Source organism: Bubalus bubalis, chromosome 8 (genome assembly GCF_019923935.1).
Source record: "Bubalus bubalis isolate 160015118507 breed Murrah chromosome 8, NDDB_SH_1, whole genome shotgun sequence".
Taxonomy (NCBI): domain Eukaryota; kingdom Metazoa; phylum Chordata; class Mammalia; order Artiodactyla; family Bovidae; genus Bubalus; species Bubalus bubalis.
In genome coordinates, this window is record NC_059164.1 from 54,181,452 (window position 1) to 54,253,540 (window position 72,089).

The window sequence follows — 72,089 nt, forward strand, 5'->3', positions numbered from 1 at the left end:
GGGAGACATGATACCATATAAATGCTTTTCTAGCCCTTCAATAGCTAGCTCTCACTCCATCACATGTGAAAATGACTGAGACAATTAAACTGAAATTTTAAGTGAATCCTATAATAGGAAAGGAAAGTGAAAGTGAAGTCACTCAGTCCTGTCCGACTCTTTGCAACCTCATGGACTGTAGCCTATCAGGCTCCTCCATCCATGGGATTTTCCAGGCAAGATTGCTGCAGTGGATTGCCATTTCCTTCTCCAGGGGATCTTCCTGACCCAGGAATCGAACCCGGGTCTCCCACACTGCAGGCAGACGCTTTACTGTCTGAGCCTACTATGCAAGTAAAGGAAACGAGCTCATAATACTGTCTGATCTGAATCTAGTAACAACTATGATATTACCTTCATGGTCTGTTTCTTGGGCATGCAGATTTCCTGATAAGAGTGAAACATCATTCACCACAGCAATCCAGTGTACTTCAACCTGATGCATATTTGATGTAGGCAACTTAACCTAAATAATGTGCTGAAAGCTATGGACTAAGATTTTAACAATTAGAAGGAAGTCACAGGCTGATAAACTTTTAAAGAATTAAAAGGATGAACTCTAATCACTGCATACAAAATGTTTGTCTAAATTCACAATGGAGAAGTTAAGCTACATTTTCTGTGATAAATTTTGGTCCCCCTGAAGGCAAGGGAACATTCTTATTCATGCTTTCATAAGGTTAGACTATCGATGGGCTTCCCTGGTGGCTCAGATGGTAAAAAATCTGCCTGCAATGCAGGAGACCTGGGTTTGATCCCTGGGTTGGGAAGATCTCCTGGAGGAGGGCATGGTAACCCACTCCAGTATTCTTGCCTGGAGAATGCCATGGACAGAGAAGCCTGGCAGGCAACAGTCCATGGAGTGACAGAGTCAGACATGACTGAGGGACTAAGCACAGAGTATGGATAAATATTTACTGAAGTGAATTTTATGAAATAGAAGTCTTAGGAGGGTCAGTCAATAGCGCCTGTCCCAGCACATGCGTGTAAACATACAATGAACAAATAGTCAAAATTCAATATACAAATTTAAGCACACTGCAATAAATTTCATGGGGCATAGAGTCAGAATCAGAAAATTAAAAAGGACCTTGGAGTTCAACTAATTGTTTTATGATAGTGAAATTTTGTTTTAATGAGAGAATATAACTAGGAATCACATTCTCATTCCATGGAAGCTGAGGATGAGAAATAATTTATATTTAACCTTTCTGAGGGAATTAATAAATTAAAATAAGTTTAAATTCCAGAAGTGTAAAAAGGGTAGCATCAGATCCTTCCCATCCCTACCCCTTTACACTTTAGGGCCCTAGGAACTTCTTGTGTTCTGTTGGGCTATTTCAGTGTGGTTTGAGAGTATATGTAGGCATGTGTTTTTTAGATGAACTGATGGGATTTGGGGCTGGGAAATAGGAAGACTGAGAGTTAACATCTTTAATGAAACAAGATATGATAATTACAACTCTTCATCTTCTATGGTTGTTATGTACAAGCTGAGCCTTATAAGTTACTGTCTTTAAAGGAAAGTCACACAAACAGAAATAGAATAAAATAAAAATGATAATATCTAATGAATATTGTACTTTAAAAATGTAATGTTTTACACAAATTTAAAGCAACAGATTACCTTATTTTTATTTTCACAAAATTACACATCGAGGGAGAATTGATATATTTGAAAGATAGTAAAATTAACTTCCTTTTTTGTTATGATGCCATATTTATGGCACACTAATTACTCTGCCAAGGCCTAAGAGAAAGAAAAATAATATCAGACATGGATTTAAAAATTGCTGTGAAAATAGTGCAAGATGGAAAATTTTACCAGAGAATTTCATCTTAAAAATTGAGATGAAATTCATACATCTTAATATTCACTCTTCAAAGATATGATACAGTTTTTAGCATTTTCACAGATATGCACAACATCACCATTATATAATATTTTCATCATTGCTAAAAGAAATCCATTACCTATGGGCAATCACTTCCCAATTCTCTTACCCTCAGCCTCTGACAACCACTAAGTTATTTTCTCTCTCAATGGATTTGCCTATTCTGAGCATTTCATAAAAATGGAATCATGCTGTATGTGGTCTTTTCTGTCTGCCTTCTTCCACTTAGCATAATGTTTTCAAGGTTCATCTGTACTGTAATATGTGCTTCATTTTTTTCTATTGTTGAATGGCATTTCATTGTATATACCACATTTCACTAAAATATCACAGTTTGTTTAGCCATTCATCTGCTGATAAACATTTTCTTTTTCAATTTTGGGCTATTATGTATAAGCTTTTATGTAGACAGATGTTTTCATTTCTCTTGGGTATATACCTAGGAGTAAATTGCTGGTTAATATGGCAACTCATATTTAACCATTTGAGAAACTGCCAAGCTGCTTTCCGAAGTGGCCATAACATTTTACATTCCCACCAGAAATGCACGAGAATATGTATTTCTCCAAATCCTCAACAACACTTGTTATTGTCTGCTTTTTGATTATTGCCGTCCTTGTGGGTATGAAGTGGTACCACATTGTGGTTTTGATTCATATTTCCTTAATTACTAATGAGGCTGAGCATATTTTCATGTACTTATTAGCTATTAATAGATTTTCTTTGGAAGAATGCCTACTCAAATCCTTTGCTGATTTTTGAATGGGGTTATCTGTCCTTTTACTGAGTTGTAAAGGCTCTTTGTGTATTTTGCATATGAGTTCTTTATACATCTATGCAAATATTTTCGCTTATTCTGTAGTCAGTCTTTGTATTTTCTTGAAAGTGTCTTTTGGAGCAAAAAGTTTTTAATTTTATGATGTCCAATTTATTTTTTTCTTTTGTCATTTGTGCTTTTGATGTCATGCTGAGAAACTATCGTCTAATCCAAGCTCACTAAGATTTATGCCTATGCTTTTGTGCAAAAGTTTTCCAATCTAAACTCTTAAAAATGTAAATCTTTGCTTAGTTTCTGAATTAATTTTTGTTTATTGGGAGCCAGGGTCCAGCTTAATTCTTCTGCATGTGGATACCCAGTTTGACCAAGATTAAATTTCACTCGACGGTGAAATATTGCAATCTTTACCACATAGATAAGGATTAAGATGCTCGTTACAGCCACTACTACTGAGCATTGTATGAGATTCTTTTTTTTTTGCTAGTGCAATAAATCAAGAAAGCAAAAGATACAAAGATTGGAAACCAAGAAATAAATTCCCACTATTCACAGGTAACATGATACTGTACACAAAAAGCACAAAATAACCTAAGTAAATTAATATAATTAATAAATGAATTTAGTAAGGTCACTAGTTACAAGGTCAGCTTATCAAAGTCAGTTGCATTTCTATATACCAATAAAAGGAAAACTAGAAAATAAAAATGAAAAAATGGAAAATGAAACATTTAGAATGATAGTATATATACTAGCATAGAAAATTAAATATAAACAAATATAAACAATTAAATATAAACAAATTAAATATCAACAAATATAAACACATTAAATAAACAAATATAAACAAAATTAAATATAAACAAATGGATCTAGTAACACATATGAAAGAGCTCCTCACTGAAAACTACAAAGTATTATTGAGAGAAACTTTAAAAGAGCTAAAACCATAGGCCATACCATGTTTGCAGACTGGAAATCTCAGTATTGTAAAAATGTCATTTCTCTTTAAAAATCTACTCAAATAATCTATAGACTCAATGCATGCCAAATAAAATCCTAGCAGAATTTGTTTTTTGTAGAAATTAACAAACTTATTCTAAAGTTTAAATGGGGTTGCAAAGAGTTGGACACCATGGAGTAACCAAGCACATATAGAGAGAAAGAGCAATCTTTCCATAATTATGCTGTACACACTGGATATTTTTATGCAACAAAAATAAATCTTGATTATCCTACCTCATATTATACCCATAAATCAATGCCAGATAGACTGTAGATTTAAATGTGAAAGATAAATCATAAAGAATTTACCTGAAGGACTAACAAATGAATTCTACTTCTTAAATTCCATTCATTGAAAGACACCATTAAGAGTAACAGGACAGGTCACATAATGGGAGAAATAATATACATATAGGCATGCATACATGTATTTCTGGGAAAAACATTAATATCTATATATCAATTTATTGATCCATCAATTTATCTGACTTCAACAGTCACTTCACAGAACAAGACATGCATATGTTCAAAAAGTGAGAAGATGCTTAACTTTATTAGACATCAAAAAACAAAAGTAAGATACCATTTCATAATGACCATGTGACAAATAAAACTATTGACAATACCCTGGGCCTGCAAGAACTCATAGTAACTCAGATCCTCATACATTGCTATTTGGAGTGTATATTTGTCCCACCACTTTGATAGATTGCTTGGTAGTAGCTTCCCTCCATGGGATTCTCCAGGCAAGAGTACTGGAGTGGGTTGCCATTTTCCTTCTCCAGGGTATCTTCCTGACCCAGGGATCGAACCCAGGTCTCCCTCATTCCAGTCAGATGCTTTAACCTCTGAGCTACCAGGGAAGCCCAATAAATTAGAATATACATATATAAGTTTAGAATATATGTTCCTAAACTGTCTTTGCTGCTGCTAAGTCGCTTCAGTTGTGTCCGACTCTGCGACCCCATAGACGGAAGCCCACCAGGCTCCCCCGTCCCTGGGATTCTCTAGGCAAGAACACTGGAGTGGGCCATTTCCTTCTCCAATGCGTGAAAGGGAAAAGTGAAAGTGAAGTCGCTCATTCGTGTCCGACTCTTTGCGACCCCATGGACTGCAGCCTACCAGGCTCCTCCATCCATGGGATTTTCCAGGCAAGAGTACTGGAGTGGGGTGCCATTGCCTTCTCCAAAACTGTCTTTAGGGTTCATATATTAACAAACCAAAGGTCTTTCAACAGTAGAATGAATAGTAAGTTATGACCTTTTCATAAAATAGAAGAGGACACATCAAAGAGAATGGATGAATCTCACAAATATTATATTAAGCAAAAGAAACTAGACCAGAGTTTGGTTTCAGAAAAATTAAACTTAAAAACAAGAAAAACTAATCAGTGGTGATGGAAGTCAAGATAGTGGTTACCTTTAAATACAGCTTTTAAGAGTGGGTATGAGGATTTCTTGCTGGAGCTGGTAATCCATTTTTCAAAGTAGTTGATTAAATGTCTAAGATCACTTTGGGAAAAATTCAGTGAGCTGTACATTAATGATTTGTGAGCTTTTAGTATAAATGTAATAGTTTAAAAGTTTTGCTTCAGTTGATACAAAAGACTTCGGTTAGGGCAGTAAGTTCTTATGAGGATATCAAATGCTGCTTCTGAGACAACAATAAAAATAAAACACAAAAACTAATGTAAATTAAACTATAGCACAAAATAATAGAGCTTTTATTAATTTATTCAAGTGGAATGTGATGCCTCACGAAGCAGTGAGTTTGCTGTCACTGGATTTATATAAGGTAAAGACAGAAGCATTACTGTTTAAGGGTGGGCTTTGGATAAAATGATCTCCAAGGAACTTTCCAATTCTAAGACAAAATAATGTCAACCTTACAGTGAAGAAACACAACCTCCCAAGTGTGTATTCCAGACAATTTGCCAAATAACTGTTTATCTGTGAGAAAATCATTTAAACTATCAAGCTGACTCCACTTAGAAAATGTATTTCTCACTTCCTTATAAGTTTGACAATATTTTGTTATATAATTTAATATATATGTGTATATATATGTTATTAAGATACTGAGTTAAACCATAGATTTTTTTTATATATTTTAAGAAAAACCTAAAATAATCCAGTGACAGTTGACTACTCTATTGGTAAAAGATGATTTTCCAGGGGAAAATTTAGAATGATGTCCACTATATTCACTGTACCAAGAATGCCTTATGAAAAATTAAGCAAGTTCTGTTTATTGCTCACCTAAATAGTCAGATGAGATACACATAATGTGTGTATGTTTTGATATAAACATCATTATGTATTTTTCATATTCCATAACAAAGAGATTTCTTATAAAGGATTTTGATTCAGTTTTGGATGAACTTCAAGTGCGTGAGAAAGAGACTTGCAATTATTCTACTTTTAATTCACAGGACCAACTCCTCTTGGTTGTCAAATAATCATTTGCAGATATCAAAAATTGTTAAATTTTTTGGTTCAGGACTTGCAATAAAAATTGTGTATAGTCAACACAGTAAAATTTAGACATGAATAAATTTAACATATAATTTTAGAGAATTTTCAGATCCTTTGCCTTCCACCTACATATCCAGCAGTGTAACATATGTCACAGGTCCTGGCCCGGTTAAATAAAATAATGTATATTTGAGACAAAACTGGCATTGTTGTTGACTTTGTTACAATATTAAACAATAGTAGGCATCCTACTCTGCATGATACATTCAGTTTGAGATTCTTTAAGTTGTTGAAGAAGCATTAAGTATTTATCATCACCCAAAATTGTGCCAAACATTGCATAAAGTATATACCTGTCTTTGAAACTTTGAGAGAAACCCATAGCTAATGCTGAATTTTTGCCTATAGTAACTCAAATAACATGACATAAAAAAGTAAGTCACATATATTAAAATTGTGCCCTGTAAGTAGATTGAAAAAACTGTAGTACCTGCATGCTTATTTATGTAGGATCTCATGGTAAAATCTCAGAAACTCTTAATTTTCCAAAACTGAATTTTATATCCTTCCATGTCTTATATTGTTTCATTCTATCTTAAACAATTTGTTTAATTCTGTAACAACAAGGAAGGACTAGTATGAAGTGGAGGAGAAGGCAAAAGTCTTCTAGTAGTCTGAACCTGTGGTGACTCAATGCAAAGAAAATATATTTATGCCTCTAAAATAATGAAGTAGGAAGTGAATCTGAAACTAATACAATTCTTTCTTATGTTTTCCCAACAGCATGCATTGTCTTTACATTTTTTTTACTATGGAAAATATTTAGCCTGAACAAAGAATAGAGTATTCTGCTTAACAAATTATTTTGGCAGATAGAGAATTGCCACATTTTCCACATATGATTAATAGTTTTTTAAAATAATTTAAAAGTTACTTCAGGATTTTACATTATATATATTGACTTTACTATATTGCAGAAGTACAGAATTAACAATAAAAAGGATATTTGAATTCCAGGAAGATAATGGCTTATGTCGAAGTCCTTCATTTTGCTTACCACTCATCCACCCATCCACCTATCTATCCATCTATCTATCCATCCATGCACACGCCCGTTTTGTATAATATGGGATATATGGAAATACAATGGTACACAAGATGAATAATTCTGCCCATGAAGAATTATTCTTTCATGAAGAAAATTGCACAGTGACTATACTAGATGATTGGATTTAAAAAAATTAGTGCAATATAATTGACATATAATATTGTCCCAGTTTGGGGCTTCCCAGGTGCCTCAGTGGTAAAGAATTCACCTACAAATGCAGGGGACTCAGGAGATGTGGTTTGATCCCTGGATTCGGAAGATCCCCTGGAGAAGGAAATGGTAAGTCCGTCCAATATTCTTGCCTGAGATATTCCATGTACAGAGGAGCCTGGTGGGCTGCAGTCCATGGGATCACAAATAGTCGAACCCAATGGAGTGACTGCATGCACCCTTAAGATTATTAGATAATTGTTCCAGTTTAAAGTGTACAACATGTTGAGTTCATAAATTTATATTTTGAAATATGATTACCACCAAAGTGTTAGCTAACGCTTCTATCATGTCACATAATTTGGTGGTGGTGGTTTAGTTGCTAAGTCGTGTCCAACTCTTGTGCAATCCCATGGACTGTAGCCCACCAGGCTCTCCATAGCATTTTCCAGGCAAGAATACTGGAGTGGGTTGCCATTTCCTTCTCCAAGGGATCTTTCTGACCCAGGGATTGAACCCAGGTTTCCTGCACTGCAGGAGCTACTGACTGAGCTACCAGGGAAGCCCCCGTCACATAATTTAGATGAGGAAATTTCAAGTGATCTTTTTCCTTGTGAATTTTATAACCACCATAATTGTATGTTTTTATTTCTTCATAAGCTTTCCATTTATTAACTCATTTGATCCTGTAACAACCTTGGAGGTAGGAACTATTAGTATTGCTATTGTACAGCTGCAGAAATAAAAGCACAGAAAGGTTAAGTAATTACCTAAAGCTCCTCAGCTAATAAATAGAAGCAGGATATAAGCATATACAGTGTGTCTCTAGACACTGTTCTCAAATCCCACAGTTGTATTATCTGTCAAATAGAGGTATGTTAATATGATCAACAATACTGCAATATTATCATCATCAAGAATAACAATAATAATATATACAATTTTTATTCTTTATATAGACTTGTCACTAGGCTTCCCAGGTGGTGCTAGTGATGAAGAACCCACCTGCCAATGCAGGAGACATAAGAGATGCAGATTTGATTCCTGGGTCAAGAAGATCCCCTGGAGGAGGGCATGGCTTAATCCTTAAAGCATGATTGAAGTAGGACCCTTTAACAGTCCTTTAAAATAACAAATATCCATATTAGCTCTAAAGAGATTATATAATTCATTTTTATAACTGAGACCAGTAATTCCCAAATAGGAGTATAACAAAGTCTGAGGGAGAGAAATAAAACAGTGTAAGATATTATATTTACCAAAGGAGCATGGGTTAAAAAAGGTTGAGAGACTCTGTCACAAAGAAAAATTATTTGGACATCTTGGGAGATCTTTCATCAAATGGAAAAAAGAAAGTTCACAAAAGTTAATTGATTATAAAAGTAAACTAAATCTAGAACAAATGAATTTTAATGACTATCTTTCAAAGAATGATTAATTTGTTAATTATGCATTATAAAACTAAAAGTTGGTGTATGGATGGTATACTATGGAGAATACTGCACTGAAAGCAGAGACATCTGAGTTTAAGTCCCAGCACTGTTACCAAATGTTGGGGTCCTTCATTGTTCTTGATTTCAGTTTTCTTATGTGAAAATGAAGGGGTAGCCCAGAAGACTGTTAAGTGCCTTAGCGTTCTGCTTCTCTATAACTCACCTAAACTTTTGTCGTTTTTTGTAAAAGTATTTTGTAGCCTCCGCATAAGAAAAAAAAAAAAAAGATGTGATAATTGCAGGATGATAGCCATAATTCTAACTAGAACCTAAGTCCTTGACCCTAAGGCCAACAAACTAGTAGATTATGCATTATAACCATTCTGCAAACCAGAACCACTTGTGGGGCACCAGCAACCTGGAAGCTATCATTCAGTAGATCTGACAGTGCACCTGAGCCTATGTAGTTGGAGCATCTCAGTGATTTTTGTTACATATCAATTGGCTTCCCTTGTGGTTCAGCTGGTAAAGAAGCCACCTGCAATGCAGGAGACCTGGGTTTGATCCCTGGGTCGGGAAGATCCCCTGGAGAAGGGAAATGCTACCCACTCCAGTATTCTGGCCTGGAGAATTCCATGGACTGTATAGTTCATGGTGTCGCAAAGAGTTAGAAATGACTGAGCGACCTTTACTTTCACTTGTGAATAATCATTGTTCCAGATTCTCTTTTGACAAAATGTTAATTGAGTTTAAGTTGCAGACAAAGACTTATGCTAACAAGGGAAACAAATGCAGTATTATAATTAATCTCAAAAAAAGACTATTTCTTTTTTAGTCATCTGTGGATAAGATCAATATTTCTTATGTGACTTGCGCTGTATCAGAGCTTACAGATCTTAGATACTTGAACTTATTTTTTTTGCTGTGATAATAGAAGATCAAGGAATAGAAACTCAGTTGGCATTGAGATGGAATATTCAGAAAATATACACATACACACATATGCTTAAACTTAGTACATAAGCTCATAAAGATACATAAATACAAAACTTTTAATCTCCATTATCTTTTGTTTGCTCTTCCAAATTCATGCACCACTTTTTTCACCCTTTTCCATCCTGCTGTGTGCCCTGGGAGACTGACCTGAATGAACTGTAATAGTACCCATAGCCTTTGGCCACCGGGTAACTGGTAGGATACTGTATGAAAGGATAAGAGTGAATTCAGTGTGTTTTTGCCCATGGATCACTCCTGCTCATCTTCAGCTGACTGTGTCCCTTGACTAAAGATCACTGATCCCCTTCAGCCTGGTGAACAGTTTATGACACTCTGTGCTTTGAAGTTTTGATACTTGGCCCCTTTCCTCATTCCTTGAAAAACTGTAGCAGTTCTGATGCAATTGGCCCCAGTTTACTGCACAAACTCCTGTGGATTTTCTGCATTTACACTTTTAAATAGATGCTTGTAAATAAGCCCTGCTGGAATTATCAAATTTTGTGCATGATGTCTATATTTCCTATTTACAGGAATCCTGATTGAAACAGTCTTTTATGTTAAAGGTACCTTTGAAAATCTTTGGTTAAGACGAAGTAAATGTATGGAAACTTGAACTGAAATTTGATTAAATAAATAAATAGTCATAACGGATAAAAACAGTATACTTAAGTAATTGAGGAAAAATATAAAACTCATATTATTAAAATTGAGGTAGCAGTGACTATAAGAAAATGAGACGTTGGCCTGATATGGAAAAAAAGTAAGGAGATGTGAATTTTAATTGATACAAACACCAAGTCACAAGGCTGAAACTGATAGAGCTTTCTCCATGCCCCAGAGACACTTGATCTGTGCTACTACATTCATCTAGGGGCAGCTCATTACCAGAATAATATAGGCAAGCTGGAAAGATTCATGGAGGAGTAACAAAATGATAAAAAGTGCTGAAGGATTGACCTATAAGAAGAGATTAAAAAGAGGAAATCACTCTGCTTTAGCTAAGCAGTGACTAAGGGGGAACATGTCAACCATCTATAATTATGCAAAGGTTATAAACTCCAAAAGATAGGCAGCGATTACTACAAATCTAGGGTGTAGTGCTCTGCAGAAAGATAAATTAAGAAAAGGAGATTTTAACTCAAAAAACAGGACCATTTCCTAATGTAGAGCTATTTTATGTCTTCTAAAGCTAAGTGTTCTATAATATAGCCTTTGAAAAAGACAAAAATGAAACAAATTACAAACCATTACTTATTATTATATATGTAGATTCTTTACAATCTATTTCTATCTATCCTATCCACCTAACTAGCTGATCTAACTATTGGTGTATCTCAGAAATCAACCTTTCACAAACATATATAGCTATTTATTTAGCAATGTATTAAATAAATATTTATTTAGTAAGCATCTCATTTAATTGTTAACATTACATTTTAGCAATCAAAGAAAAGAAAATTTAAGCAGTGTTCTGAAGGTTACCCAGCTAGTAAGTATCACAGCCAGAGTACAAACCCAGGGGTCTTTATCTCCATGTCTCTGCTTATCATCCTTGAATAGTTAAACTGCTTCAGTACATTATAATATCATTTCCACAACAATTCTCCATTCTTGAACAATCCATGTGGTCATCATCCATTCTAGCTATGTGATAAAGCCTAAAGTAGTTTTCATTTCCTTATCCTAGATAGATAATACTTATTTTTAATCTTGCAAAGTAATTCCTTAATTCACTATTGTACACAATTCAAGTTATTCAGTAAGTCATAATTATTTATAAAGTTTAAATTTAAGAAAGTATGCTATTGAGTTCTCTTAAAAAAAATAATCACCTCTCACAATTTATTTGAGTTGAAAATACATTGAAAAAAAACCCTTGGTCATGGCTAATATTTCAAATAGTACAGAGACCATAAAGTGAAATGATGAGTCCTTTTCACTTAAAACCTTCAACATCTGTGGTTAGAGATAACTGCTCCTAGTAGTTTCTTTTGTGTATTTCCAGGAATTTTCTATGTACGTATCTGCGCATACTTTCTTTTCTTTACTTAGAAGTAATTTTGGTTGTCTTTCCACATCAACACATAAATTGGTACTTTATCCTTTTTAACAACTGTAAAATATTCTATTGAATGGGTGTAACACTATTTGTCAATTTCCCTGTTGATGGATATTTAGATAGCTTCTAAAATAATCAGTCCTATTATGAACATATATTTACATTCATCTTTGCAGACTTATCCCTTACTGATAGGGCAAATTTGTAGCCAGAGCATTTTCTAGGTCAAAGCATATGTATGTTTACATTTTTATAGGTATTTCCCAATTGTTATCTACAAAATAGATTTTACATTAATACAAAAATATGAGAGTCTAAACAGGCTGCTCACACTCTAAAATTCACATAGAACCCCAACATGTCATGGTATTAACTTCTGCTTTGTGAGCATAAAATGGCATTTTGCCAAACATTTTATTCTACATACATATTTTATTCCTGGACCAGGTTTATCACTGCCTACTTATATTTCAAGTCATTAACATATTACTTGTTTATATTTTTCTGTGACTTAATTAAAAGAAACTTGCTAATGTTTGAAATAACAGATTTGACTAATTGTTTGTCTTACACCTTAATTTACACTATTTCTTCCACCTGGAAAATCTACTTCATTCTAACCCTACATGTCTATGTCCTACCTACCCTTCATGATTTCTTTCAAATGATACCTTCTCCATCTAAATCTTGTTTCTTTCCTCAGAACTCCCAGCATCTTATTTAACCATTTAGAGTTACATTATATATAAGTCCATGATCAATGGTGGCTATCATTATTATTAAATACTGGATCTTTCCAGTTCTATAAATGTTCTTATTCTCTCCTGCCTTCCTTTGCCTTCTTCAATGGATGGATCGAACTTAAACTACACATTTAGTATTGTGATACTATTTTTATTCTCTTTTAAAATAAATGGTTCAATTTTTAATTTTTAATATCAACAGGTTAAAGTAATATTTTTATTCTAAAGTTTCAGATTTTCAAACACAGCAGAAAATGATTTAAGATGTCTCTTTAGAACTCATAAACACACTCAATTTTAAAAATTAAGAGTTAAATCTGAAACATGCTGCTGAGAGTTAATGTGGATGCTATCATATTAAAGGCCTTTGGAGGCAAGCAAGCATAGTTTACACGCCATCGGACCTATTTATAGAGCTGACTCCTTTTTGCAATGTCAACTGTAACCTTATACTTATTTTAAGCCTCAGTGTCTCAAATATCAGCCTCTACTAGTTGTACAGTTCTCCCTTATTTGATATCAGAGAGCCCAATGGAGCCTTCTGAAGAACCTAGTCAGATTAGCAAAGATAACTTTTTAGAAGTTCCTAGTTTATCTGATTCTCTTTCTGAAGATGAAGAAGTTAAAGCTACCTTCAGACCTGGATTCTCCCCACAACCTAGCAGACGAGGTTCTGAATCATCTGAAGACATTTACCTGGACTCTCCACCATCAGGTGCAAGAAGAGTTTCATTTGCTGACACCTTTGGATTCAATCTTGTGTCTGTTAAAGAATTTGATTCCTGGGAATTACCGAGTGGTTCAGCTGATTTTGACTTAAGGCAGGATGTTTTCCACACAGAAGAATATGTTTTATCTCCACAATTTGGCTTGCCTTCTTCAAAAGAAGATCTTATGCAACAACTTCAAGTACAGAAAGCGATACTGGAATCAACCGAGTATCCTCCTGGATCTACAAGTATGAAGGGCATTATTCGAGTTTTGAATGTTTCTTTTGAGAAGTTAGTATATGTGAGAATGTCCTTAGATGACTGGCAGTCATATTATGATATATTAGCAGAATATATTCCAAATTCATGTGATGGTGAAACTGATCAGTTCTCCTTTAAGATATCATTGGTTCCTCCTTACCAAAAAGATGGCAGTAAAGTTGAGTTTTGTATACGCTATGAAACTTCTGTTGGTACATTTTGGTCAAATAATAATGGCACAAATTATGTATTGATTTGTCAAAAGAAAGAACAAGAGCCGGAGCCTGAAAAACTACAGGAAGACGTTCCTAATAGACAAATAAAAGGCTGCTTAAAGGTAAAATCAAGGTGAGGATATATCTTACATCATTACTTTTCATAATTTTAAGGTTTTTAAAAGTCATTCTTTATTTCACTACCAAAAAATAGCCATGCTGTTTAAAAATATAGTCTTGTTATGTATAAAGCAATGGTGCTAGGCTTTAACAAGGTCAGTGATATTTGAATAATAGCACTGTGTCATCTCTCCTCCAGATATAAGGAAAATATGGGTATAATGTAACAGATAGCACGGGGAGTGCAATGTGTATATTTCCTACCTAATGAGCTATAAATTGCTTAAATTCAAACAATGGAATCTAGATTCTTAACATGTAAAACTGTTTATTTGCCATTTAAAGTATATATATGTTTAATATTTTAAATACTTTTACTGTACTTAAAAACATTTCTGATGAGCATAAAACTGTGTTTCCATATGTACCTAGTGCTCAGAAATTCATAGACTTCCCCTCAAACTTTTCAATGACATTTAGTTGTATAGGGATGTCTGGAGTGACACATATTTAGTTACATTTTAAGAGCTATGATGACTTTAGTGACAAGCTAAGAGAAAGTAGTATATGAGTGGTATATGAATTATCCATAAAAATTTATAATTATAACCAAATGTAACATTATAGAACACAAAGTAGTATAATTTAGTAAAAGTAAATGGAGCAGAATAAAAAAAATGACCCAAGTAGAAATAAGGATATTAGCTTTATAGATTAGAGATTTGGGATATGACCTTTCATTAGTAACCTTGCTCTCCTGTTAATGTAATAAAATAAAATAAAATAAAATAAAAATAAATGGGTATTCAGTTCTCTCTATTGTAGAGTTGGCTCATTTCCATGACAGTAGGTGAGTAGATAAAACATCCAGGAGGAGATGGATGTCTCCTGCTCCTCAGAGTGTCCCAAAGGAAAATCACATTGCTCTACCAGCCACAGACAAAAGCTTGATTATTTTCTGGATGGTCCATCCTAACTGTCATTAGACCCAAAGATTCTAGTAACTGCAGCAGAAATAGTGTAATATGATGAAAAGGGAACTGTATTAGGAATCAAGACAACCAGATTCTAAGTGGAATTAAATAAAAACATAAAGAATTACATTGGAAAATGTTTAATCTTTCATGCTCTAATGCCTTGATAATAAATAATAACCACTAAATGTGCTATTCTAATGCATTAATGAACTAAATATAATGTAAGTGAAACAATTCAATCATATAAAATATTTCTGTTTTCATTATCCTTTAAAGTAATTTAACGATTGGTTTACCTGACTTTGTGAGTTATGCTGTCTTTCTCAGTCCAAATAAACTTTCTTAGGTTTAACTGATGCTATTGAGAAATAACAAAATCATAATCTGTGTGCTAAAATAATTTATGTTTATGAGATTACTCAGCAACATGTTAGCTATGTAGACAAAATATGTTCAACACTATTTAATAAACTAATTTGTATACATAAACATACACATATTAAATACTTTACAAATAAAATCATCACCAGTGAATAATGTACAGGATGCAACTTGGTCTATATATTAGAGAAAAGCAAAATTTAAAAAAGGCACAGCCGTATTGTCAAAGATCTCATAAAAGAAGGAGTGTTTAACTCCAGATTTTTCTGCAAGTTAGAAATGCAGTTTAAAATTATAAGCATTACAAGCTGAACTATGGTAAAGATAGAGGATTCCTTTGATAGACCAAACTTGACTTGAAAATAAGGACTAAAATGGATAACTGCTAGGCCTAATCTACCCCAGTCTTGATATTATTGAAACTTCTCCTAGTCTAAGATATGTATAACTGGATATATATCCATACCCACATTTATATTCAGAACAGTAATTGTTAGGTTCATAGCGGACACCATTCAAGTTTTAATATTGCTTTGGGGAAAAACTTGAGAAGAACTAAACCACAAAATGGTCTAAAGGCCTGTAAAGTTTCCTAATGAGTTATAAAAATGGAAAAAATCTCTCTCCTTCAAAACCACAAATACATTTTCTGCACTTCTATAACTTAAAAATGACCAACATAATTCAAACCACATTTTGAAAAAAAAAAAATGCATTTGCCTCTGGAGAAGGCCTTTTGTGCTAAGTTTCAGTCCAACATGAATTTTTACATCTGATTTATATACCACTCAAAATGGAGTGTATAAAGGAAATCCTGACAGATCCTTAGAACAGCATGTGCCATAATAGAATATTTATACAGCTTTTCCATGATATAATTTATATGCAATGGGGTTTCAAATATTCCTAAAACTCACACAAGAGAGCATTATCAAATTTCTAAATGAATATTGCAGTTGGATTTCATTGTGAAGAATTTGGTTAAGGAAAAATAGCACATCTTATTAGTGTTTCTTTATGAAATGTGTACTCGGCTAAAGCAAAAATTCACTAACACTTATTTGATCAAAAAAGTTACAGCTTCTAAAATATCTTCCTCCCTTCAAAAGTTACAGAATTTTGTAATTTAATTTAGCAGTCAGTTCTTTGAGAAGACAAATGCAGAAGAGAAATATATGTCAATTTTTACTTCATATATGCAGGTAGATTAATAATAGTATGTAATATAAGTCAGAGTTAGACTGAAAATAAGTCTGTCTTAACGTAGAGAGTAGCAACTAAAGTGAATTCCTCTTGATCCCAAAGTTAATTTGCTTTCAGGATCTCAGAGATTGTATCTTCTAAAAGCATCAAGAATCTCTTCTAAACAGGTACAGAATGAACTGTGGGAACACATTTAGTGAGGTAGGATTTCTGTTATGTCAGTCACCCTAGGCATGATGTTTTCTCTATGGAAGATTTTTTCAGGTCAGAGTTTGCAAACCTCCACATTGATGTGGTTGTCTGATTTTTTTGTTTTTGGTTTTTCTTTATTCTTATTAATCTATCCCCTTTGGATAGAAAGAAATATCTAGTGGGGGAGGAAAAGAGAATTTGTAACTCATAGGCATGTGACCGAGAGTGACCCAGAGGTATTTAATTGCACTGAAAGGCATGCCTCATGAGATACTTGATAAGTGTTACCCATATGTAGTACTGGAGTATGTGTTAGCAAACAAACTAAGCAGACTGCTGATCTATGTCCCATGGACATAATTTCAAAATAAGTGACCAAAAGAATTAAATAACATTGACATAGGTAATATTAGATATATTAGATAAATAAACTAAAAATAACACACAGAAGCAATATACCTCCAAAGTTAAAATTTGGGTTTCAGAGATAAACATATCTGGGTTTGAGTCTAAGCTGCACCGCATGCAAGCTGTGTGACCTTCTGCAAGTTAAACTCAATATCCCTTCTGTTAATTGTGAATAACAATGGTACAATCTCATAGAGATTGTTAGAGATTTCCGTAAAATACTACATACAAAGTTTTGGCCTAGTGTATGGCACATAGTAAGTTATCAGAAAATAATAACTCCTGTAAAAAGCCAAGGCTAACTCTAGCTTTGGGTGGATCTGAAAAACCCTAGGGAGGCCCAAACTGTCCAAAAGTTTCTCTTTTCTTTCTTTTCAGAGTTTCTGAAATTTCCGTTTTGGAAATCAATTTTCTTTGTTTTTTCCAGGATTTTAATCAACAAGGGAAACCCACTGAATTGTCAGTTTTCTTGAGATGTGTGTTACCTGATATCTGGAACATCTTAAAGTTGGAAAAGATCTTAATGACTATTAAAATTTTCATGCTTAATAAATAAAAAAATTAAGGACTAGATCAAAAGGGTTAAAAAAGGCTTAATTGCAGCATTGAACAAATATTATTTATCCCAGTTCATATTCATATTTATAATATTAATAATACATAAGACATATTTTAATATTTATAATACATATTTATCCCAGTTAATATTCACTTAATAACTATATGGCTACGGACATATTATTTTACTTCTTAAAGCCGCTATTTATTCATATGTAAAATAGGGGCAATGGTACTTGTCCAGTCTTGTGATGATTAAGTTAACATAAAATGAGATTATATTTTTAAAGCTTCTAGTAAAGTGCTGGGGACATATATAGCTATCAAAACTCAAATATAATTGCCATCATTATTATCAAATTGTGTTCAGCTAATTTCTTGGTTCTTGGACTTGTGTTATTTCTTCTGACATCATAGTCTTCTTGTTAGGGTTTCAAAATTCATTCCCTAAGTGTTTATTAAGGGCCTGTGTTTCAGGTACTGTGTTGTTAGGCACAAGGTTGGAAACATGACTCAGTGAAGACCAGAGGCCCCAAGGAAACAGTCCTCATAGGGGCTGAGAGCAGAGAGGGTGAGGGGAGAGAACATTAAAGCCAAGCTCAGATTTTCAGGTAAACAAGGGAAGCCACAGATGAAAAATAAGAACCATTTACATTTTGAGTTTTCTCAAATTCTGATCAATAACTGGTCTTGAGTACTGGCCAGGGGACTGACCTTTTCAGCATATCCTTTTCCCTACCAACAGCTGCTAAATGTTCCCAACTGTTGGGTACACAGACTGACTTCATATGGTCTTGTATTTTATTAAGTGAAACCAATTTATTATTTTAAGTAATGAAATGGCATGATATAGGTGTTGGATGGTATTTATAACTTGGCCAGGTGAATGCAAATAAATTCCTGAAAGATTTCAATGCCAAAGGAAAAAAAAAGATCACTCTTCAGTTTCTGTACCTGAGGAATAATAGAAACAGGCACATTCAAGAATGGGAATGAGAGAGAGGCTTTCTAAAGTATGACTTGAAGATTACAGAGAGTTTATCTTTCAGGGTGGTAAATTGTTAAAATGAGGCCAAGAAAAACATTGGAAAATGGTGCCTAATATATGCTCACATTGCATGTTCCAGTCAGAGCTATAGCATTGTGAGACTTCCTTAATTTACACTTACAGTATAATCTGGAGTCCTGGAAATAGTCCAAAGAAGTGTAAATAGCCCCATGAAGCCTTTAGGACTTAATATATTCCATAACTAACCTGTTTTGAGTCCTAACGAATTGTGGAAGCCTGGTCTGTTTAAGGGAGGGACCTCTGGCAAGGCCACATGGAAACATAAAACACAGCTGCACAGGACCCGTCAAGAGGACTGTTTGGAAACTGCCGGCTGGTTGACAACAAGGAGCCAACTAGCTTAGAGTTTCCTTGGAGATCTACCAGGGCTTTATGGCTTCCTGGTCTTATGGGAAATCCATACTCCTATAAGCCTTGACTTTCCCCAGAGTAGTTTTGAACCTTTTCTGAGAGAAGAAGAGGGTCTCATCACTCAAGAGTTTCTCTCAAGCCCTAGCAAAGGGGACCACTATAGATGCCAGGCCTCAAATGGATCCTCTGGGATCTCTATGAGCCTAATTTCCCACCTGAAGCCCATCTGCAGCCTGTAAAAATGGAGCGGGGACCAAGAACACGGGGCCAATAAAGCTCCAGGCAAAAGATGATTGTGAAGTGGGACACAAGTTTTTCACCTTCTTCCAATTCAGCTGACTGTGACTCCTGTCCTTGTTCCAAGGTTTCACCCCAACAGGCCAACAGAAATAGTGTAAGGGCAGTTACCTCAAGGGCAGACGCCTGAAGTGGGCCTGACTGCCCACTGTGTTGTCAGACTTAAAAGATCATACCGATATAGATATATGTGTGTTTATATGCATATGCACACATTTACACGATACACACACACAAAACTCCTCTTCTTGAATGCAGACACCTCCAGGACAGAAGGGACTATACCTACCTTATACCCAATTAAAGTCAACTGCACAAATGGGCTTTGAGTTTGGATTGAGACAATGGAAATGGATAGTTTTAGAGCAGAGGGCACTATGGGCAGAGTTGAGTACAGAGTTCTGGTAAGAGCTCCACAGAAGCAGGAGGGCCCAGGGGGTCTGAAGTATGTGTGTATATTTGGGAGGGAAGGAGGATTCCAAAAGCAATAAGGCATATTGGAAACAGTGTAAGCAGTAAAGTAGGGCATATTTGGGCTTTCATTCTTACTAATTAGTAGCTGTATGAACTTGGATAAATTACACTTTGTATCCATTTTATTCAGATGTAAAAAAGGGATATAATTTCTACTTGGCAGAGTTGCTATGAGAAATTCATTAGCTAACATATATAAACATCTATCCCAGTTGCTGACACTTTGTAGATACTCAAAATGGCATTGGTGATAAATTCCATATTTTAAAATCTTGTATATGGCTAGTCCTTTGACCAAAATTAATGGAGAAATGTTTTTTTTTCCCCTCAATGTCATTCCTGCTACCTAGACCCAGGTTAGTATAAATCCATAGTTTTGTAGCTCAGTTGGTAAAGAATCTGCCTGCAATGCAGGAGACTCAGGTTCAATCCCTGGGTGGGAAAGTTTCCCTGGAGAAGGAAATGGCTACCCACTCCAGTAATCTTGCCAGGAGAACCTCATCGACAGAGGAGCCTGGTGGGCTACAGTTCATGAGGTCACAAAGAGTCAGGCACGACAGAGTGACTAACACACACACACGTTTTAGAATTATGGACTTTTCAACAAGTTTGGGGGCACTAACTAGGGAAACTATATTCCATAGCATTGCTACTATGGGGGAAAAATTATTCCCAAATTCCAGAAACCTCTGGGCTACAAAAAATTTTTGGAACATCAATCAGACACTAGGTTTTTTTTTAATGAACTACAACATATTTTTTCCTTAAGGTAGTTCTTAAGATGGTTCTTTTGGACTAAAAACAGAGTTGGCTATACACAGTTTCATTTTATCATCTCTGTATATAAACATGAATAGAGAGTTAAATTTAATTTGATATAATTTTTTCCTCTAAGAAGATATATTATACACCTTTGAATTTTAATCGTTTCTCTGCTTTTAAAGCATTTTCTATACACCACCACTGTATAAAAAGAAAAGGGTCCTCAGGACATAGCTCTCAAATCTTTTCAGGTTTTTATTCTGCTTATCTAATAACTTTTCTTGGGTAACTGGCACGGTAATATTATTATCTATTATATAAATAATACTGCAATTTCCTGTTAGTATAGTGGTGAGTATCCCCACCTGTCAATCTGGAGACCAGGGTTCGATTCCCCAATGGGAAAGCACTGGAAACCTTTTGGGCTTCCCTGGTGGCTCAGACACTTAAGAACCTGCCTGCAGTTGGGAGACTCAGGTTCAATCCCTGGGTTGGGAAGATCCCGTGGAGAAGGACATGGCAACCCACTCCCAGTATTATTCCCCGGAGAATTCCATGAATGGAAGGGTCTGGAGGGCTATGGTTCATGGGGTCGCAAAGAGTCAGACACGACTGAGCAAATAACACTTTCACTCTCATATAAATAATAACTGGTTTTGAAGCCTTAATCAGACCATCCTGCTGTTTAAAGATTTTATGATAAATAGAAATAAATTGCCACATTGGACTGTTACACAGCACTGTTTAGTAACAGAGACCAACTGTTCATTAAAAAAACCTGTCTTAGGAAATTTCATTGTTCCCTCCCCTTATAGTTAACTCTGAAAACAGTCTGTCTGTGTTGCATACCAGTGCTATTCAAATTACAACTAGAAATGGGATTCAAACATCGTAAGACAATGATTTGTCCTGTGTGCAGCTGTGGATTTGAATTTCATTCACCCCTTTTGAAATTTGCAAAGTAAAAAAGATCAAAATATCCCCAAGGTTTAAATCTATAAAGCATGCCAAACTGTAGATGCTTTTACTAATTATGTGAAACAGATTTTATAGCCCATTTAACACTGATGGTACTCTGCTTATTTTACAGAATTAAACCACGATACAAAGCTAACCTATTGATGATGAAATTATAAGAAAAACCCCAAACTGGTTTCACTTTTAAAAATTATTATAGATGTCTTCACACAATTACAGATTACGTAGAACTGCTTGGGTAACTTTCAGCTTCATAAGCCATATAGGAAATAAAACAGTATTTTTTCATTTTAATAAGATCTCCTCCTGGTGATTAATCTTAAAATAATATATTGTAACTACTTAAATATCTTGAATATTTTACCAATAGAAAAATCTCACCAAATTTTAAAATTACATTCAGGTACAAGCAGAAAAAAAAAATATGATCCTCAGATGTAATCTTGAGTATGTATATAAAACTATTGTGTTTTAGTGTAAATGAAATTATAATCATTTTTACCAGTGCTAATACAGCACTTGATCTGAACAGTCTTCCTTGAATTGTATTGTAGGAAAGGCCATCTAATTCTAACCTTTGCTTTCAGGCAAAATTATTCTGAAAACTACCCAGACCAAATACTTATAATATTCTCTTCTTAAACATCTCCTGGAGAGATTGTATTCTTTAGTAAAGTATTCTTTCAGGAAATTCTATATCTTTCATGTAGTCATTCCTGTTGTTCTATGTCTTTAATCTTGTCATTTTTAATGCTGATTCTCAATTGAAATAAATGGAGTTCCTATCCTTATACTTAAAGTTAGAATTACACTGTTTATGTGACTGATTTCTATTTGCTATGTCAAATAAGCTCAGTAAACTTAGATCTCCCCTCAAGTTCCTAACTATTAAACTAATAAGCTCGTTTGTAGTATTTCAATGCAAAAGTCAGAGAAGAAAAAGACATCACCAAGCAGTGAATGATAGCACTATTATAAGGCCTGTGCACTGCCAGAACCACGGTTATCAGGGAAGCTGAATGGATGAGTAGGCTAGCTAAGAAGCGCTCCCAATCCCACCTCCTTTACCTTTGAGTCCTGATTACTGAACTCCTATTGAAGTCAGAGAAGGGAATAGACTTTATCTTACTAAATTACAAAATTAAAAGTACTTCAGAAGATCATTCCATTTATTCCTCAATCCTACATGTAAAGTTAGCTGTATTAGATTTGTTGAAGCTCTCTTAGACAAATAATGAATAATTTTGAATAATCATTAGTATTTTCTAGAAATCTAATTTTTAATACAATTTCATTCAATAATATAATTTTATGAGTACATTGAAAAGAAAGTTTGAATAGATTTATAAAACTCAAATGTAATACTTACCAACTGAAATTTAAGCTATCTTAAATTTCAATGATTAAATTTAAGTATCATTTTGTAGAAAGGTTAATACTGTGTCTACAAACAGAAGTCATTTGAATATATGTTAAAATTATTGATTCTGTGTCTATGTGTGTTTACAGTTTTTTCCCATATATGATTTTTAATTGGAGGATAATTGCTTTACTATGTTGTATTGGTTTCTGCCATACATCAACATGAATCAGCTATAGGTATACGTATGTCCCCTCCGTCTTGAACTTCCCTCTTACCTCCCACCACATTCCATCCCTCTAGGTTGTCACAGAGCTCCAGTTTGAGTTCCCTGAGTCATACAGCAAATTCCCACTGGTTATCTGTTTTATATATGGTAGCATATATGTTTCCATGCCACTCTCTCCAAGAGTGTTACAATTTTAAAGGTATTGTTTGAAGGAATTAATATGTACAGAGTATTGGTATAGTCAATCTAGTTGATAATGTATTTATTAAATTAAACATGTGTGTGCTAAGTCATTTCAGTCATGTCAGACTCTTTGTGATGCTATGGACTATCCCTCAGGCGCCACTGTCTATGGGATTCTCCAGGCAAGAATACTGGAGTGGGTTGCCATGCCTTCCTCCAAGGGATCTTCCCGACCCAAGGATCAAATCTGCATCTCTTATGTCTCCTGCATTGGCAGGAGGATTCTTTACCATTAGCACCGCCTGGGTTTCGAAAATTCTAAACACGACAATATATACATAAAATGAATGAATAAAATAATCACTTCAGCATGATATTCTTGCTGCTGCTAAGTCACTTCAGTTGTGTCCAACTCGGTGCGACCCCATAGATGGCAGTCCACCAGGCTCCCCCGTCCCTGGGATTCTCCAGGCAAGAACACTGGAGTGGGTTGCCATTTCCTTCTCCAAAGCATGAAAGTGAAAAGTGAAAGTGAAGTCGCTCAGTTGTGTCCAACCCTCAGTGACCCCATAGACTGCAGCCTTCCAGGCTCCTCTGTCCATGGGATTTTCCAGGCAAGAGTACTGGAGTGGGTTGCCATTGCCTTCTCCTGATATTCTTGAGCTTCCTTCATATTTGTTTATACATTCAATATCTGTGCTGAACTTCTAACATGGGAGAAAGAATAAGTAATTTTGCCCACCTGCATTCAAGTCATCCTTGATGCATTGATTTTTGGGTGGAAAGTACACATATATGTATACATGAGCTTTTCACTTTTCACAAAGATAGTAATTTTCCAGTATTTTATACTGTTTGTATTAGTAATAATACCTCATTCAAAGCTAACTTTGGTAAATCAAGTTAGGTTTGAGACCATGGCAGTTATACAAATATTCAAGGCATTTATTTACAAATATCATAAAACTCATGCAGTTCAGGGCTACTCCTGTGGCCGATTTATTCATGTTAGGCAACTTGCTGTTGCCCTTTCATGGCTTTGACAAGCTTCCTTAAAACTACCTGCATTTCTGGCAATATTTTCCCATAGAGTAGCTACTCCCATGATGCAAAATAAAACAACTCCTTAAATAAAAGTGTTGATGTTTGCCATGTTTGCATCTGATGTAACTTATAGGCAAAGAAATTAACATTCAGTGAAACTTCACTGTTTATCAGACATCTTTATTTTAAGGAAGAAGACTTTTGTCTTGTACCCCTTTATATATGTTTAGCCGCAGCGTTGTCAGTACTACCTTTCCCACAGTGGCCTTTCCCTGCACCTTCAAAAGTTTCAGAAACTTTCATGTGTGTACCATCTTCCCGATTGGACTGCAAGGTCCTTGAGGTCAGTGATGATGTATTAGTTTAAGCATTGTTCCCCACTGAAACTAACAAAGGGTTTCATGTGGAAAAGCTCTAAGAAAAATATTGATTAAACCTGATAACCATAAAGTCTGGTAAAATCCTAAAGTATTCATTCTGAATAATTAAGGAATGAATTATGCTTATTATAACATTAATGATGAGTGGTTTTATTGGTTTCACGATCTTTAAAACTCAGGGGCCTTCTGGTCATCACCATCTGGATACTCAGGTGGCAAATTAACTCCATTATGTCCAAAACCAAAGTTACATTTCCCCTTCAATCCTAATCCCTCTTCCTTTATTCTATATTTTGTTTAAAATCATAGACATCATTCTAGTCATGCAAATAAGAATTGTCGACATAAGAAATGATGATGTGATTTCTCTTTTGCAAACTCATATTAATTCTGCACTCATATTCTATTCCATTGCCACAGAAGTAATGATTGTGCATTTGATTAAAAATAAACATTATTTTAAAAATAAAGAATAAAGTATACAAAAACCATATTTATATATTATAAAAACAACAGATAAAAGGGAAATTTATCTCTGAATATTTGCATATTTGTTGCCTAAATTGACTCAAAATTGAATTTAGAATTGAACATATCATCCATATTAACATCTTGTAGTCAGTCACTTTCACTTTCATGCATTGGAGAAGGAAATGGCAACCCACTCCAGTGTTCTTGCCTGGAGAATCCCTGGGACGGGGGAGTCTGGTGGGCTGCAGTCTATGGGGTCGCACAGAGTCGGACACGACTGAGGTGACTTAGCAGCATAGGATACTAAAGGATCATTCAGTCTTCCCTTCTTTCTTGTCTTCTAAAGAGCTGACTCATTTTCTTTGGGACCCTTTGGACTGTAGTCTGCCTGGACCCTCAGTCTGTGGGACTCTCCAGGCAAGATCGCTGGAGTGGGTTGCTACGCCCTCCTCTAAGGGATCTTCCCAACCCAGGGATCAAACCTCTTTCCCGTGCCTCCTGCAATGCAGGCAGATTCTTTACCCGCCGAGTCATCGGGGAAGCCCACTGAGTCACTACAATGTTACTATTCTGTAATGTCATGTAATCTTAATATCCCAAATAAATATCCATTGGTCAGCTTTTGGCTTCCTTCATATCATAGGGTTGCAAAAACTCAGACACGACTGAAGCAACTTAAAAATACACACACACATGCCACAATCCAGACCAGTGGGAAAATAGAAAAATCCAACAGGTTGAGTAACAAAAGACCAAAAACAGATACTGTATGTCCACTGATCAGAACTGAGTCATTCATTCTTTCTTTTTGCCAGGACCATGGCCAATACTGATTATTCATGTTAGTTCTACCGCTGCTGCTTGCTGCACTCACTGATTCTGACACCTGTGGATTCCGATCTGGCTGTTGTTCTGTCTCCTTTTCTTTACCTGAATGACTTCCTTTGACTGGGTCTTTTGCCTCTACCAGATTCCTCCTGTGTACCTAAACCTAAACACCTAAACCATGTCCTCCCTGTCCTGAGACTGCAGATTCTTCGTCTTTGTTTATATGAAACCATAAAAACAAAAGCAATTAAAGAGAAATAATGCAGTGTATGTAAATGGTTAACCTTAAAATCTACCTAAAGATAAAATAATGAATCTGCTACATTCTGTTGAGTACTTTAAACAATTTATATATATTACACTTAAAGAAAAGTTATAGGAATAATATGAAGATGTCCCATATTCTTGTAAACTATATAATGGTCCAGTTGCATTGATTCTTGTAGATAAAAGCATTTATCATTGAAAACCATAAAAATGGTAACTTTCTGATGTGTAGCTAATTACTGATTTTTGCACAATATAAAGTACATTTAAAATTTTTTGTGAAAATAACAAGCTCAGATGGAAATAGTAGTTATCACTATATTATAATGCTTTCAATTTTTAATTATAGCATTTTCTCTTTATGATACAAGAATTAGGAAACATATTTTTAGGAAATTAGCATAAATAATTACATATTTTATATGGCAAAATAATAATAAACCCCATGTATAATGATATATTAATAATCTTTGACATCACTATCCTCAACTGTCATCTCATTTCCTAAGAGTCTTACTATAATTTTCCTAATATTCTAAAGATCTTTACTATATTAAACCTGAAGTTTCCATCCAAAGTATAAATGTATTATTGAAGTAGGTAATTCATGGTATTTGTAAGTAGTTATATTTCATTTTCTCATAAGAAGTGTTTTAATGAAATGCTGAAAATTAAAGTTTTATTATCTACATTTGTTGTCCAATTAACTTTCAGTATGCAAGTATGGATGGGTTCCTACTGAAAATGACATTTGTGAGACTGAATTGAAGAATTCTGGGGGATAGCTTAGCTATTGATTGAGCAGTCTTTAGGGGTATTCTTTCTTAGTACAATAGAATATACTTGTCTGTGACTAATTGTAACCTCTGAGGACATTAATTTTTCAAAAACCCTCAAAATTATGTTGGTGTGATTATAAGAGTCTTTTTTTTTTCTGTGTTATTCTTCAATTTCTGGAGAATCTCTTGACTACTTATGGTAATTTTGGACCAATTTGCTTTCATTCTTTCAGTTTTTATCTGAGCATCTATAACATTTATTAGAACTTGTCTACAAAACCAAGTGGGACTCTCATCTTATTCATGGACTGTAGCCCATCAACAGCTTTAAATTTATGATATTTTACTACTTTAACATGTGAGCTTGTTCTTTTATTCAGAAATATCTAATTATATAAACTTAAGGAATGCATGTTTTAAATATCTCTCTTATTATTTCTTAAGTGATATAAAATTATCTCCCACTAGAACACTTTTATACATTGTAATCAATAAGGCCCGCTCCATTTACATAAGAAGAAATTTAGGCAACAAGGGATTTGTTTGATCAAGTTCAGGAAATATATAAGATGAAAAGTTGTTTTGTGATTTAAGTTATTTTGTGATTAAGGTCTCTAATTCCCTGTGCTCCATTAAGCCAATTAATCATAAAGAAATTATGGAGCCCTTGTTTTCTTCTAGTTAGCTTCTATTTTCAAGCATTAATTTGGTTAACAGATAATATTTATGAACATGAGAAGACCGTATGTGCCAAATGGAATAAAACAGACAGAGGAGATCATAAGAGATATGAACATAGACATTAGAGAAATGATACACTGCAGGCTGCCCTGATTAGAAACAGTATCAAAGAGGAATTGAACTTGATCTTGAAATGGGTAGGTAGAGAAGAGTTAAGAGACTGTTTATACAGAATAAAAAATACTTGTGGACACAGGAGCAAATAGATAAGTAGGTGGTTTTGTTAGTCAATTTGACTGCCTGGAATGGGAAGAATTGTGAGAGTCAAACTTGAAGAACAAGGTTGAGAAAGAACTGCACAGTCTTGTTAGACCAAGGATTTTGAATTTAGTTCCTATGCTCAGGGACAAAGTATTATTTTAGCTATATCAATTCAGAAAGTGCATGCAGGATAAATCAGAGAAAAGTGGAGAGAAAAGCATGAACTAGATCACTGTACATAAGAAGGGACATAGATTTTCTACATTCATAACTGTTTATTACTGTTTTATATGTATGGAAGGTTTAAAACATAGATTTTATCCTTTCTCATTTTTAATATCAATAATTGAATTCTGCTATAGGTCATCTTTAATGTAAATAAACATATACATATTATGCTACTAATTATTTTTTATTTAGACATTTCTACACTATTTCATGGCTGATTTATTTTGCTATTCTGGTGATACTTAGGGGAAATTTACTGCTATAATTGTTTTTTCACCCAAATTCTTCTTTCAAAATCTAACGTGTATGTTTTAATTTTGTGAAAAAGGTTAGTCCAGGTATTTCAGTCTTTATCCTCTTGGATGGATACGTGGAAATCACACCAGTATGGTTTTTCTATAATACCAAGATTGAGAGGGTATTGATCCTGGCTCAGATGAAAAGAAATGATCAAAGTATTACTAGCAAAGTTCTAACTTTGCTTTTCAGCTTGCATATTAAAAGAGTGTAAAAAAAAAGATTAGTAACTAGAATAAATGATCTTCATACAGTCGACAAATATTTATTGAACACCTACTATGTGCCAGGTACTGTCTGAGTACTAGAGATACATCAATGGAAAAAAAATGATAATCCCTGTCCTCATGTAGCTTACATTCTAATGGAAGGAAAACTAATAGGTAATAAACATAAATATTAAGCAAATTATCTTGAAAGATGATATATGCAATTGAGAATATAAAGAGCAGAGCAGAACAAGAAGAACAAGAAATAAAGACTACTTCATGACAAGTGATCAGAGACTTGAAGAGAGACAGTCATGAAGAAATCTGGGGGGAGAGAGCTCCATGCTTAACAAAGCAACCACTGCAAATATTCTAAGGATATTCAAGATCTCCCCTTCAGTTTGCATTAGGTTTTCATGCTTTTCAGGTCTCCAATACATTCTTGGGTTTATTTCCCACAGGATCCATCACTACTCACAAGGTCTCTGAGAGAAGGAGGGAGTACAGCATAGGTACAGATGAAAACACATCATTGGCAGTTTATCTTTGGCATCAACTCTTTTAGGGTCCCTTTTCTGCTTTCTCTGGCAGTCCAAATCTCTGTATCCTATCTTTTAGATCCATCTTTGCTACTGAAGGACTGAGTTGCAATTTTGTCTTGGTGAAGGTGCAGTTGTGTTATTGTATCTATCATGATTTTATTTTCAAAATGTTCCAATTATCCTAACAATTGACTGTGCTGTGCTGTGCCTAAGCACTCAGTCATGTCCAACTCTTTGCAACCCCAGGGACTGTAGCCTGCCAGGCTTCTCTAGGCAAGAATACTGGAGTGGGTTGCCATGCCCTCCTTCAGGGGATCTTCCCAACCTAGGTATCGAACCCAGGTCTCCCACATTGCAGGCAGATTTTTTACCTCTTAAGCCACCAGGGAAGCCCAAGAATACTGGAGTGGGTAGGCTATCCCTTCTCCAGGGAAACTTCCTGACCCAGGAATTGAACCAGGGTCTCCTGCATTGCAGGTGGATTCTTTACCAGCTGAGCTATGAGGGAAGCCCCAACAATAGATTATGAGTATTTTAATATTGAATAAGTTTATGTAAATTGATATCTGTGAGAAGAAAATATTCTTCATAAAATCAATGCCATATACATATAAATTAAGCAAATCATTTTACATTGATGATTTGGAAAGAGTAAAAGTAATCTTGCAGGTTACTTCACTTTTGTAGCAAATAAGGAAAAAAGAAGACCTGAATGTATGCAGTTTTGATCTTTCTTCATAAAGCATTATTTTACATATTATAAACTCCAAACACATTAATCTATCAGTATTGTCCACAGATATATTTAAGTCATTACATTGCATATTCTGTTTTTTTCCATAACTGTCACCTCGTCACTACCATTTTCATCTCAAGACTAATTGTCTCTTTTGTGGGATCTAACCAACTGGTGTCCTTGGCAATGCAGTTTTTTGTCCTGCATTTACAATAATTGTTGGGGCAATTTGCCACATAGTGCAACTGGAAAACATTTTACCATCCCAGGTTTAAGTCTTAATAAACACCATCAATTTTATAATCAACAATACAGCTGTTAAGGTAGAGAAGATTAATGTCTCTTATCCTAAATAGCATCTAGATTTCCTTTCAGTTAAAAAAAAAATCAGTAAATTTAAATTCATTGATGTATGAATTGGTAATATCTGTGATAAATACAAATTAATTGTTTTATAGACCTAACAGGAGCAGAAGTAAAATCTTTATAAAATTTACATTAATGCTAACCTACTTGATTATGTATACCCTCTCCTCCTCCCACCCCACAGAAAATCTTCAGTTCAGTTCAGTTGCTCAGTCGTGTCCGACTCTTTGCGACCCCATGCACTGCAGCACGCCAGGCCTCCCCGTCCATCTTAATAGCAGAGTATTGTTACTGAAGGATATATTTTCTCACTATCCATACTTTGATATAGTAAAAGCCAGTAGTGTAAAGCAGTGTTTCTTAAGCTTGGGTGCACATCGGAAGGGGAAAACTAAGGCACTCCTGCCCAGATCCTCCTATAAGACCACACTTTCATTGGTCAGGGTTGGGTTGCAGGCACAGATTTTTAAAAATCTCCTCAGCTGATTCTGATATGCAACAAGCTGTGAACAGTATAAACAAAAGATGAAACAGATATTTTGAGTTGTAACTTTTAAAAATTTTTTGAAAATCACTTAGTCTCAATATCCACTGAAAGAATAACACTATTAAACAAAGAAAAAATTAGCAAATAAAGTAATTCTGTTGCAAATGTGGCATGAGGGATTTTTAAGCATTAATAGCAACATTAAGGACTGTGAGAATTAAGATACCAAATGTAAGCTTTACAAACAGGGCATTTATTAAAGAAATTTTGTCCTATCATTTGTGATGACTTGGGAAAGAGAAAAAAGACTCATTAAATAGCATGGTAAAGTTTTCCATTTAGAATGAAATAAGCTTTCAGAAAGTATTTACTTTTTTAAAAGTGTATATTTTACAATTCAGAAAAAATCAAACTTTTAAATACGGTGTGTAATCTTATTAAAGGATGTGATCTTCTTTCAGTCTGATCTCTTTGCAAGCCCATGCACATGCGCAGTTGCTATTGTCTTCCCTGAGTTTGAGTTATGGATCTTATTACAGTTGACCCTGTATGGATCCTGTATGGACCCTGTTATGGATCTTAATACAATGAGGATACCAGGGGTGCTGACCCTCTTTGTAGTTGAAAATCTGAGTATAACTTATAGTTGGCCTTACATACACTCAGTTCCTCTGTATCCATAGTTCTGCATCATCAGAGTTAACCAACTGCAGTTCAAGCAGTACTATAGTATTTACTATTGAAAAAACAATTGGCATATAAATGGACTCATGCAGTTCAAGCCTGTGTTGTTCAACGGTTAACTGCATTTTCTTCTATAGGATTCCATACTTCCCCAATCCTGAAAGGTATGGCTGTGATTTTAAATGGCCAGTTTTCATTTATCATTCTTCAGACAGTAAGCTCTATGAAGGCAGTTGATTCAGTCGCAGCTTGTGCTAGTGGTTTAACTTCTAGCATGATCTAGCATGATGCCTAGCACAAGTTAACTATTTGTTGAATGAATAAACGTTAAATTTTGTCCAACATTATTCTAACTTAGCCTGATTTCCAATCTAAGTTATAATAATGTAGAAGGACAGAATCCTTTTAAAGCCACTTGATAGCTGTATTCTTCAGAACATTAAGTATAAAATCTTGTGCCATCATGTTACAAGTGTGGCAGAGATCCCCATCTTTGGAAGCATAACTGCATCCCTGCAGGATTTAGCTCTTATGTCTGACACCTTCAGCAATCCCAGCCTGTGTCCCAACTTCTTCAGTCATCTGTTCTTTGTCTTTTAGTTCATATTGGCTCTCATCTTGTGCTTCCCAAACATCATACTGCTCTTCTAATCATAGTCTATCTTAGTGAGCCCTTCATACTTCATCTTAGGATTCCCTGGTAATGTATATCGCTTTACTTAATCAGGGATCCAAAAGCTTTCAACTGGGAGAGTCATCTTGGCACAGATGAGCTCCTCCTGCCTACTCCATCTCTTCCAGTGAAAGGCACCAGAGGAATAATGCAGTGTTTGTGCTCTAAGCTTCTTAAATCAGTTGGATTTCTTTTCTTGAATCTGTAGGTTTGTTTGCATCTTCTCTGAATCTGCTTACATCTACTCCAGTCTAGAAATTAGCTAGGACCAATAACTGGTATATGTTTTCTAGCATCACAGTATTGAAATTAACATGAACAAGAATATGAGATGTAGATAATTGTATGTGATAACTACACTGATCAGATCAGATCAGATCAGATCAGTCGCTCAGTCATGTCCGACTCTTTGTGACCCCATGAATCACAGCACGCCAGGCCTCCCTGTCCATCACCAACTCCCAGAGTTCACTGAGACTCACGTCCATCGAGTCAGTGATGCCATCCAGCCATCTCATCCTCTGTCATCCCCTTCTCCTCCTGCCCCCAATCCCTCCCAGCATCAGAGTCTTTTCCAATGAGTCAACTCTTCACATGAGGTGGCCAAAGTACTGGAGTTTCAGCTTTAGCATCATTCGTTTCAAAGAAATCCCAGGGCTGATCTCCTTCAGAATGGACTGGTTGGATCTCCTTGCAGTCCAAGGGACTCTCAAGAGTCTTCTCCAACACCACAGGTCAAAAGCATCAATTCTTTGGCGCTCAGCCTTCTTCACTACACTTATAGAGACTATTTATTTTAAAAATAATATTGCTTCCTATTTAAAGAATTTTAATCAAATAGATTCTATGTAGTGTATTGGCAAGTTAGTGAAGATCTTAAAGCTAATTTAAAAATTCTACTGCTTGGACATTATCAAAGTTAAGCACTCTGCCCTCCAAAAGACACAGTCAGGACAGTGAAAATGGGAGAAAAAACTTACGAATCATGTATCTAATAAGTGTCTTACCCAAAAGAACTCTTACAGATCAATAATAAAAGACAGCCTAATCTGAAAATGAGCAAAGGATTTAAATAGACATTTCTCTGGAGAATATATAGTAATGATCAATAAGCTGCAGTCTATGGGGTAGCAAAAGAGTTGAACACAACTTAGCAATTGAACAGCAACAACAAAGAGCATGAAAAAGAACTCAACATCATTAGCTACTATAAAGTAAGTGAAGTGAAAGTCACTCAGTCGCGTCCAACTCTTTGTGACCCTATGGACTGTACTCCATGGAATTCTCCAGGCCAGAATACTGGAGTGGGTAACCTTTCCCTTCTCCAGGGAATCTTCCCAACCCAGGGATCAAACCCAGGTCTCCCACATTGTAGGTGGATTCTTTACCAGCTGAGCCACAGGGGAAACCCAGTTACTATGAAAATGCAAATCAAAACCACAATGAGATGCCACTTTACGCCCACTATAATGACAACAATCAATAAGAGAGATAATAATAAGTGTTGGTGAGAATGTGGAGAAACTGAAATTATAGGATTATCATAAACCCAGCCATTTCACTTCTAGGTATCTAACCAGGGGAAATGAAGACACATGTCCATCCAAACACTATGCAAATTGTTCACAGAAGCACTGTCTACCAGAGCCAAAAGGTGGAAACAACTTAAATACCTATCAACTGGTGAATGCATAAATAAAGTCAGTGTATCAATACAATGGAATACTATTCACCAATAAAAAATGAAGTATTGATACATCCTACAACACTGATGAACCTCAAAAACATTTTCCTCCGTAAAACAGGGAAGAAGCAAAAAACACATATTGCATGATTTTCTTTAGTATGAAAAGTGCAGAACAAGCAAATATATTAAGACAAATAAGATTAGTGGTTGCCTAGGACTGCGGAGAGGAGTAAAGAGTGATTCTAACAGTCACATCCTTTTGGGGGGTTCTGGAAATGTACTAAAATTAGATTTGGGTGGTAACTGCACAATTCTGTAAATTGAACAAATCTGAATTAAACGTTTAAAATGGGTGGATTTTGTGGTATGTAAATTTTATTTCAATAAAGCTGTTACCTTAAAAAAATATTACTAATTTTGTGTAGAGATACAAATATTTTATGATAAACAGATCTTGATTTCTGAGCTGCACTGCAGAGTTTAGGGTTTATAAGTTTAGAAATAAGGGTCTGTTTCTCCTAAAACTTAATAGAGAAACAGTAGTAAAAGCTTTTTTTGTTTTTTAGATAAGGCTAGAATAAAATGAGAAGAAAATGAATATAGGTTAGCATATAAAGTCCCAGAAAAAAACTGTATTTCCCATACATGTTGTGTGTATAAGCTTTAAAAGATACTTGAATACCTTTCCATGACTTCTGTAGCTAATTCTATTGTGGGAATAGGAATATAAGTTTGATTCCCTTCTTCATAGTATGTTAATTCAAGAACCGAACAGCTTTCACTCTATAACATTTTTATTATTGTTTCAACAGGGAATGCAGATATTAATTTCATCTTTTTTGCAAAGTGTAAAGTGTTGATGTAATAATAATAGCTAATACTTATTGATTGCTTGCTGTATGCCAGACACTGAGCAATTCAAATCCATTTCTTCACTCATGTGTTACATTGGCACAAACACTTACTTGGCTTACTTAATTGCTTACTTAATATTCTTTCTTGTGTCCTCTTTCATGGCCTTTCTCTGCTCTCTTTTTCTTTTTTCTATTCCACTACTCTTTCCCCACCCACCTTTAGAGCAAATTATTCATCTGTTGACTACACTATTTGTTTCAGAGTTTCACTTTTTAAAAGCAAGTGTTTTGTTCACATTGTTCTGCCTTTGGCCAAAGACCAATTTGATATTACAGAAAAATATCAAATCAGATTTTATGCTGAATTTTGATTGATTTAGTCAAAGTGTTCAACTGGTTTGTTTATATAAACCTGCCTTAAATCAAAGAAAGGTGGGCTGAAGGGGAGGTTGAAAGTGAAGTGGTAGATTCCACAGAAGAGCAGAATCTTTTGTGAAAAAATCTGCAACAGAGGACAAAAGAAAGAAAATACTAGTTCACAAAAGGTGTGGGTGAAGGACTGGCAAAGCAAACCTGTAACAGAAGATGTGGACATTTGTGAGTATGCCTCAGTGCATTGCATTAATAATTTGCATATTAAGAAGTCATGAGTTTTCATGTTAATGAATCCCTAACTAGTCTCTGACACAATAGACTGAGCGTCCCTGGAGGAGTCATTATGGCCCATCATGTCAATGATCTGCATATTAATGACTCCCTTACAGGCTCATCAACAGGTAGCTTCACAGGCTTCCATTGAGTTCTTTTTCATTTGCTTTTTAAATGTACCTTCTCCTCCCTTCCTTTTGTAATCTATTGTGAAGAATTGACAAAAAGGTGCATTAAGATGATTTTAATGTGATGTAAGTTCACAAAAGCATTAAATTTAGAAATAATACATTAAGACTTTCTGAGTCTGCCTACAAAACTTTTCAAAAGCAGTTACATACAAATCCAGTTTGATAATAGCATTATTATTTGGATTTTAACACAAACCATCCAATCTAATTTATCATATTTCTCTTTTCACTGATATATCAATTTATGCTATGATTAGCATAAGTAGAACAGCTAGTTTAAAAATGTTTGTGAAACTGAATTTCTTGAAAATGGAAATGAACTTCAATGGATTTTATATCATAAAATAAAATTAAAAAAAAGATTACTAAACACTTACTAAAACTATAAAACTAAAAAGCAGAAACTGCTAAGATACATAATTTTAAAATATAAATGAATTTTAAATTAAGAAAAAAACAAGACAATAAATAAATGGTCCTAGGATCGAAAAAAATTATTTCATAACTTAAAAATTTAACATTTAGTTAAAAGCAATCACACGAAGGCAGTACTTTAATATTTCTAACTTGATTTGGCTTGCTCTGACTTTTGTTGGTCCTAATTATTATATTATTATATATGAAATGCCTGGCCGGATGAAGCACAAGCTGGAATCAAGACTATCAGGAGAAATATCAATAACCTCATATACACAGATGACACCACTCTTGTGGCAGAAAGCGAAGAGGAACTAAGGGCCTCTGATGAAAGTGAAAGAGGAGAGTGAAAAAGTAAAACTCAACATTCAAAAAACTAAGATCATGGCATCTGGTTCCATCACTTCATGGCAAACAGATGGAGAAACAATGGAAACAGTGACAGAATTTACTTTCTTGGGCTCCAAAATCACTGCAGATGGTGATTGCAGCCATGAAATTAAAAGACACTTGCTCCTTGGAAGAAAAGCTATGACCAACCTAGACAGTATATTGAAAAAAACAGAGACATTACTTTGCTGACAAAAGTCTGTCTAGTGAAAGCTATGGTTTTTCTGCTGGTCATGTATGGACGCGAGAGTTGGACCATAAATAAAGCTGAGTGCTGAAGAATTGATGCTTTTGAACTGTGGTGTTGGAGAAGACTCTCGAAAGTCCCTCGGACTGCAAGGAGATCAAACCAGTCAATCCTAAAGGAAATCAGTCCTGAATATTCATTGGAAGGATTGATACTGAAGCTGAAGCTCCAATAGTTTGGCCTGATGTGAAGAACTGAGATGTGAAGAACTGACTCATAGGAAAAGACCCTGATGCTGGGAAAGATTGAAGGCAGGAGGAGAAGGGGATGAAAGAAGATGAGATGGTTGGATGGCATCACCAACTCAATGGACATGAGTTTCAGCATGCTCTGGTAGTTGGTGATGGACAGGGAAGCCTGGCGTGTTGGAGTCTATGAGGTCGCAAAGAGTCATACATGACTGAGTGACTGAACTGAACTGAACTGAATTATTATATTTACGATATCTGGTGATTTTTTACAAACATAAAAGGTATAATCTCCTATATGAAATACTGTAGAACTGCTCTACTAGTACTAATATTGAATTACACATCATTTCCCCTGATTTACTCTACAGATAAAGGGAAAGGTATTGATATATGCTTGAAACTCTCAAGAGACAGGAATGGGACAAAGGGTAGGGGAAGAGTTGTAGATGATTGCCACTTTGCCCCCATTAAAAAGAAAAGAACAATCACATGCAAACTATACTATCTTGGGAAACAATACAGGGCACAGATGCTCAGGGGAGTGGCTGCCACCCTAAGTTGGGCAACAGATCCTTTTGGGAGGTGAGGTGTCACTTCTGAAAGATTTGATTTCACAGCCTGGAAGCCTCATGCTCCTTTGTTTTCCTTCCTGCTCTCAGCCCTTCCAAATACAACCTTTCCACGTACACACTGGGAATATCAATTTACATTTTAAATTGCCTTTTTCTTAAAACAGTTTTCAAAACAATATGTAACACAAGTTCTGTAGAGCTTGGATGTCAAAGCTCAGTATTGAACAAACCAAGTATCTTAGTGATGCTTATATGTAGATTTCACAGAGAAAACAGGTTTAATCAAGAGTTCCTTAATTGCAATTAGTTGGCTCACAGTCATGACCCTGTGATAATGACATTTTACACAACCACAAACAAATCAGTAATAAATAAAGCCTGAGAATTAATATCCTTAGGAAAAAACAGATATTAATAATTCTCTGATAATATTTGAAAGAAAGATGAAGTATAAAATTCTTAGAAATCGCTTTGTAGGGGAACATGGAGAATCAGAATGTTAGAATTCAAAAGTAGTAAGAATCTCAGCTGGACAAGCATTAATTTTTTGTCATCCATGGACGACAATTACTTCCATTAAGAGCTGTGGTAAAATAAGGACTTAAGACCAAATAAAGTTAAGAATTTTTTCTGGTATCTCTCTGATATACATTCTTCAGTTTTTCCTCCATCACTTAAAAACATTTACATTTCTCTCTTGCTAGAATATAATTGGCAGATTGTGGCAGAATAGTCCCTTGGACCAGGCTTACCTATAAGTTTTTTTTTTTCCATTTAAAATTCATGGATTCTGGTTGTAATTGCATTGCTCCCAAAGCAATCTACAATACTTTTGTTGTTCACATGTGAACTTCCAAGATTTGACTTCATTACAGACTAGATTCTCACATTTTGGTATTCCTTTAGAAGACACTCTAAGGAGATCTCATCTCTATAAAATTGCACATGATGCCCAGATTTGATCACAGAATTAAATCCAAATAATTTTTTCGCTCTAATTTGTGTGGGATGGGGTGAGCATGAAAAAAATAGTACCCACCACTTTGACATGACAAAGCAGATTTGAAAATAGCAATCCTTGGCAGAAGACAGAATTAGGAAATGAAGCAACTTTGGAAAAGAAACTTACCAAAGAATTCTTCAACACGGTATGTTTTTCAGTTGCTTCTTTCTCTGCTATTGAAATTTCTCGCATCAAGAAGGCATGGCACCATCATTGTCAATATGTTTTCAAGATCAGGGACTGAAGCAATAGGCAGTGTGCTAAATTTAGTAAAAGAAATGCAGAAGACTTTGGGGAACGTAGCAATTCAGCTTTATGGAAAACAGGAAAGTGACTCAATAAAACCATCTTGTCACTAATGTGGTAGTCTATACTTAGTTACCTGAATACTTAAGCAAGTCACTAGAGTTTACTCAAGGGTCTTATGTTGCCATGGTTTATGCTTACATTTTAAGAGTAATAAATTAACTTATATCATATGTGTTACACAATATATTTGCTCATCCCAATCACTTGTAGATATTGGTAATGTTTTTTCATTATTTGAGAAGCTTTATCTGGACATAGTAAAACAATGGGGGAACAAATTATTGTATAATCTGCATTATAAATTATACAAGACTAGTTGACAAATTGTAGTGGTAGGATTTCTGTAGGTATTAAATTTGAAATGCTAACTATAAGATTTAATTGAGAATTTATCTTTGTATTGCAATGTTAATAGTTATTTCTATTGATCCTTCTAGCATTTATATGTCTTTTGACAATAAATTTTAAAAATTTCCAAATCATATTTCAAAATTATATTTATGGGATGCTATTAGTCATATAAATATGGAATCTTAAAGCAGAAGGCATACTATTTAATATCAAAACTGAGAAAGGCAAATTTTTTCTATTTTGAACAATAAAGGAGTTGATAGGTAGTGGCTGCCAGGCTGCATAGAGAATGGTCACCAGGCTCAATCTGGACTCAGCAAGGAAACCCCTTGATCTGTTATCAGTGCTTGCCATGGATGCTAGAGAGGGAGGCCAGCATGAGAGTATTGTATTTGATATCCCTAATCTAATCCGGAGCTTTCACTTTGAAGATAAGGAATGTGATGCCCACAAAAACCATGTTCTTCAGCATATTAATTATTAGTCCCCAGATTCAGCATCTTAAGGAAATACAAAGTCATTTAAAAATGTTTATGTTTTCTCTTTGAGATTATTTTTGCTTCATTCAATCCTTTATTGATGCTGAACTGTCTTCATTTTGTTTTCCTTTCTAGCATTATTGTCAAGGAACTGAATTTTAATGCATGTTTTCATCCTGAACTCCTTCTGGCATTGTGCCTTTAAACTTTTTTTCCTTAGACACTTTTGTTCACAATTAGACATTTATTGCTCTAATTGTCTTTCTTTTGATCAAATATTTCTTTTCTGTTTTCAGTTTTATTCCTGATCAAAAGAAGACTACTGGTGTTTTAACACCAAAGGATTAGATACTGAGCCCTTGTAGTTGGTTAATGTATTATGAACTTCACTTCTCATTAAGTACAAGTTTCTGCTCTCCTCCCTCCTCCAAATCATAAATGGCTGTAAAATGTCAGAACACAAGAAAGTCCATTTTTAGAGAAATATCACAATGAGATTATGAAAATAAACAACGTATAACGCATAATTATTTATTTCAGGAAAACCTCTTCAGTATAAGTATCCACTTAGCAATGCCAATTCTAATACTAAAATATTCTTCTTAAGTGCCCTTTAAAAACTTAAATGAGGCACATATTATTTTTAACTTAAAAGCTCTCCATTCATTTATTTTCCTTTGTTCCTTTAGGGAAGGAAGGTAAAGGAAATCAAATGAGAGCACCAGCTTTGAACAAAGAGGGCAGACTTAACATACTTTTTGAGGAGTTCAATATTGACTTTTTAGCTGCTTATCAGAACAAGAGGTGATGCCTAAGAATCCCAAGCTGGTTATCTTTAGTCCGTGCTGAGGACTTTCAAGCAGAGTTGTTATAGAGACACAAATGCAACATTCATGACTCATTTTGGAAATGATCCTTTTTTTATGCCAACTTTTTGATTCCTCTTGGAACAGAGTTACACTTCTACTAACTACAACCTAATCCTGACATTTACCCTGACTGGCTGGGTAATTCCATCACATTAGACAGATTGTGTGGAACAGGTTTCACTCATATTTTAAGAGATATATGAGCTTTTAGCACAATAGCATTACAGAAACTCAGGAAAAATGATATTACTACTTATACTAAAACTACTACATTTTGGCAGTGTTAAAATTAACCATAACTCTAAAAGCCTAAGTGCCACATACCTAGAAACTGCAGGAATAGTAACAGGGTGCATAGATTCTGACACTGAATAAATCAATTGGGTAATAACAAAAAGTGTGAATTAGCATTCCCATGCAAACTGTGTTTGGTGAAGACATTTTTAAATAGAAAGGTACGTTCACTGATGATCTAGTGATCTTTCTTTGGAGGGTGGCCTTCTGATAGTAAAGGTATGTTTTTTAAAAAACTAAGCAAGTATGTTATCATGGGCTGCCAGTTTTACACTTGAAAGTAACTTGTGGGAAAAAAAGGTAACTTGTGAATTAAAGACATGAGAGAATGGAGTAAACCTTAAAAAATATATAGATAATTGCAAGTAAAAGGAGAAGCATGGGAATTGGTTACTGCAGCAGTGGAGAACTAGTGATCAGCATGGTATTTGCTACATGTCACTAATAATGAAAATAACAATAGTGATAATAATAATAATAATACATTTATTAAACATTTCCACATATTGAGAATTATGTTAAATAATGTCCTGTGTATAAGGACTAGGCAATAATTGGAGAAAAATGATACACAGAGAGGTTAAGTGTTGTGTTGAGGTTAAGGCTTGTTGGAGGTTGCATGGCTAGTAAGTGACTTAGTAATTGGTAAGTAACAGGAAGGACAGATTTGAATCCAGGTCTTTCTGCTTTTTTTTTCACTATGAACTGACTAAAATAAAAGCCAGGAAACTAGGCATAACCTACTGATGCACTGTTCAGGCACACATACCCGAGAATAGAAAGGAAGGCTGAAAAGTGTCTACATGAGCACCCGAGTAGCAGATTACCCAGCCTGGAAGACATCAGAAATCAGCCAGCAGACTAATTCAAGAATGCTGATTTACAGAACAGGAGCCACAGATGACCACTGACTTAATTCTCCTTTGCTTAGGTCTTGGAAAGGGCAATACTTGATTTCTAAATCTCACGAACACAACCAAGGTTAGGCAGAAAGAAGGCATCTTTAAAATGTACATCCAGGCAAGTATGGGTGTATTAGTTGCTTAGCATGGCCGACTCTGCAATCCTATGAACTGTAGCCTGTCAGGCTCCTCTGTCCATGGAATTCTCCAGGCAAGAATACTGGAGTGGGTAGCCATTCCCTTCTCCAGGGGATCTGCTGGCTCAGGGATCGAACGTGGGTCTCCCACACTGAAGGCAGATTTTTTACCCTCTGTGATACCAGGGACACCCCATATCCAAGGAATCGATCAACAAATCACACTGATGCTACAAATTTGATGCCTCTTCACCCTCCTAATTGCCATCACTTTTATCATCATTTGTGCCTGAAATATTGCAGGAGTCTCATGACTTACCTTCCTGCTTCACTATGGCTTATCCCATTCAGGCTCTCCTAAAGAGAGGTCCTTAAGTGTACTTCCAGAGATTGGTCCCTAAATGTAAAACCTACCCTGTCTCTCTCCCATTTAACTCTTTCACTGCCCTCCTTGTCACTGCCACCCCTCCTCAAGCACTGATTTAAAAGTAAATAAAGAATTCAGACATTCAGTTCCACTTTTCCTGGCATACTAAGTCCTTTAAACCTGACTTAAACTAACCCCAGTTCTATTCCTTGGCATTAAAGAACAAAACACAAACCACAGCCCAAACCCTCTGAACATCTCTTTGTTTCTGGATGGTTCTTATCTTTTTGTGCTTTCTTACCTTTTAATTCTTTGACCACTTCTTATTTTTTCTGCCTGGAATGACCTTATCTTTTTTCTCTAGCTGAGGAAGTCCTACTTCCCATAAACATAAATTTTCCTTTGTGAAAAATTTCCTGATTCCTCCAACTGAGTGCTCTCCTCATTCCTGTTCTTTGTTCTCTGGAAAATATCATATCCCATTATTTATTATAAAATTTATCACATTATAATAATTGCCTGCTGATGTATCTATTTCCATCATTACATTAGAGCTTCCTTGAGGTAATTATATATATACATATATAATTCATCTTGGATTTCTCAGTGTTTATTAGAATGTATGGCATATAGATTTCCCAATGTGTATTAGAACTTAGGGCATAGAGTGGGTGCTCAACAATGACCTGTTTTACGATTAAATAATACTAATGACTGACTATAGTATATATTTAAGGTACACTAGTAATGAAGTATCCCTCTGCAAATGACATATCCTTTTGAATTTTTAATTTCTAAATTTATACTAGATTTAATTTTTTTTTAATTATTTAAGCCCATAGTTAAAAACTTTGCCTTTTAACTTTGGAGGGGGAGGTACTTCAAATATTATAAGACACAAAAATACACATGTTTTATTAGAATTTTTATGACACTTTTAATGAGGAAAGAAAAGAAGAACAATGTTATGATAATGCTGATAAGAGGCAGACAGACAGGAAGAGTAGAAAGGACACTGTGCATTTATTCAGCACAATGTCAGACACTTAACCACTAGGAAGACCAGTAAGAAACTCCCCTGATCAAAAAGGACTCGGGGAAAAGAAAATCTCTTTAACAAGTGGTGCTAGGGAAACTGGTCAACCATGTGTAAAAGATTGAAACTAGAACTCTTTCTAGCACCATACACAAAAAATAAACTCAAAATGGATTAAAGATCTAAATATAAGACCAGAAACTATAAAACTCTTATAGGAAAACATAGGCAGAACACTCTCTGATATAAATCACAGCAAGAACCTCTATGACCCATTTCCCAGAGTAATGAAAATAAAAACGATAAACAAATAGGACCTAATTAAACTTAAAATCTCTTGCACAATGAAGGAAACTATAAGCAAGGTGAAAAGGCAGCCTTCAGAACAGAAAAAAAAAAAAAAAAAAGCAAATGAAACTACTGACGAAGACTTAATCTCCAAAATATACAAGCAGCTCATACAGTTCAATACCAGAAAAATGAACAACCCAATCAAAAGTGGGTCAAAGAACTAAGACATTTCTAAAAGAAGACATACAGATGGCTAATAAACACATGAAAAGATGCTCAACATCTCTCATTAGAGAAGTGCAAATCAAAACCACAATGAGGCATCATCTCACGCTGGTCAGAATGGCTGCCGTCAAAAAGTCTACAAACAATAAATGCTGGAGAGGGTGTGAAGAAAAGGGGACCCTCTTACACTGTTTGTTGGAATGCAAACTGGTACAGCCACTTGGAGAACAGTGCAGAGATTCCTTAAAAAATGAAATAGAACTGCCATATGATTCAGCAATCCCACTGCTGGGCATACACACCGAGGAAACTAGAATTGAAAGAGACACATGTGCCCCAGTGTTCACTGCAGCACTGTTTACAACAGCCAGGACATGGAAGCAACCTAGATGTCCACTGGCAGACAAATGGATAAGGAAGTTGTGGTACATATACATAATGGAATATTAGTCAGCTATACAAAGGAACACTTTGGAGTCTTTTCTAATGAGGGGGATGAAACTGGAGTCTATTAAACAGAAAGAGAAACAGCAATACAGTATATTAATGCATATATATGGAATTTAGAAAGATGGTAATGACAATCCTATATGCAAGGCAGCAAAAGAGACACAGATGTAAAGAACAGACTTTTGGACTATGTGGGAAAAGGTGAGGGTGAGATGATTTAAGAGAATAGCATTAAAACATGTATGTTACCATATGTAAAACAGATAACCAGTGTAAGTTCAATGCATGAAGTAGGGCACTCAAAGCCGGTGCTCTGGGACAACCCAGAGGGATGGGGTGGGGAGGGAGGTAGAAGGGGTGTCCAGGATAGGGGGGACAGGTGTGCACCCGTGGCTGATTCAAGGCGATGTATGGCCAAAACTACCACAATATTGTAAAGTAATCATCCTCCAATTAAAATAAATACTTTTTTTAAAAAAGGACTCAGAATATAACGGAGAGACTAGACATTTTCTCTAACATATTTCATTTCTACTATGACTGTATATAGTTCTGGGGCCTATCATTATCAACCATAAAGTTCTTTGCCTTTATTTTCAAATTTTCTAAAGTTGTTTTAATTAAACCCTTTAAATGTAATTGGTCATATAACAGATACTTTGGGTTTTGGAGTGGGATTTTATCTATACACACCCTGTAATTTAGACCAGAGAGCAATCCATTTGTCTGAATATATTACCTGAAACTAGAATTTAACAATTTAGATATTTTAAATGATACAATAAACACCTGTAAAACAAAACAACCTATCATTTCCTCATTCCTTTCCCACTTTTATGTAATCATAATCTTGAAAATCAAGCTTTCTTGTTTACATGAGTTATATCCTATGTATTCCTTAATAAATATATTTAGATTATTTCAATAGCTTTTAGCACAATAAAAAAGAACCTACTCTGATGTAATGTTTTAGCACTGTTCATTTAATATTATATGTTGTTAAGATTTATCCATATTATTGTATGTCTCTGTGTATTTTAAATCAATTTTGAGTGCTATATATATTTCTCTTGTGGTATACTAAGTTTTGCATCTACTCTTCCATTGATAAACATTTGGATTGGTTCAATTTTATGTAGTTGATGGCGATCAACTATCAACTGATAAAACTGACAGTCAATTTTATCACTTGAATAAGTATAAAATTAAATAAGTATAAAATAGCATCTCCTTGTGGTCTTGGTTTGCATTTCTCTGTTTTTTAATAACACTGACCATCCTTTATATGCTTATCAACTATGTGCATTTTCTCTCCTGTGAAATGTCTGCCCCTCTCCCCTGATTCTATTGAAATGTTTGTGCTTTCTTATTGAATTGTAGAAGTTTTTTATATTTCTTGACATTTATTTTGTGTTGATGCTGTACAATGTAAGCATCTTCTCCCAGTTTAGTTATATTTTTCTGTTATAAAGAGGTCTTTCAATGAACAGAAGTTTTAAATTTTAATAGAGCTAAACTGATAATCTTTTATTAATAGTTTTATTTTTTCCTTCTTTAAGAAAACATTTTATACTCTGAGGTCTGAAAAATATTCATATATTCTACTAAGAATTTCAAGGTTTTTGACATGTAAAATCTTAATCCATCTAGAATTGATTATTGAATATTTGTTGTGCTAATTTCACTTTTTTCCCATGAGGGAACTCATTTTCCCTATCTTCGTTTACTGAGAAGTCCCTTATTTCACTGATGTCTGACATGCTACTTTTATCAAAAACCAAAGTTCTAGATATGTGTGGATCTGTTTCTAAGCTCTCAATACTTTCCTGTCTCAGTGCCAATATAATTGTCTTAATAACTATATCCTCATAGAAGTATTGAAACTACATAGAGGTGCTTCCTCTACTATTTCTCAGAAGTAGACCAGCTATTTTTAGTCCTTTATTCTTCTCTTTAGAATCATATCTTCAAATTTTGTGAAAACATGTTTTGAAATGTTGATTAGAAGTGAATTTATAGATCAAATTTGGAGACACTATCTTCATAATTTTCCTATCTATGAATATGGTATATCTCTCAATATTTTCTAGGTCTTTAATACTTACTGATGCGATTCTATTTCTTTTCCCTGTAGGAGTTTTACACATTTTCTATTAGTTTTTTAAACAAATATTTGATATAATATTAAATTTCATCTATTTTGGATTCTTTTTCTTGTATTTACCTCTAAATCTAAGATTTCCCTCCTATATTTCCGTCTTTACATGTTTTTGTAAGATATCAAGATAGTAATACCCAGTTTGATACCTATTTGTCTTCACAGTGAGTTAAAAGCAAGTTCCTTTCCTTTTGATGAAATTATTTTAAAAATTTAAGCATTCTAAAGAATTTAATAAGAAAAATGATTAATAACATTTTGTTTAGGCAAAAACATAAAGCTTTAATGATATTTTCATCTACAAAGGAGATTTTCAATATTGTTATCAGATGAAAGATAAAGAAAGAATACTTAAATGCTGTTTAATGGTTTATATATTTTTAAAAGTACATAGATTTTCTGGACATGGAGAAAGAAAAATGTGTCAACTTGCAGTTGGATTTCACAAAAATGAATCTTTGTATAATTATAGGTCTGATTAAACAATATAGATTATGAATTAAAACAGTATCACTTATGGTAATATAATATTTTCTAATGAAATTGTCTATGTAAAAACATTATTTTCATTTCTGGGCCCACTGCAAGGTAGCAAATAGTTTTGGCAAAGCTAAAATTGAGCATCATAAATGTATACAAAGCTGAATTACTTCTTACATGGTCAAGATGGAAGAATTTGTAATTTTCTTGTGATTTGTCAAAACAAGATTAGCCCTCTGGGGATCTGGATCAACACTGTCCATGCAATGAAAACTAGGTTCTATTATACAAATTCATCAGTCATTGTGAACTCTCTGGATTTCTTTTATTGCAGAAAAATCATTGAGAAAAGTCAGTAGGAGAAAATTCAGCTGAGATAGTACAAGAAAATGTGAATATCGGTCCAATCATTTCTGACAGACTGACTTGTAACATAACTATACACAAAGTGAGCTTTTCACTAACTATTTTCTTGCTATTGTCGTGGGCAAATCTAAATTCTTATAATTCCACAAATACACCTATAAACAGAATACATTTGAAAGGAAAAAGTATCTTTCTCAATAAGTATGCAGAATATGAGAGAAAAGCAAGTATAATCTGAATTATTTTAAAGAAAAAAATATATATGCTTCCATACGAATGACCAAAGTCTTGGCTGTAAAACTGGCCTTTGGCAATACACACATGAAGTCTTTAAACGGTATAAATTTAGCTGCCTTTTAGTTTCTGTTAAATTTGTTTGTTTTCTCCTTTTCTGGAGAGAGAGTTAATATTATGTCAGTTCAACTGGAAGAATTTTGAGTAAAATGGAACACAAAAAAATGAATAATTGGAACATTAAAAAGTAATTTCAATGACCACAATGGACTGTCAGTTCATAAAACTTCATCATTTAAAACAAGAGAGAAATATTTGGACTTTCAAAGTGAGAATTATGGGACAATCTAGATTTATATATATATTTCCTTTGGCTGTATGTTTTAATATGAGTAAAATAATTTTATTTAGAATTATGGTATTGTGTAAATAATTTTTACATTTTTCTACAACTAATATACATTATTGCATCATTCTAAGAGATCATTTTAATGAAAAAACATACAAAGTAATGCAAGAAATGTGAAAAGTTAAATAATATTTGTTTAGCTTGTAACTGGTTTGAATTTCCTATAATAAAAATGCTATACATTTATAGTCCCTGAAAAAGCATAACATTTTGTTGTAAATTTAACAGTAAAGAAGAATCATCGGTAACATCAGATGAGAATAACTTTGAGAATTCAAAGGTTACAGGTAATATTTCTTTAATTTTTAAACAGAATATATTTCTTTTGTTAAAGCCTACAACTAGAACAATCTTACATAGGTACAATTATCTTAACTTTTCAGATACCTATATCCCAACAATTGTTTGTTCTCATGAGGACAAGGAAGACTTGGAAACCAGTAATCAAAATGTAAAAGATGTAAACAGGGAACAGGATGAACGTAATGAAAAAGAATTAGAGCCGATGGTAAGTATTCTGGTTGCCAAGGTATTAGAGAAGATGAATCCATTTATGCTTCAAAGATGCTGCAATGTCTGCTTTTCAACAGCTTCAACTAATATAATTTGCAAATGTGAAAGCATAGCCTATTCTGTCCTTGCGTCTCTGGCTTCATCAACAAGGCTAGTGATTTGATTTCAGTATGCTTCTTCAGGTCTCTGCAGTGGCAAATTAATGACATTCATTTCTTATCTCTTTACCAGCGGCTCTGAGTAACAGTCTGTAGGAATTACAGAAGAGGTAGCGCTATCCTGATGTGCAATTTCTAATCTTTGTGACAAGTGTACACTTATAAACTCGTCTGTAAAATGAGAGGGCTGGACTGGATGATTGTTAGGGTTCTGTCCAGCTCTACAAGTCTGATTCTTGCATTTAGCAGTTTTTTTTTTTTTTAACTTACTTCCATCTTCGTGCAAATCTCTAAGTTCTATATCATTGGAAAGTATTAAATTACCAAATGAGGATAAAATAGCTTGTGCCACAATTTTTAGACAGGAAACAAATTTAGAACTGTACAATTTAGTATTAAATTTGTTATCATAAATTTCACACTTCGTGAACATTCAATCTATTTGGGATTTTTAGGGGGATGGTTTAGATAGCATTTTTATCACAAAGAAAGAAATAGGAGTAAATGAGTCACATAATGCAATTTATCCTTTACTGTATTTGGTTGGAGCTCATATCATTAGGATACATGGATTCATAATCATCGAAGATTAAAATGACATTTGCCTCTTCAAGTGTCAGTGCTGAAACAGAAAAGAAATAGAGCTCATCTCTTTCCCCACACATTCCACCCTTTCTATAGTGATATGGAAGCTGCATCACTAAAGTATGCAATTTACTTTGCTCCAACTTTAAGAAACTACAAAGTTGTCACCCACTGTGTGAATTCTCACCAGCTGAAAGTTAACACAGCCATTTTTTTCAAACCACAGAATATAATGAAAGAACTCTGAAAAATCACATACTTCACCAATACACCTCATTACAATGAGCAGGCGCAAATATAAAGTTTGTTTAGAAGTTACTGAGATTGTACATCCAATAAATGAACAGGGAGCTGTAATTTAGATGCTAATTTGCTCCGTGCTGATGTTAATGCATAAAACAATGAAGCTCTATAATAGATGGAAATACAACCAAATCTGTGGAACCCACAGGCATTGGCTTACAAGACAGCTGTGCAGTTGACAAGTAACATGAGCCTTATGTGAGAAGAAGGGGAAAACGTAAGATTTGCATATAATTATTGAGATCATGCAAATGTCAGTTATGAGGAGAAAAAAAAACACAGGCATCTCACTGTTAAATCCTGACAGTTGGCATCACTGAAGAGCTCAAATACATTTGAGTACCAGTTGGCAGAGGGTCATTAAAACAGAATTTGCAGAGACATTAACTCCCTCACTTTTCTTTGAGTGACGTTTTGCTATTAATAGTTTGCAGAGGCTTTGCAGAAAACATATTAATAAGAGAAACTCTAATAGGGGCACCTACAGCAAGTGTAAATGCAGGAAGGGGCATCCAGGAAGCTGCTCTCTAATTGATGAGCATGGAGCTATCAATGTGTATATCCTAAGTGAGGAGAAAGTGCAATGACAAGCAAGAATAGTTGAATAATACAATGTGATATTTGGAAGCTGGGAAGGAGAGTTATTAATTTTGGCCCCTTTTCTTATTAATCTCATTCCTAAGTCATAGCCTACAAGAATCTCCCCCAAACATTCATCTTTCAGAATTTGTGCAAAATCTACAAATGAAATGAATCAAGGAAATCTACCAGATAATCACTAGCCAAGTTAATGAAACCTATCTAACTTGCTTTATATATTTAAAAACAATAAAAATCATTATTTTTTGTTGTTTTTATCCCTTAAGATAAACCAACACTTGCTAAGAAGTACTGCTTCTGGAGATGAAAAGAATACAGTCAATTTTCCAAATAATGCTGAGAGGTTAGAGAAGAAGCAAATCCATGATGATGTATACACTGACTTGTTTAAAAGGCCTTCGTCTTCAAGTTCATCAGCAGAAGGATCCTTAAAGGGAGATTTTTACCACAAGGAAAAATATTTCTCAGGAAATGAGCACACTTGTCCACCTTCAGAGGAATTTACTTCAGATACAGGAGAAATCAAGCTGTCATTGGGAAATACTAGTAGTGATGAAGTAGTACAATTACATATTGGCAGCAAAGAAGTACTGGATGATAATGCTAATCCAGCCAAAGGGAGAGGCAGAGTGCATATGTCTTGTCCCTCTGCAGACCAACAAATGGCAGACAACTTTAACAAAAAACCTGAAGGAGAAGCTAAAGAAATTGAAGTAAAAGATTGGGAATGTTTAAGAGGTGACTTCCGCTTGGATTTCCATTCAGAAAAATCGATAGAAAAAGGATCTTTCAAGAAAGATTATGGCAATGGTAAGAATGAGGAGGAGGGGCAAAGGATATATTTAGGTGTAAGTGAAAAACAAAGCAAAAGTTTTCAATCAGTCTTATATGACCAAGAAAGAAAGATGAGCCACTCTGAAATAAGTGTGGAAGGGATGGGAGCCAGTAACAGAGACCTAACTGCTCTGCCGAGTAAAGACACCACAATTCATGACCAGTCAATCAGAGCAGATACGTTTCATTCACCAAGGACAAATCTAAGCCTGGAGGAAACTGTGTCAGCAACCTCAGACTCTGATCTCTCGGCTAGCAAAGGCACTGCTCTAGGAGGGATGCCTGGTCAAGCTGGTTCACCAAGAAATGGAAATGTTTTGAGGAATAAGCACCTTTTCCAAGCTGAAGAAGAAAAATCAGTTTGGATTAATCCTGAAGATCAGAATAAGAACACACAGCATAAACAAAGTTGGAATGTTCTGGAAAGTCAGGAAAGAGCAAGAGGGAGTAAGACAACTATAACAGAGCAGTCCAAAGAACAAGCAGATTGTGAAGACACGTGGGGAAAAAGAGATGACACAAGGAGCTTGAAAGCTAATCCTACAGAAGAATTGTTTACCTGCCAAGAAACAGCAAGCTGTGAACTGTCTTTTCTAGCTGATCATGGTATTACTGAGAAAGCAGAAGCAGGTACAGCTTACATAATTAAGACAACATCGGAAAGTACTCTAGAATGCATGTCTGCTAGAAAAAAAGCAATAATTGCTAAGCTACCTCAAGAGACAGCACAAAGTGACAGGCCCATTGAAGTAAAGGAAACAGCGTTTGATCCACATGAAGGGAGAAATGATGATTCACATGATACCCTTTGTCAACGAGATACAGTAGGTGTAATCTATGACAATGATTTTGAAAAGGAGTCATGTTCAGGTATTTGTAATGTACATGTAGATGAAAAGGAGAAGGAAGAAACCAGAGCTATATACAATCCTGGGGAGACACATGACAGGAAGAAATGTGTCATTGGGAATACAACATCTGGAGAAGAATCCTCACAGGTCATTACAGACAATCAAAAAGCAGCCTCAAAACTAGATTTACATTTGGGAATGTTACCAACAGACAAAAAAATATTTCCAGAAAATAGAGATCATGAGCAGGTCCAAGAATTATCAAAGAAAACAATTATAGATGTCATTATTAATTCTTCTTTAAACTCAGACACTAATAGAACTTCTCAGAATGGCTGTCAGGTTTCCAATCACCATGCTAAAAGTTCAGTGTCATCTCACGAACAGGCCACTACTATAGGGCATGCAATTACTACCATGACTCTCCAATCTATTTCTTCTAAATCAGAAAATAATTGTAATCCAACAAGTGAAATCCAGGGTACTGAAAAGCACTCTCATCCTGCATCTCCACTGGAAGAAGTTTCCAAAAGTTCAGGAATAGTGACATCAGATAGTACAAAGGAAAGATGTATAGGCCAGATTGTCAAACAAGGAGAATGCAGTGTGGAGAAACCTCTAGGGCCAACGATTTTAATCAGTGAAGCTTCTGAGAACATAGAAGGGGTAAGGCATGAAAATGAAGGATTAATAAACTCTGGACAATCACTGTACTCTTCAGGCGACAAGGAATCGGACAGCCCTGCTTCTGACAGTCTCCCTGCCCAGGAAAGTCAATCTCAAAGTGAATCTCTGCTTTCAAAATACATCAACTCTAAAGTACCGTACTTCCTTTTGTTTCTGATATTTCTTGTAACCATCTATCAGTATGACTTAATGATTGGCTTGGCATTCTACCTTTTCTTATTGTACTGGCTATCCTGGGAAGGGGGAAGACAAAAAGAGTCTGTCAAAAAGAAGTAACCTCAGCACTATTATTACTCTCTCTTACAAGATAAGCTATTTAGCCCCAAACGTTTGGATTGGTGAGAGAGACTACTCATTGTTCAAAGAGCCAGTGCAGTTTTTCTCTTGAAGGATCATTTAAAAAGGAATGCGTATGAAGTTTGCTCCTTCATATAAGTAATTATTCTATATAGGACCATTATATTTGGATCATTAAATACCTATATGAATATGATATCTGAAGCACGTCAAGTTGAAATTAGGTACAGCTGTTGCTCCTTAGCAGGCTATGAAGTTTCAATGCTTCATGTCTCTTCACTACTTAAAGTGCCATTTCTTGCATTCATTTCTTTTGCAGTAAAGCTTCATTTTTTTCCCTGAGCGTATTTTTCCCTCTGTGGTTTTTAAAAATAGATAAAACATGGACAATGACAGAGGACTTTTTTTGGTCTTTGAATATTGACTATGAAATTTGCATTTACCACTGTATCATTGATCAGCACACTTTGAGAAATCAAATCTTTCAACTTTAAGTTCATATTTTTAAGAACAACATCCAAACGTAGATTTAAGTTGAAGAAACACATTGTGTACCTGAATAACAATACACATATATACATACTATCTCCTGCATACCTATAAAATCAGGACATTTGTAAGCCAAATTTGACAAAGATCGAAACAATTAAGAGATGATCTTTCAGTTTTGCAAAATTTGCGGGATGGTCTTTCTTTAAGCAATATTTTTTCTCTTTTAAAGGAAGATTGTATAACACAGTTGAACAACTTTGACGTCAACTATTATTCAGAGCTGGAAATTTAAATTAAAAGTTCCACAAGCATTGTTTCAGAATGAATTTGTACCTATAAAGCATAAAGCATTAAATGATAATTAAAAAAAGATTTACAAACGGACTACTCGGTATTTTTTTTTTTTTGTCTTCAAGCAAATTTTTTAACTGTCCTCACTATAAAACAATAAATTATTCCCCAAGGTGCTTTAAGAGAATAAACAACTAATCATTGGTGATAGTCATTATATAGTTACCAAGTTCTTAAATTATATCTCAAATTTTCAAAAGTCAAATAGGCAGACAAGGAGATCTTCTGATAGAGAAATGAATATCCAATATACCAGTGACTGGTTGCTGCTATTAGCTATGGCTAAGTATGTGAAATAATGGAACTAATCATTTTAGTCACATAGGTATAATAAAATATTACTATACAATCAATTTCAACAACTATTTATTAAATGACTAAAATATGCAAAATCTTGTGCTTTGTTCTACAGTAGAGCACTTCCTTTGATACCCCAAACAGCTAATCCTCAGGAAGGAAGCATTAATAAGTAATTTGATGCTTTTGACTTGGTCAGAAATATGGGACAGGGTCACACTGAGGGAGCCCATTTGGGTGATTTCTTTTTAACAGGAACTTCTTTCATAGAGAATGTAACATTGATCTTCAGAGAGAAAAGGTAATCTGTTTATTAACCTATGAAGGTAATTCAATGACTAACACTTGTATATACCATCCCACACTCCTAAGAAACATGCATGTATGGGAAGACAACACGAGAATGAAGCATTTAAACTGACTTTCATGTGGTAGTAGATAATTTCCTTAATTTTCTTAGGTTTAAGATAATTTTCTTAATTTCTTAATTAGGTACACAACTATTTCCAAATCCCCTAATTGCATGCTTGACTCAAGTCCCATTGAAATTGAATGCTTGACTTTAACTTTTTAGTTGAACAAATACAAACATCCTGAAGTAGAACTGAGGGCAAATATTTGATTGTTTGAGAAAGCATATTTTCATTAAATACAAGTGGGATACTGTAGGCTGTACTTAGAATATTATCTCTAAAATTGTTCTCTTGATAATTTTGTTGACAGGTCTATATTACAACAAAGTTAAGGTTAGCATTTCTTCAGTTCTGAATGACTTGGTTTTTGCATTCTACCTTTAAGAGTTTCAGTCAATATGCAGTGTCTTATTAATGCAAAGAACACTATATTACTTATGAACACAGGTGTCTGAACTGTAACTATTTTCTTATACATAAAAGAATGTATCGTCTTTAATCTCTTTTATTTGACTTTAACATTAACTTACTAAACCTTTTCATGCATACTTGCAATACTACAAAGAAGTTTCCAAGGACTTAAAATATGTCATGTGTACTTCAGTTCAGGCAAAAAAGAAATAATCGGTGGTTTAACTGATTTTCCAATAACCGCTTGTGAAGAATTGGAAATAAAATCATAAGAACCATGAAACTATTGCTAGGTGGAGGGGAGGTAGATTTTTGCAACCCATTTTGGTCACATCACTATGTTGAACAAGAAAAGTGGATCTCAGGAAGAACTGGCAGCCCCTGGTTAATAAGGATTTTACTCTGAACCATCATAACAGAGGTCACCTTTATAAGCTTAGCTGCCTTCATCATGTCCCCTCAAGTAGAGGTTAAGAGCCAAAAGAGGATGTGGCATGAGAATAAACAAAAAGAAGTGTATTATTGCACATCTGTTTCTATAGTGGGTAAGAAATGTGATGTACTAACCATCACCTTTTATCTTGCTGGGCTTCTGTCTATTAGAAACAAAGTTCTAAAAATTAATTGATGAGTCAAGCAGGTATAGGTAGTATACTTAAATATCTGAAAAAAATCACATCTACATAAGCCACCAACATCTCAACAAACTTTTCAATGTAAGAATAAATGAGCCAATGAGATGACATTCATCTCTCAACCTTCAAGAATATTGGCTTAATACTATATATATATATACTATCATCATTTTGTAAGAGAGACAGGATCATCTTTTATATGTCATCATAAACCAATCTTCTGGTTAAATGGAAAACATAAAAATATCCAGAGTAGATACAGGGAAATACATAAATTTTTTCCCAGATAGCACTCATCATACTTTCTTAGTAATTTTTTAGTCATGGAATATTATTTTATATTGCCAGGCCTGCTGTCTTTATTAGGCTCAATTTTTGCATATAAATTTTGGCAAAAAAGCAAACAAAACAAAACAAAACAAAAAACTAGCAGGAGAACTAGTGAAGATGCAGGCAGGAGAGCAGCCACCCCAGAGTCAGTTCACCTGCTGAACTCTGAAACCTTTAAACTTTTCCGAGTGAATACAGACATTGAACTAGGCAATAAAGATGGTGGTTTGCTAATTAAGTTCTGTCTTAGCTGATTCTGTGGAACTGAGGAATAGGATCTACCGTGATTCTGCAACAAGGTAAGAAAAGAATAGGGAAGGACATGCTCTTCCAACATCTATGCAGTTGTACTCCTATATAAAGAGAACAGCTTAAAAAGTTACTTTTATTTATTGAATTAATTGGCTTAATTTTTTCTATTTCAGAAATAATTCATAATAAAACTCACAGAAATGTAAGTTACTTTTCATCTTTTAAAAATGGATTCAGTCACTAATAAAATATATTTCCATAATTTTACCCAAACCTCTTTAAAGAGCTAATCAAATTTTCACTAGCTTTGAACATGTTTTATAAGGAATGTCATTACTATACTGTGCTAAAACCTTATTAAGCAAACAACTCTTTAAAAAGTTCAGTATTTTTATTTGTGTCAATTCTATATTTGTTAGATACCTACATACTACCTTCATTTGTCAGACATGAAACAATGTATTATATGAAAATTTAAGAAAAAATGAGCTAAGTCTTTTCCTAATATATTCTTTTGTTCAAGATAATAAAGAGTAGCATGGGTAAGTCAAAAGTGAGTTACAGAGAAATCATTTTTGTTTGGCTGAGATGACACCAAGACCGATTTTGCAGCATACTTCAATGTCTAGTTAAGTTACTGGTCTTGGTTGGAATCAGTGCATTGTCCTTATTACCTCATCTGAACCATGCAGCCCTAATATCCATCGCTCTTTGCCTCAAGTCTTCTGTCAGTCAAGCAGCTCACACTGTCCCAAGGACATGCCGTGTTCATCTGTTCCTCTGTGTCTGCTCATGTACACCTCTTTGTCTAGAAGATTTCAGTTAGCTTTCCTCCTCTCCTCCTTCCCAACTCTGTACATTTTCCTATGTACTACTTTAATCCTTTTGAAGTCTTCTACTATTTCAGTTGGTGGTATCTCTTCATTTCCAGGTCTCTTATGACACTAGCTATTGTGCATGCACTAGTAATTTGACTAATTATCCTAACTGACTGCCTGTTTATTTAGGAGAGGAACATGACTTCTTCCATCCTATCACTTCTCAAGGTCTAGTTTGTAGGAATCCCTAGTCAATACTTGTGGATAGAATAGAACTGTAGCAATGTCTTTTTCCTGTCCTATCCCTGAAATGTGGACAGAATATTCTGACATCTGATTAGCAAAGCTAAAATGTTTTTCTATTAATAAGCTACCAAATACAATGTAGAAAAAGGTAAAGAAAATGTACCTACAAGACAGAGTAGTGCAGTGGATTGGGGATGTGGGAAAGAGAAAAAAAATCTTTTATCTCATATCTCTTAGCAATTAAATTGTTTTTTATATTATTCTTCCTGGCACAGGAAACATTCCCTTCATTCTGTTTCATGGGAAATATTATATAGATTATTTGCTAAAAGAATAATAATGAATACCGTAATTCACTGGCTAATGTGAAAACTAATAGAACAAGGCATGTCTTCAAATAAAGAAGCTTAGTAGATTAAAAACCAGCAGACATCACAAGGTATAAAGTGTAAGAAACTCAATCTTCCCATCTGCTGCCATGCCCTTCAAAAATGGCTGATCTCTCAATTTCACACCTGTTCTGCATGTCAACTTTTAGGATACGCAAACAGAACAACTAGCAAAGATAGTAAGTGGATTTTTTAAATGGAAACATTTCCCTGATTAGCACATGAGATTATCTATATATAACTCAAACACACACACATACACATGCACACATACACACACATAAATACACATATTCTAAGATCTGATAAATGACAGTAATGATAGTAAACTAGTAAACAGTCTACTAATATCATATGGAGTGATATAGTAGTGAGTAAAATATAACATATAAAAGGCTTATCTTTTCTTGGAACAGACTCATTGTATTATATTTAGATATGAGGTTAATTGTATTGATTGCTTGATTGATTGATTTTTGGCCATAGTACACAGTATATGAAATCTTAGTTTCCCAACCAGGGATTGAATCTGTACCCCTTGTATTGAAGTGTGGAGTCCTAACACTAGACCATCAGGGAAGTTCCTAAATATGAAATTAAAATAACACAAAGCTATGCCTGTTTAGCAGGTAGAGTCTAAAGGAAAGCAGTATATGGCCTAGAAATGTAGCAGCAAGGCATTTAGCAGCCTAAGACCATTAGACCATTTTTTAAACTCAAGATTTTTTTAAAAAAGCCAGATACATGCCTAGTCTATTGTAGAATTCATCAATATTATGTATCAGTTGACTTGGTTCTGAGTGGAAGCAGATTTAAAATTCCCTAAAGATACATTCTATAAAACATAATATCAAACAACAGAGACAGCGGGTTTAAAAAAATCACTATACAAGGTTAGAAATTCTCTTTGTAAGCACTTAACCCATAACCCACTTTTAATAATTCTATGTAGGTAGCTTTTATATAGTTAATAAAAATTTTTAGCAGAGTATTTATGAATATATCATACATCTAAACCATTTTTATACATATAGTCTACAAATGATATTTGCTACTACATATTAAGTAATTCTTCACAGTTTATCCATAAATCTTTGGGAATTCAGTTGTCATTTTTCATTACACCTGAATATTCTGTGTTTAATGAAACAATTCTAAGCCCTACCTAAGAAAAGGATAAAAGCTAAAGAAAAGATAATTTATTTCCTATCTTCATAGATATGAACAGATATGAAAGATGTATATTTTAAATACATCTTTACTCTTGAAAATTGGAAAGAAAAATAAGAGATTATAAATGTCATTCATATTTATTTCATAGTCTTTAGTGTTTGAGATCAGGCATATTTTAAGCCTTTTTTTCCTCCCATTTGAATTCTTTGGCCTACATGATCTTACTCCCATGTTTAAATTAGTATTTAAGTGCAGCATGTAAATGTTTTATTACATGAATAAGTAAAGAGATTAGTTGTAGCCCGAATCTTTGAGTATAACATCTATATCTGTATCTTTATTGATCTATGCATGTGAGGTTCAACTTTTAATGATAATAAGTAGTAATAGTTATAATGACTATTATTATTACCTTATAATAGCCAACTCTTGAGTGTTAAATATAATTGGGCAGTGATTTAAGTTCTTTATGTGAAAAACTCATTCATGTTTTACAACTTCATGAGAGAAGTATTACTTCTCATATTACTTTTCCATTTTATAGATAGAAATAGATGCATAAAGGCTGGTTTTCCCAAGGTCATATGCTGGCACAGATTAAGACTGCAACAGTCTTTCCCCAGAATTGATCCTCTTGAACATTGTACCATGTTGTTCCTTAAATTTAGATATACCAAGTTATCTTAAAAACTGTAGTTATATGTTACCATGCTGCATGGTGCCATACTAGTATATAAGTATATTACATACTGCGAGATATGAGTATACCATATCTCTCCCACAGATGATCATATCTTTGTAATGCTCTTATAAAGGAAGTTTCTAAAAATATTCTGTTCTGATCAATTTATTCAAATGACCTAAAAAAATACACATTGACCTCCTTCCAAGCCATAAGCTGGTCCCAAATCTTGCCTAGTTTGAGTATAGTGAAGATAGAGTTCAATAATTAATTGCAATATCTTGTTGCCAGTTCAACAGTAGAGGTAAGATCTAGGAACAGAAGTGGAACAAAGGAAGGACTATTTGGTCCTGTGAGGACTCTGCTTCTTATATTCAGTATTTCATAAATGTGTTATCTTTTCACCACTATAATTTTTGGTATGAAGGAAATCACAATAAAACCTTCCAAATGTCCGATTGTAACTGATGTATTACATAACAACTACAATGAAGATACATATTGATGTGACTGGTATAGTGCTTATTTATGATTGGTGTCTCAGTGTAATTATTACCAGCATTCCTTTCACTTTCAAAAGCAATGTGATTTGGATGAAAAATGAGGTCAGCCTAAAAGTCCAGGAAAATATCCTACTAATAGGTGTATTTCACTCTGTGTCCAAGAATAAAGGGGGAACTTCCCATATGAATGTCATCTATAACCTACTGGCAGAATTCCTGTCCTTAGGTTTGTATAATATAATTCAGATACACTATTCCCTGGTCAGCCTAGGTAAAGAAGAACAACATTTCTGCAGATTCAGTATTGCAGAGGGCAATTAAAAAAAAAAAAAAAAAGTAGGGACATTTTGTAAAGAATGTGCTGGTCAAAATCCATTAGAGAGAAGTCATTTACATTACTGACACTGGATAATCATAACACTTTGGAATCTGATACTATAGCCTAAAGCCTACTGAGACGGCTCAGGATATGATAATTCCATCATTCAGTATAGTAAAAGTAGGACAAGATGGAAGAGACTTATGCCAAAGTCGTGGAAGCCATTGCATGTTACTCAAAATTATAATGGCATATGTTGCTGGAAACTGTATTATGAGTATATGTGTTGTTCATAATTTGTAAGAGGAACAAAATTTTTGTCCATAAACTACATATTACTGACATTTAATAACCATGAGGCAAGACAGTAGTATTTTAACAGCAAAATAATGAAAATATAAACCAATAATCACAAATATCCAATAAGAGACAAAGACATTTTAAGGCAAAATGAGTGTCACTCCACCTACTTTTGTCCTTTACAATAACCTTCACTTTTGGGCTCACTTCACACAGGTGTGCTGTGCTAACATTGCGAATGATATTGGATCAGCATTTATTTCACTTCTGCTTAAAGGGTGTGCATTGGAACCTTATCCAAAGAACAACTATCATAATTTAAGGCTGCAAAATATATTCATAATGAATGAATGGCAAAAAGCTAGCATAGTTGTCCTTGTTGTTGTTATTTAGTCACTATTTTATGTCCAGCTCTTTGCAACCCCATGGACTGGAGCCCACCATGTTCTCTGTTCATGAGATCTCCCAGGCAAGAATACTGAAGTGGGTTGTCATTTCCTCCTCCAGGGGATCTTCCTGACCCTGGGATTGAACCCACATCTCCTGTGTCCCCTGCAGTGGCAGGTGGATTCTTTATCACCAAGACAGCTAGCAAGATGCACAGTGCCTGAAATAGAATTCTCCAAAGGTAGTCTTGCATCCTGAATGAATATATCCACAAGTTAACTGTTAGGGTTCCCTGGATCTCAGTTCTTAACTCCTAGAAGAGAGAAATTTATTCAGATGTTCGTTCTAGATGCAATCCATTGTTTCCCAGTAACTGGAGGCAGAGGGTGATAGAGGGACTCACTGTAAAGGAAATGTTTGTGGGTTCTTGAAGGCAGGTGGGAATATGGAATTTGTAATGGGTGTTTCTAAAGTGCCAATTTCTATACTTTATAGATATATTTCTGCCTCTCTTTTTCATTTTGTGGATTTACATGGCCCAAATTTCTATAGATTTATAGTAGATATTGATACCAGGTAAGGCAAGTTCCTATACATTGTTCTTTAAAACTGTAACTCTTGCCCTTTGCTGTTCTTCCATATAAATTGTAGGATCAGCTTATCAAAGTTTCATGAAAAACTTACGTTTTAATGGAATTTTACTGAATGTACAAATTAATTTGGGCTTCCCTGGTGACTCAGATGGTAAAGAATCCGCCTGCCATGTGGGAGACCTGGGTTCGATCCCTGGGTTGGGAAGATCCGCTGGAAGAGGGCATGGAAACCCACTCCAGTATTCTTGCCTGGAGAATCCTCAGAGACAGAGGAGCCTGATGGACTACAGTCCATGGGCTCACAAAGAGTTGGACATGACTGAGCGACTAAGCACAGCACATACATTAATTTGAGGAGAAGTGACATTAAAAATATTTTTTAAATGAAAATATTGTTTTTCCATCCAAAAGAATAATATATATCTTATTCATTTCTGTTCCTTCAATTATGATTTCAAAATATTCTTCATAAATGCATTGCACATTTACTATTAGATATACCCCTAAATCTTGGAGGAAGAAATGGCAACCCATTCCAGTATTCTTGTCCAGAAAATCCCATGGAGAGAGAAGTCTGGAGGGCTACAGTCCATAGGGTCACAAAGAGTCAGACCACGACTGAGTGACTGACCACCACACTCCATAAATACCTTATGGATTTTTATTTTTTTCCCTATTTTGAATGAACCATTTTTCCTATAATATCTTCCCTGGGGAAATTATTGATATTTTGTAACACTTGATTTTTATTTGTCACTTATTTAACTACTTTGCCAAAGTTTCTCACTAGTTTTACTAGTTATTAGTTTAATATTTTGGTCATTATGGCAATAATGCATAAAACACTATTGAGTTTTATATGTCCATTTATGTTATGCATCTTGCCAAATTCTATCATTAGTACAACTAGTTTGTGTTATTTTTAATTCACTTTTATTTTCTTTTTCTTGTCTTCTTGAGATAAATGTATATCCTATTTATTTTTAATCCTTTCTCTTAAAAAAATTCATATAAACCAAATATTTTTAACCATGTTCAGTTGTTTTTGAGATAATTACCTATATCTTAAAAACATATATGTGTGTATATACATATATACAATATTTAAACATTTTAATTCCCTTTTATTTCCTGTTTCCCATAATTTCCAGTGTAATTTAACACCTTAGTTATTTAACAAGACATTTAATTTTTTATGATTTTTTTAACTGGTATAAATTACGTTACACTACTGTCATAGAACGTGGTTGAGGCCACTGTTTGAAGTGATATTTCCTTTGTGATCCACTGCATTGTCAGTGTAATTAGTCTTTGTACATATTCTTTTTTGGGTAGAGTTCTCTATGTATTTATTAGGTCATGTTTCATAAATCTGTTGTTCAAAACACATTCAAAGTCCAGAAAATATCTCATGCACCTGTGGTCAACTAATTTATGACAGAGGAGGCAAGAATATACAATAGAGAAAAGACAGTCTCTTCAATAAGCAGTGCTGGGTAAATTGGACAGCTACCCACAAAAGAATGAAATCAGAACATTCTCTGACACTATACAGAAAAATAAACTCAAAATGGATTAAAGACCTAAATGCAAGATGGGACACTTTAAAACTCTTACAGGAAAGCAGAACACTGTGACATACATGGCAGAAAGGCCTTTTTTGACCCCTCTCCTAGAGTAATGAAAATAAAAACAAAAATAAACAAATAGGATTTAATTAAAATTAAAAGCTTTTGCACAGCAAAGAAAGCCATAAACAAAATGAAAAGACAACCCACAGAAAGAGAAAATATTTGCAAAGAAAGTGACTGACAAGGGATTAATCTCCAATATATACAAACAGCTCATGCAGCTCAACATCAGAAATGCAAACAACCCAATCAAAAAAAAAAAAAAAATGGTGGAAGATCTAAACAGATATCTATATGTACGTGACAGGTTAAAGCAAATTAAATGACAACAACAACAAAAAAAACTGTGAACTTACTTTAATTTAAAACTGTATGTGGTATTCTCTATTTGCTAAGAATTTGATATTTGGAAAGAAGAAAGTACAGTCAGCCCTTTGTATCTGCATATCCATGGATTCAACCGAAGGATGGAAAATAATTGAAAAAAATTCCATGAAATTCCAAAAAACAAAACTTGAATTTGCCACCCATCTTCAACTATTTACATAGCACTACATTATATCTGAGCTTTCCTGGTGGCTCGGACAGTAAAGAATCTGCCTGCGGTGCAGGAGGCCTGGGTTGATCCCTGGGTCAAGAAGATCCCCTGGAGAAGGAAATGGTAACTCAGTCCAGTGTTCTTGCCTGGAGAATTCCAGGGACAGAGGAGCCTTGCAGGCAACAGTCCATGGGGTCACAAAGAGTTGGATGTGACTAAGTGACTAACACTACAGTATGTATGTATAGACATCTTCCAAAAAAGACATAAGATGGCTGAGATCTATGAAAGATGCTCAACATCACTAATTATTAGAGAAATGCAAATCAGAAAAACAATGAGATATTACCTCATACCAGTCAGGAAACATCATTAAAATGTCTACAAACAATAAATACTGGAGAAGGAGTGCAGAAAAGGGAACCCTCCTACACTGTTGGTGGAAATATAAATCGGTACAGTCAGTATGGAGAACAGTATGGAGGTTCCTTAAAAAAATAAAAGCAGAGCTACCATTTGATCCAGTAATTCCTCTCCTGGGCATATATCTGAAGAAAGCCATAATTGAAAAGATACATGCTCATTACAACTCTATTTACCATAGCTAGGATATGGAAGCTATCTAAATGTCTATCAGCAGAGGAATGAATGAGAAGATGTCGGGGCTTCCCTAGTGGCTCAGCAGTAAAGAATCCACCTGCCAATGCAGGAGACACAGGATTGAACCCTCTGGGAAGATCCCACGTGCTGCAGAGCAACTAAGCTCATGTGCCACATCTATTGAGCCTGTGCTCTAGAGTCCAAGAGCCACAGCTACTGAGCCCACATGCTGCAACTACTGAAGCCCATGTGCCCTACAGCTCATGTTCTGCAACAAGAGAAGCCAGCACAATGAGAAGCCCAAGAACCACAAGTAGAGAGTAGCCCCTTCTTGCTGAAACTAGAGAAAAGCCTATGCAACAACAAAGACCCAGCACAACCAAAAGTAAATAAATAAATAAAAATTATTTTTAAAAAAAGAATGTGTGGTACATATACACAATGGAACATAGCCATTAAAGAACAAAATGATGTCATTTGCAATGATATGGGTGCACCTAGAGATTGTCATACGGAGTGAAGTAAGTCAGACAAAGACAGATAAATATCATACAATATAGCTTATATGTGGAATCTAGAAAAATGGTACAAATAAGCCTATTTACAAAACAAAAATAGAGGCACACATGTATAAAACAAACCTACAGTTACCAAGGGGTAAGGCGGGAGGAATACATTGGGAAATTGGGATTGAGGTATACACACCTATATATGAAATAGGTTAGTAATAAGAACCTGTTATAGAAGAAAAGTTATGACCAACCTAGATAGCATATTGAAAAGCAGAGACATTACTTTGCCAACAAAGGTCCGTCTAGTCAAGGCTATGGTTTTTCCAGTGGTCATGTATGGATGTGAGAGTTGGACTGTGAAGAAAGCTCAGCACCGAAGAATTGATGCTTTTGAACTGTGGTGTTGGAGAAGACTCTTGAGAGTCCCTTGGACTGCAAGGGGATCCAACCAGTCCATTCTGAAGGAGATCAGCCCTGGGATTTCTTTGGAAGGAATGATGCTAAAGCTGAAACTCCAGTACTTTGGCCACCTCATGCGGAGAGTTGACTCATTGGGAAAGACTCTGATGCTGGGAGGGATTGGGGGCAGGAGGAGAAGGGGACGACAGAGGATGAGATGGCTGGATGGTATCACTGACCTGATGGACGTGAGTCTGAGTGAACTCCGGGAGTTGGTGATGGACAGGGAGGCCTGGCGTGCTGTGATTCATGGGGTCACAAAGAGTCGGACACAACTGAGCGACTGAACTGAACTGAACTCTATTCAAGACACTATAATGACCTATTTGGTAATAGAATCTAAAAAGAATGGTCACGTTTATCTATTTCATTGTGTTGTACAGCAGAATCTAACACAACACTGTAAATCAACTATACTTCAATAAAAGTATAGTTCAATTCTAACTAATACTTAGCCTGCTTTGACAATCATTATTTCAATTTTCCTAATACTATGAAATTATCCATTTCTTCTTGTAATTGTGCTAGTTTTGCTTTAAATATTTAACACTCTTAGCTTTCAGCTGCAAATAAAATGCAAATTTTACCATTTCTTAGTGATTTTTTCCTGTATTATTGTCCATGGCATTCTTATTAATAATTGCCTTAAATTATATGCCATCAGATATTAATACTGATGTACTTGGTTTCTTATGACTAGTGTGGTTTTCCTCATCACTTTATATCTCTTGCAGTTATACTTTAAAAATACAACCTATAATCTGTCTTTTAACACAGGAGTTTGAACCATTCATGGTATTTTGATTAGGTAATACATGTGGACTTATCTTTACCATGTTATTTTGAGTTTCTATTTTTTCTTTTCCCTCTGTCCTGTACTCTTAATGAATTTCTTGAATTACCCTTCTAACTCAGTAGCTGTGTCTTCTACTTTGTCTAATAGGAGTTATTTTTCATTTTAATAACAATGACTTTTATTAAATATATAGAATTTGTTCTTTTTCATACTTTGCCATTTTCATTTTTTCTTCTTCAAAAAATAATTCTGTATTCCTGAAACTAAATCAATATTGCAAATAGGAAAATATTGTTAAAGAATGTTCAAACTACCGCACAATTGCACTCATCTCACATGCTAGCAAAGTAATGCTCAAAATTCTCCAAGCCAGGCTTCAACAGTACATGAACCATGAACTTTCAGATGTTCAAGCTGGATTTAGAAAAGGCAGAGAAACCAGAAATCAAATTGTCAACGTCTACTGGCTCATTGAAAAAGCAACAGAGTTCCAAAAATATCTGCTTTATTGATTAAACCAAAGTCTTTGTGTAGATCACAATAAACTGTGGAAAATTCTTCAAGAGATGGGAATACTAGAGCATCTTACCTGCCTCCTGAGAAGTCTGTATGCAGATCAAGAAGCAACAGTTAGAACCGGATATGGAACAACAGACTGGTTCAAATTGGGAATGGAGTATGTCGAGGCTGTATATTGTCATCCTGCTTATTTAACTTATATGCAGAGTATATCATGTGAAATGCCAGGCAGGATGAAGCACAAGCTAGAATCAAGATTGCCAGGAGAAATATCAATAACCTCAGATGCGCAGATGACACCACCATTATGGCAGAAAGTGAAGAGGAACTGAAGAGCCCCTTGATGAAAGTGAAAGAGGAGAGTGAAAAAGCTGGCTTTAAAGTTAACATTCCAAAAACTATGCTCATGGCATCCAGTCCTATCACTTCACAGCAAATAGATGGGGAAACAATGGAAACAGTGAGAAGCTTTATATTTTGGGACTCCAAAATCACTGCAGATGGTGACTGCAGTAATGAAATTAAAAGCTTGCTCCTTGGAAGAAAAGCTGTGACTAACCTAGACAGCATATTAAAAAGCAGACATTACTTTGCCAGGAAAGGGCCTCTTTAGTCAAAGCCATGGTTTTTCCAGTAGTCATGTATGGATGTGAGAGCTGGACTATGAAGAAAACTGAGCACCGAAGAATTGATGCTTTTGAACTGTGGTGTTGGAGAAGACTCTTGAGAGTCCCTTGGACTGCAAGGAGATCCAACCTGTCAATCCTAAAGGAAATCAGTCCTGAATATCCATTTGGAAGGACTAATGCTGAAGCTGAAATTCCAGTACTTTGGCCACCTGATGGGAAGAACTGACTCATTGGAAAAGACCCTGATGCTGGAAAAGATTGAAGGCAGGAGGAGAAGGGGATGACAGAGGATGAGATGGTTTGATGGCATCATCATTTCGATGGACATGATTGAGCAAGCCCCGGGAGTTGGTGGACAGGGAAGCCTGGCATGCTGCAGTCCATGGGGTCTCAAATAGTCTGACATGACTGAGTGACTGAACTGAACTGATTGTAAATCAAGTATCCTTTATAAAATATAATTCCTTGCTATTTGAAAATAAAAGTATTCCTTTTATCACTTTGATTATCTTAAATGGTGATGTTTAAAATCTTCAGTGGAATACTCCATTTGTTTGAAGTGATTGTAACAGGTGTTGATTTGCTGCTGCTCTGCTGTGCTCCCTCATGTCCAACTCTTGGTGGCCTCATGGATTATAGCCTGCCAGGTTCCTCTGCCCGTGGAATTTTCCAGGTAAGAATACTGGAGTGGGGTGTCATTACCTACTCCAAGCGGGGCATCGTCCCGACCCAAGGATCGAATCCATTTCTCTTGCATCTTCGGCATTTGCAGGTAGATTTTTTACCACTAGCACCACCTGGGAAGCCCTTTGTTGATTTGCTTTTAGCTATATTTAGTATTTGATTCCTTCATGTGTTTTAGAATTTTTGTTTAATAAATTCATTGTCTCTTTCCTTCTCAGAGTTCATTTCTCCCTATCTCAACACTGTTTGCCATTGTCTTCACCTGGCTTCTTGATCCTCACATATGGAGCATGATAATACCACCAGAATTGGGGACTTCCATACTGTGGAGAAAATAGAAATACTGCAGATTCTGTCAACTTCAAAGTCCCTTGGTTGCTCTGTGCTATTCTTAGTAGGAGAGCTGGAACTTGTTAAAGTTACATTTTAGGTATAATCTGTGTTTTCATGAAAAGGAGAGACCACTTCAATCTGTGGTTTCTAATTGAACATGTCTTTAACCATCATTATCAAATGTTGTTTTCAGTTATTCCAATTTTGTATGTGTCATATCCAGGGATATTGCAGGAGTGGGAGTTAGGAAGGAGAAAAATTCAGCCCTGCATATTAGCTAAAATTGATGTTAAAGGGAGAGGGAAGATATTATGTATATTGGCTGTGTCTGTTTCAATACTGTATATTTAGGATTACCATATAGCCCAGTTTACTCCAAAGAAATAATTTGTTTAGAAGGCTTAATTGATCAATGCCAATTTTAACATTAGTAAGAGAGAGTTATTGAGTGTATTGTCTTTTATTCTCTTTGATGGGTACTGAGTATCCTAAAATTAATAAGAATTTAGACTTAGATAGACATGATATAAGAAACTTACCTTGATTCATGAACATAACATTCCAGGTTCCTACGCAAAATTGTTCTTTACAGCATCAGACTTTACTTCCATCACCAGACGCAGCCACAACTGGGCGCTGTTTTTACTTTGATTCCATCTCTTCATTCTTTCTAGGGTTATTTCTCCACTCTTCTCCAGTAGCATGTTGGGCACTTACTGATCTGGGGAGTTCATCTTTCAGTGTTATATCTTTTTCCCTTTTCATACTGTTCATGGGGTTCTCAAGGCAAGAATACTGAAGTGGTTTGCCATTCCCTTCTCCAGTGGACCACATTTTGTCAGAACTCTCCACCATGACCTGTCCATCTTGCGTGGCCCTACATGGCATGGCTCCTAGTTTCATCGAGTTAGACAAAGAGCCTCTTGATGTGAAAAAGGAGAATGGAAAGTGAAAAAGGAGAATGAAAAAGCCAGCTTAAAACTCAACATTCAGAAAACTAAGACCATGGCATCCAGTCCCATCACTTCATGGCAAATAGATGGGAAACAATGGAAATTGTGACAGACTTTATTTTTGGGGACTCCAAAATCATTGCAGATGGTGACTGCAGCCATGAAATTAAAAGACACTTGCTCCTTGGAAGAAAAGCTATTACCACCCTAGACAGCATATTTAAAAGCAGAGATATTACTTTGCTGACAAAGATCCAGCTAGTTAAAGCTAATGTTTTCCCAGTAGTCATGTATGGGTGTGAGAGTTGGACTATAAGGAAAACTGAGCAACGAAGAATTGATGCTTTTGAACTGTGGTATTGGAGAAGAGTCTTGAGAGTCCCTTGGACTGCAAGGAGATCAAGCCAGTCAGTCCTAAAGGAAATCAATCCTGAATATTCATTGGAAGGACTGATGCTGAAGCTGAAATTCCAATACTTTGGCCACCTGATGCGAAGAACCGACTCATTGGAAAAGACCCTGATGCTGGGGAAGATTGAAGGCAAGAGAAAAAGGGGACGACAGAGGATGAGATGGTTAGATGGTATCACCAATTTGATGGCCATGAGTTTGAGCTAGCTCCAGGAGTTGGTGTGCTGCAGTCCATGGGATTGTATAGAGTTGGATATGACTGAGTGACTGAACTGAACTGAACTGAACTGTTATGTGAAGTTAATTTCTCGAATATTTATGATGGATCCATAAATCACACCATTATATATCCTTTTGTGGATTTCAAAATGTGTAGAGCTTATATTTTAAAATGATCATGTTTGAAAGGGAAGGAAATGATCTATTACTAGAGGGTCTTAGACATTTGATAAAATACTGGTTTCACTATGACCTAAGTATTCTCTAGGGTTTGAAAGGTACATGGCCAAATTACTGGTGCAATCACACACCATTTGTCCTGAAATTCAAGTTCATGCATTTGAATTAGTTGATACTAGTTTTTCTCATATTCCTCCTTCTTGTAGCAGGGAAACTGAACATGGGTTGTGCAAGAGAATATAATGTCACTGAGAAACCTGAGAGAGAAAATTCAACTTTTGGATTTTTAGGCTTTATCTTTGCCACTTTCATATTACATCCCACGCTCCTCTTTTTTGCTTCTATCTTTGCCCCATTGAGTATACCACATATCAAGATGACCTCAGAGATGAACATATATATACATATAAGTTTAAGGACTACATCAAGGCAGATTAGTGTTTGCTATGGTTCTACTAAAGTATAATCTCACTGAAATATGAAATATCACTTAATATTATATAGATTATTCTCATTAAATGACTAGAGAAAAGAGATTAAAAAATTATTTCAGTGGCTAAAACCACATTAGCCAAAGACTGATTTAGACTACTCTCATGTTTTAGTTTCAAAAGACATGACCAAATTGAACAACATCAAAATACTTCATTGCAAACTCACTCTTGGATATTTATGCCACTCTACTGAACCACACCATGGAGTATGGAAGAGCTAACAAGTTACCCAGTCCTGACAATTATAAAATTGCTTTCATCTTAGTCAGAGAAGGCCTGGTATATATTTATTTTTCATTACAGGAAAATATATTTTTATGGATTACCTCATCAAAAACATGTTGTAATATTACCTAGAAAAATGAGTATGGTTCCTCAGATAACAAAACTATTCTTATATGGGAAAAGATTGGATTAAGTTGGGATTTTACTAGAATATTGAGTATATACTTCATCTTTGATATGTCAATCCTACCTGGGGAACTTCAGAGAATTTTTTCCTTCCAACTTATAAATTAAAATTCTACTGTAGATGTGACCAAGTAGATTCCCTGAGAATATTCCTGAGTATATTCCCACTCAGGTCTTTCAAAGTATCCTTCTTACCACAAGAATAGTTTTTAGAATAATTTAGGTAAAGTCAGTAGAAAGATTGAGTTCAAAACACAAAAGTTTAGACAACCATATGTTTTATTATGAGAAAAAGTTAGTAATTCTATACTATTTCTCACATTACTGCAACTATAACTGACCATAACTATTTCCTAAAGTAATAGATGTTAGTTAATTGATGTGTAAGTTTACAAGTACACAACTCTGTGAAAATGATAATGCGGGAGGCATTGGGAATGATATCACAGAGAAGCTGGCTCATTAGCAAGTTCTTAAAACTAGAATAGGATTTTGATAGGAGGTGAGAAAGTAAGAAGTGTTTTACCCAAGAAGGTTGAATTAATTTAACTCAACAAATAATTAGAACAAACTATAATAAATAGGGTTAACTTCTAATCAGCACTGCTATGTGCTTGGCACTACTCTAAATATTTAACATGAATTATCTAGTTTAATCTATTAAAAAATACATGTGTTAGGCACTACTAATATTTTCATTTTATAGATAGAGCCCTGAGGCACAGAGAGATCACTCAGCTATTAAGTGGTACTGCTACTGCTGCTAAGTCGCTTCAGTCGTGTCCGACTCTGTGCGACCCCAGAGACGGCAGCCCACCAGGCTCCCCATCCCTGGGATTCTCCAGGCAAGAACACTGGAGTAGGTTGCCATTTCCTTCTCCAATGCAGGAAAGTGAAAAGTGAAAGTGAAGTCGCTCAGTCGTGTCGACCCTCAGCGACCCCATGGACTGCAGCCTACCAGGCTCCTCCGTCCATGGGATTTTCCAGGCAAGAGTACTGGAGTGGGGTGCCATTGCCTTATCCGTTAATTGGTACTATCAGGATTCAATTCAGAGCAGCCAACTCCAGAGCCTGTTAAAAACGAGGATGCTGGAGTCAACGGCCTGGCTTCACATTCTGCCTTCATCTACAACACTGAGGCTAGTTCCTGGCCCCCCTGGGTAAGTGCCTGGATTGTTGTTGTTTAGTAACTTAGTCATGTTAGACTCTTTGCGACCCCATGTATTACTGTAGCCCACCAGGCTCCACTGTTCATGGGATATTAAAGGTAAGAATATTGAAGTGGGTTGCCATTTCCTACTCCAGGGGACCTCCCTGACTCAGGGATTGAACCTGCATCTCCTGCTTGGCAGGCAGATTCTTTGCCACTGAGCCACCTGGGAAGCCTGGATAAATATTAACTATTT

The 72,089-nt window shown here is 35.1% G+C and overlaps 1 protein-coding gene across 2 annotated transcripts; it reads left to right on the top strand.

Moving 5' to 3' along the window:
* Positions 1-13,171: 13,171 nt before the first annotated feature.
* PPP1R3A (protein phosphatase 1 regulatory subunit 3A) lies at positions 13,172-53,599 on the top strand. 2 transcript variants are annotated; one of them, XM_006071013.4, is made up of 5 exons: positions 13,360-13,635; positions 13,914-13,996; positions 48,124-48,182; positions 48,279-48,403; positions 50,321-53,599. In XM_006071013.4, exons 1-5 carry the CDS (start codon positions 13,504-13,506, stop codon positions 52,700-52,702), a joined length of 2,781 nt encoding a protein of 926 aa, XP_006071075.4. In that variant the 5' UTR covers positions 13,360-13,503; the 3' UTR covers positions 52,703-53,599. The 2 variants fall into 2 exon arrangements, with proteins under 2 accessions (XP_006071074.4, XP_006071075.4); XM_006071012.4 differs by having other exon boundaries at positions 13,172-13,996.
* Positions 53,600-72,089: the final 18,490 nt, after the last annotated feature.

Excerpts from the sequence above, each read along its gene's own strand:
- PPP1R3A (XM_006071012.4), top strand. The coding sequence starts at position 13,209 with ATGGAGCCTTCTGAAGAACCTAGTCAGATTAGCAAAGATAACTTTTTA. Across the intron at positions 13,997-48,123 it reads TGCTTAAAGGTAAAATCAAG|TAAAGAAGAATCATCGGTAA; the intron begins GTGAGGATATAT and ends TAAATTTAACAG. Across the intron at positions 48,404-50,320 it reads AAAAAGAATTAGAGCCGATG|ATAAACCAACACTTGCTAAG; the intron begins GTAAGTATTCTG and ends TTATCCCTTAAG.